Consider the following 70,886-nt stretch of genomic DNA (forward strand, 5'->3'; position numbering starts at 1 on the left):
GGTAAGAACTCGATCCTCTCTTAGAAATTTGAATGATTATCTTGCTTTTGTTTCACAATTAGAACCTAAGACTTATGAAGAAGCTGAAAAAGATACAAATTGGATAAATGCCATGCAAGAAGAATTAAATCAATTCAAAAGAAGTAATGTATGGACATTAACTGAAAGACCAAAGCATAACTCTGTAATTGGAACAAAATGGATCTTTAGAAATAAATTAGATGAAAATGGGTTAGTTATAAGAAATAAAGCTAGACTTGTAGCTAAGGGATACAATCAAGAAAAAGGGATAGATTTTGATGAAACATTTGCTCCTGTAGCTAGATTAGAGGCTATTAGATTACTTCTAGCATTTGCATGTTTCATGGATTTCAAATTATATCAAATAGATGTAAAAAGTGCATTCTTAAATGGTTTTATAGAGGAAGAAGTATATGTAGAGCAACCTCCTAGTTTTGAGAATCATAAATTGCCAAATCATGTGTTTAGATTACATAAGGCATTATATGGATTGAAGCAAGCACCTAGGGCTTGGTATGATCGATTAAGCAAATTTCTGCTAAATAATGACTTTAGTAGAGGAAATGTAGATAAAACACTGTTTCTCAAAAGAAAGGGCGAAAATCTATTAGTGGTACAAATATATGTGGATGACATAATCTTTGGTGCCACAAATGATACTCTTTGCAAAGAATTTGCTGATTTAATGCACGGAGAATTCGAAATGAGTTTGATGGAAGAACTAAGTTTCTTTCTAGGATTACAAATCAAACAAACTAAAGAAGGTATATTCATTCATCAAACTAAGTATACAAAGAAAATACTAAAGAAGTTTGGGGATGAAAATCATAAGGGAGTAGGCACTCCAATGAATCCTACTAGCAAGCTAGACAAAGATGAGAAAGGAAAGAGTATTGATATTAAGCTTTATAGAGGACTAATTGGATCCTTGCTCTACCTTACTGCTAGTAGACCAGACATCATGTTTAGTGTAGGAATATGTGCTAGATACCAATTAGATCCTAAGGAGTCACATTTAAGTGCTGTTAAAAGAATCCTTAAATATTTAAGAGGAACTACGAACATAGGATTATGGTACTCAAGAGACTCCTGTCTAGATTTGCTTGCATACTCAGATGCTGATTTTGCTGGATGCAAATTAGATAGGAAGAGCACTAGTGGAACATGTCAATTCTTAGAAAACAACTTAGTATCATGGTTTAGCAAAAAGCAGAATTCAATGGCACTGTCAACAGCTGAAGCTGAATATATAGCTGCTGGCAGTTGTTGTGCTCAAGTACTATGGCTTAAGCAACAACTACAGGACTATGGAGTTAAGCTAGATAATATTCCTATTAAGTGTGATAATACTAGTGCCATCAACCTTACTAAAAATCCGGTTCAGCATTCTAAAGCCAAACACATAGAAATAAGATATCATTTTATTAGGGATCATGTGCAAAATGAAAACATATGTATTGAGCATATATGTACTGAAAAACAATTAGCTGACATATTCACAAAACCCTTGAGTGAAGATAGATTCTGCACGCTAAGGAGGGAATTAGGCATATGTGATCCTTTTTATTGAAGAGATATAAAAGGGAGCAAGCAGTCTCATGATACATTCCTCTCATTTCTAAAAACTCATGAAACATGAGTCAAACTTGTCATCTATAGATTCCCTACTCATGTATCATTGTCCCAGAAAGAATTTGTAAGGATTGGAAGCAAGGAAAATTTTTAGAAGCGAAAAGGAAGAGAAAGAAAAATTTTTGAACTTGGGTCGACCCAACCCAGAATAGGGTCGACCCAACATTAAGTCGACTCAAGAAAATTCTTGAGTCGACCCAACGTCGGGACCCCACTGTTAAAAGGAGGACCCGTGAGCTTCTAGGGCACTGTTTACCCTTTGTCCTCTTTCGAAAACCTTATTCTCCACTCTCCAATCTCCTCCAATCATCTCCAAATACTAGATTACTTCAAGATCTTGGATAAATGGGACCCAAAAGAGCCGTAGCCAAGAGATCCGGGAGAGTCTCACGGATCCAACGTGAGGAAAGAGATGCTACGGAGCCATCTACAGTGTCTCCACAACGTGAGACATGTGCAGAGCCATCTCCTCCTCCCTCCCCCTCAGTACAACTTGCAAAATTTGCGGAGAGACCGGTTACAACGGGGAGAAGGATCCATTCCGAGTTCTTTGATCAAGAAGGGTTCCGTTTGGGGGAATGGATCCGAAGGCAAGGTTGGGGGTATCTTTGCTCCCTAGATGTGGTGATCTTCCCCGGACTAGTTCGGAAGTTCTATGCCTTCCTCAAAACTGGGATGGGAGGGCTCATTTCGGAAGTTCGAGGAGTTAGGGTTCGAGTTTCCGAGGAGAGTTTGAGTAAGTTGCTTCATCTCCCCTGCGAAGGAGCAACTCCAGAAAAGCCAGAAAACAAGATGAGAGCCCTGCAGTTGATACTTGAGAATGAAGACTTCGACTTTTTGGAGAAGGTAATAGCGAGCTCTCTTTCTGCAGAAATGAGGTTGTTGCACAACATCATTGATAGGATTCTATTTTCGAAGAGCGGGAGATTTGATCTCATTATAGAGCGAGATCTAGCAGTGATGGAGCATATTATTCAGGGTATTCCCCTGAATCTCCCGGCCATGATACTGAGGCAGATGAGGAAGGTGATCTGCAACTCCAGAGTATCCCTGCCTTATGGTATGATACTCACCTTGATCTTCCGACAGCACGACATATCTGTCGAGGGGGAGGTCTCCAGGCATCTGCTTTTTACTGATACATACACTGCACGATCACTTACTCGCATGGGCTATGAGAAAGTGAACGGGCAGTGGGTTCGTACTGGAGCAGGGATTCAGGGTGATGCACCAGAGGGTGATGCACCAGATATTGGAGACACTATTCCTGAGGATGAGGAGCATATGGATCATCCTACTGCACCTTCAGAGGCTGGACCATCGTCATCTGTTCCTACGGAAGACACAGATGAGTTCTGGAGTAGGATGACTGAGCTTATGTCAGCTCAGGCGAGGACTATCACTGATGGGCTGACGAGCAGATTAGACATCATGTCTGCTGAGATCAGTGATCTGAGGGAGCAGATAGGAGCTCTACGGAGAGAGAGAGAGACTCATGGACCATCTGTGCCACAGGCTGCTGAGTCAGAGATTTCGGCACAGAGTCATCCAGCTCATCGTGCTCCACGCTAGACTCAGTCTCATCAGGCTCGACCTCCCCTCGCCACGTACACTAGGAGGATGAGGACTAGATCCCAGCCATTAGATACTCCCTAGGCTGATATTAGTATTTCTGTTTAGAGCCTAGGATAGGTATCTAGTTCTCATATGTATTTTGTGTTTATCATGTATTTTGAACTTTGATTGAGGAACATTGTATTTGCTTTTGTTTTTGGCATTATTGTACTAAAATGTTCCTATTTTGATCCATGAAGTTTGAATGTTTGTTATTTATTGTATCTATTCCCATGCACCTATTTGATGATAACAAAAAGGGAGAGAAGTAAAGAAAGAAAAATAAGTTGTGTAAGAAAAGAGAAATAAGTTGTAAAACAAATTGAAAATTATAATGGGAAAGCATATACATTTAAGGGGGAGCAATTTGTAACAATGAAAATGATCAAATCTAAAATTTCTATTGAATTTCAGAATTTGGCACTTAGAATTTCAGAATTTGGCACGCACCTTTCACACCTCGATACATAACCTGAAACTCATGCTTTATCTCAAATTTTTGGAGTTTCATCTTTAATGAAATATAAATGAAAGGGGGAGCAATTCAAAAAGTCAAATTGGAAACATTTGAATGATATAGGGGGAGACTTCACTCTCATATTTGAAAAGCTGAAATTCAGCAACTTGAGCCCTTTTAAAACTGATTTTAAGGTAAGTATCAATAGGCTCATACTCTATATTTTATAATCATCAAAAAGGGGGAGATTGAAGATGATAGTGTTATTTTGATGATCAACAAGCAATAATCGAGAGTATGTTATAAGTTAATTCGATACTTCATTTATAAGTCTGTTACTCTCAGTATATTTGTATAACAAGTTAAAGATGCATTTCATTGTTTATATGAATGAATCTAACCTTGAGTTGCAGCAAAGTGTGGATTGAGTCGACCCCAAGGTTGATTGGGTCGACCCCGGCACATCAAGAAAGCATTTGGCACACTTCTGCAAAAATGGCACAGATGAACAGTAAGTTGGGTCGACCCAAGGAAAGCATGAGTCGACCCAAACCTCAAGCCTCTCAAAGACTCAGGAAAATGATTCTCTGGAAATACTGAGAGGGTCGACCCAAGAGGAAGTTGAGTCGACCCAAGCTTGAGTCGACCCAAACACTGAGAGGGTCGACCCAAAGGCAATGACAGAATACATGACAGAAAAGGTTCTCTGGAAACCCTGAGAGGGTCGACCCAAGTGGAGGTTGAGTCGACCTAACTGAACCTTGAGTCGACCCAAAGAAATGTTGAGTCGACCCAAGTGAAGGAAGGCTGAATTGCAAGTTTCTGTGGTTCTGAAAGGGTCGACCCAAGAAAAGGTTGAGTCGACCCAAGTGAAAGTTGGGTCGACCCAAGGACAGGTTGAGCCGACCCAAACACGGGCAGAAGCATAACGGCTAGTTCTGTAGAAGTACTTTTTGTCCTTCCAACAGTGAGTAACGGCTAGTTTTTGAATTCTAACCATTGGGGCTTGTCCAATGGATGAAGAAAACTATTTAAAGTGGCACTATTCATCAGAGAGAATATCCTTTTGCAAAATATCAAAGAGTACACAAGAAAGATAAAGTGCCCTAATCTTCTTCATCCAAGTGCTTCATTCAAGAGTCAAAAGAAAGTGGTTGAGCAGATTCCAAGAGTCATTAAGAGCTCCATCCACCCTTGAAGAGTGAAGCATCCTTGACAAAGAAGAGAGAAGTCACATCAAGCGATAACTATTCTCTAAACTCTTCTTTGTAGATTATATTGTTATATTTGCTCATCTAGGAGCTTAAATCTTCTTGCTTTGTTTATTAAACTCATTGTAAAGGTTAGTTGGTTAGCCCGCAAAACCAACGGTATAGGTTGATTGGTGAACCCATAAAACCAATTGTAAAGGTTCGTTGGTGAGCCCGTAAAACCAACATAGGTTCGTTGGTGAGCCCGTAAAACCAACATAGGTTTTTGGTGAACCCAAAAAACCAAAGTGTAAAGGTTTTTGGATTGTGAGCCCGGAAAACAATCCAACTGTAATCCGCGGGATTATAGTAAATTCCCAAGGGGTCGCTTGGGGAGTGGACGTAGGTGCTAAGGAGAGCACCGAACCACTATACTTCTTGTTGTTTGTATTGTGATTTGTTTAATTCAACTAACTCATCATTTAACATAAGTAAGATAGTTAAAATTAAGAGAAACCAATTCACCCCCCCCCCTCTTGGCTTGTCACCTTGGGCAACAGATCGCTACCCTGTCCTAGTTAGTTCTTTGACCTTTACCCCTTATTGTAGTCCGTGGTGAGAGATTTTAGCGACTAGGCATGCGGCAAGGAATCTCCTATAACCTGAGAGTTTTTGGTGCATCTTGATGAGGGCCAAGTACGAAAATCTGGCTGTTGGGCCTAACTTCCGCACCGGGCGTCGTGGCTCTTTCATTTGGAGGAAGATTTGTGTCTGTGCTCTAATGGTGCACCCTTCGATCATATGGGCGATTGAGGATGGGCGAGCTATTGATGATCTGGAGGACAGATGGATAACAGAGTAGCCACTCGGCTGGTGGCCTATCATGATCGACCCGAGGTGCCTGACCGGATGTAGAGTCTGTGATATGATCATCCCAGGGGAAAGAAGGTGGAATGAGGGCCTTGTTCATTGTGCCTTTGGGGAGTAGTTGGCCAAGAGAGTCATGGCACTACCGATGCCCACAGGGGAGACCGTAGATATGAGGGTATGGAGAGCGACTGGGAGGTCGAAGTTAAGTGTCCAACACCTACATGACCTAGTCAGAGGGGGGATGACTCGATGGATTGATGGGGGTTGGATCTGGAGGGTGCATATCCACCCCTATGTCGCATTGTTTATTTGGAAGGTGGCAGGGTGATGTTTGCCAACTAGGGGCATGCTGGCTAGGAGGGGAGTGAGAGTCAATTCAGTTTGTGAGGGGTGCCCTGATGTGAAAGAGTCTATTAGTCATGTTATTTTTAGATGCCCACGAGCGGCTCAGATTTAGGGGTACGCTATAGCTTCACCCAGTACGTTGCAGGTTACAGCATCGACTGAGAACTTTTTAGGCCATCTGAAAGAGTCCTTGCGGAGGCCCAGTATTGTGAAGTGCAGTATCAGATGTGCCTACATGGCCTATCACATATGACTGGACAGAAATATCTAGATCTTTAAGGACAGAAGGGTGCATCCGAGGATAATGGTAGACAGAGCATTACTTGATGCTGTTGAGATCACTAGTACTACTATGGTGGTTTTACCTGGGTCAGCTAGGGATATCTAGGACTCTCACTCAACTTTTGTAGCGACCAAAATTACTTTTGTCTCTTGGGAGTTTCTAACTCCTCGCTTTCTTAAGGTAAACTTTGATGGCAATATTTCTGAGAGTGGAGGCAGAGAAGAAGTGGGTTTTGTGATCAAAGATAATGACTTCAGACTCATCGCAGCCAGAGGTCGGCGTATTTTCGATGTGACTGTCATTAGAGCAGGCCTGAGAGCTGTATGGAAAGGTATCACCCATGCGAGACAAGTTCTCGATGCAGACAACATCTACCTTGAATGAGACTCGGCTATGGAGAGGATCGACAGAGTGTTTACCATAGCCGGCTGGATTTAGAGATGCTCGGACTATCGAGGGAGCCACTTGCCCCAGATAGCATCGGACTGCTATCCTGTCCTAGTTAGTTCCTCGACCTTTACCCCTTATTACAGTCCGTGGTGAGAGATTTTAGCGACTAGGCATGCAGCAAGGTATCTCCTAGAACTCGAGAGTTTTTGGTGCATCTTGATGAGGGTCAAGTACAGAATCCAGCTGTTGGGCCTGACTTCCACACCAGGCGTCATGGCTCTTTCATTTAGAGGAAGATTTGTGCATGTGCTCCAATGGTGCACCCTTCGATCATATGGGTGATTGGGGACGGGCAGGCTATTGATGATCTGGAGGACAGATGGATGACAGAGCAGCCACTCGGCTGGTAGCCTATCATGATCGACCCGAGGTGCCTGATCGGATGCAGAGTCTGTGATATGATCATCCCAAGGAAAAGAAGATGGAATGAGGGCCTTATTCATTGTGCCTTTAGGGAGTAGCTGGCTGAGAGGGTCTTGGCACTACCGATGCCCACAGGGGAGACCGCAGATATGAGGGTATGGAGAGCATCTGGGAGGTCGAAAGTAAGTATCCAAGACCTACATGACCGAGTCAGAGGCGGGATGAATCGACGGATTGATGGGGGTTGGATCCGGAGGGTGCATATCCACCCCTGTGTCACCTTGTTTATTTGAAAGGTGGCATGGGGATGTTTGCCAACTAGGGGCATGCCGGCTAGGAGGGGAGTGAGAGCTCGTTCAATTTGCGAGGGGTGCCCTGATGTGGAAGAGTCTATCAGTCATATTATTTTTAGATGCCCATGGGCGGCTTAGATTTAGGGGTACGCTATGGCTTCACCCAGTACGTTGCAGATTACAGCATCGATGGAGGACTTTTTAGGCCATCTGAATGAGTCCTTGCAAAGGCCCAGTATTGTGGAGTGCGGTATCAGATGTGCCTATATGGCCTATCACATATGGCTGGACAGAAATGTCCAGATTTTCAAGGACAGAAGGGTGCACCCGAGGACAATGGTAGACAAAGCATTACTTTATGCTGTTGAGATCACCAGTACTACTATGGTGGTTTTACCTGGGTTGGCCAGGCATATCTAGGACTCTCAGTGAACTTTTGCAGCGACCAGAATTGCTTTTGTCTCTTGGGAGTTTCTACCCCCTCGCTTTCTTAAGATAAACTTTGATGGCAATATTGCTAAGAGTGGAGGCAGAGGAAAAGTGGGCTTTGTGATCAAAGATAATGACTCCAAACTCGTCGCAGTCGAGGGTCGGCGTATTTTCGATGTGACTGTCATTAGAGCAGATCTGAGAGCTGCATGGAAGAGTATCATTCATGCGAAACTAGTTCTCGGTATAAATAATATCTATTTTGAATGAGATTCGACTATGATGATTGAGTGGATTCAAAACAAGTATAATAACGATGATCGTGGTGCCTCCAAATATGTGTAGGCTTCCGAGTGGGTTTGGCCGCTTATTGCTGCTGACTGGTCACGTTTCTTTTCTTCTCCGTCAACTTCTCTGATGGAGGAAAAGATACGGTGGTGAGAAACAAGAGAGGCCGGTCGGAGTTTTTGGCTGTATTTGGAGTTCGCACCACTGGGCAAAAGATTCCTATATGATACAAATATCTTTTGAGCAGGTTGCAACCTACTTGTCAACACCCCTTTTACTTGGATTATTGGAGTTCTGGGAGACGGAAAGAGCTCGGGGAAGCATAGGTTGGTCTCTTATTTTACCCCTAACCATCTCTTGTTCCTCGAAGGGAGCGTCCTTCTGGTGGTCATAGAGAGATGGTCAGGGGAAAGGATGGGACCAATGGCTCCACAAGGAGTGATGTCAACTCCTCCATGGATACCGGGCATGCTCGCCTCCAGGAGCTTGGTTACAAGCAGGAGCTCAAACGCGATCTCTCGTAATTATCTCGACTCAAATGCTCGGTTCCTTGCTTGGGTTGCATTTTTGTGTGTGTGTTTGTGTGTTTTGGATTCATGGGTAGTGTTGGGGAATTGCAGGGTGTTGTCCAACTTCGCCTTCTCATTTTCGATCATATCAGTGCTCACTGGTATCACCACCCTTTACAACACCGGTCTGAAGTTTGGAGGGCCTGTAGCCATGACATTCGGGTGGTTTATCGCTGGGTTCTTTACAATGATTGTTGGCCTTTCGATGGCGGAAATCTGCTCGTCATACCCGACATCTGGCGGTCTGTACTACTGGAGTGCTAAGCTCTCGGGGAACGAGTGGGCACCATTTGCTTCCTGGATGACTGGCTGGTACTACTATTGGATCTGGCTGTTTGGTCTCTGTTTCTTTGTTGAACTGCTTGTTTTTGTATTGAATTGCCATTCCTCTGGGAGGATTGCTGCTTGTTGTTTTTTTCCCCCACCTATTATAGCATTCCTTTCCTTTGGAATTGTTTGGTGTGTAGAAAACTCTTTGTGCTATATAGGATGTGTTGCACAGAAGCCAGCAACTAGAACCTGGATAGTTTTTTAATTGAATAATTTTCTACCAAAGAGCTTGCAATTTTAGTTGCTGATATTGCTTGATGATCCTGAAGAATACTGATTTTATTACTAATTAGAGCTATTAGCCAGTCATTCTTGGGGGAACTTGGTCTCCAATTGATCCAATGAGCATTAACATAGAGTGGACAAACAAACACCTGTCAACAATGGGAATCAATATATCAAATTGCTAGTTTCTTTCAGGAAATACCATGATTTCCCTGGTTGCGTAGGAGTGGTGTAACCATTTGCTGCTTAATTCAATCTTTTCAGTTATCAGATCTATGACATTCCAAAGTACACAGGCAATAATATAGGATAAATAATTTAGTTGTTGGATGTTCAACATTCCACCACGGGATAAGAAGTTTGAGTCATGTTACAACAAAAGTTAAGATTGTGCATATCTGGCAAAATAAATTTTTATCTCTTTTTGGTTCTCGTTTTAAAATCTCTCTATATCTATGTGTTATTTCCTTGCATGAAAGGAGGTTCTTGATTTTTACAATTTAGATGCCTGTCTAAAGTGCATGTGACTCCCAACTTTTATACTTCATGCAACAAAGGCAGTTGAGACTTGTCAGTCGTGAGATTCTCTCCAAAGCTTATATTGACAGATGGATGTAATAGTTTTAGTATACTAGTTTGGATGTGACTTGTGAGTGATTTGTTATGGATATTTCTTCATCATAGTTGCACATTTTAGATGATCCTTCAAATTGAACCAGATCACCCCCCACCGCTTTTTCGAGAGATCAGTGGAACCAGACCCTATATTTGCATCTTAGTGGTTATCTTTGTCAACATGTTACATTCCCTTTCACTCATGGTATGCCGTACCAGTCCGAACCGGACGATATGGGGCGTACCGGTTCGGTACTAGCACTCGATGTGGATGGCGTATCAACACTCGGTATGACAAAAAAATTTCGTACCATACCGTACCGATACTGTACTAGTGTGGCACCGATACGAGGTCCAGTACCGAGACGGTGAACTTTGCTTTCAACCTTAAATTTGATAGGACCAGAAATGGAGTATGCAAAGCAGAATAGTTGTCATGCATTGATCTTAAAGCATGAACTGAAAATGCTGCTTGATATGAGCAAAATTGGTCTCTTTTAGGCCAAAAAGACATTTGGACTGTGTTCTTGTAGGCTAGAGGCTTGCTTAAGCAATAGATTCTGAGAATGATGCAAAACTGTATCATTTTGTAGCAGATGTTACAATATAATATCTGCTACCAGAAATGTTTCAAGTGAAAAGGTGACTTTAGAGCTTTTGGTATAACTAAAAAAATTGAGTCTGCAAAGGCTTGAAAGATAAGCCATTTTTATGCATTTATTTTGAAATGATTTTTTTTTTTTTTTGGTTAGCATATGACCATATAATCCATTAGATTAGTGCTCTCTCTGTGAGCTAATAATTTCTATTGATTTTCATGCAGGTTTAACATTGTTGGACTGGTAATACCAGAAATTATTTGGTTTGAAGTTCAAAGCCTCTATGGTCCAGTGGAGAGCATACCTCAACTGGAGCTAAACAATCATTTTATAATCTTCTGAGCAGTTAAAGAAATTTCTGTTTTGCAGTGGGCAGGCACTACTAGTGTAGATTTCTCACTTGCACAACTATTGCAAGTAATTATCTTACTTAGCACTGGTGGAAACAATGGAGGAGGATACCTGGCTTCCAAATATGTCGTCATTGGGTTTCATGGTGGAATTCTGCTGATTCATGCCATAATAAACAGTTTGTCAATTACCTGGTTATCTTTCTTTGGACAGCTTGCAGCTATCTGGAATGTCTTAGGTAGGACCATACTTCCCATTTTTCAATTTTTCTAAGGTCATCAGAGAGATTGAAACAATATTCCACTTGGTTACCTAATAAAGTTGTTCTCTTCAGGTGTCTTTGTCCTTATGATCCTTATACCAACTGTTGCTACTGAGAGGGCCAGTGCAGATTTTGTGTTTTCTCATTTCAACACCGAAAAAGATGCTGGAATCCACAGCAAGCTATACATTTTTGTTTTGGGACTCTTGATGAGTCAATACACACTGACAGGATATGATGCATCTGCTCATATGGTAAGAATTATTCCTGTAGTGTTTTACTTTGCTCACGTTAGATATTAGATTTATCAACTAGTTAATGACTATACCTTCATAATTGACACATATCCAACTAGATTTACCATACTCTGGCATTATTTCCACCATGTCCCCTTTCTTCTGTCGTAAGGAGATAGTCCTTTTTCATCACTTCCATCTTAAACCTTCTCAAAGCATCTAACTTCAGATCCAAGTTCTCTTACTTTGACATAAATTAATTTAAAGCCCAAAATTTGTTTTTTGTTTCCTTCATCTACTATCATATGTTCATGTCTATTAATTTTGGTTGTTTCGTAAAGATCTTATGCAAATGTTAATTGGTTCTTTATCATATATCTTTTTTTGCCAGACAGAGGAAACTAAAAATGCAGATAAGAATGGACCAAAAGGAATAATCAGTGCCATTGGCGTATCAATCATTGCAGGCTGGGGCTATCTGCTAGGCATCACATTTGCAGTTAAGAACATTCCATATCTTTTGAGCACCGACAATGATGCTGGAGGCTATGCAATTGCAGAAGTTTTCTACCTTGCCTTTAAGAGTAGATATGGCAGTGGTGTAGGTGGCATCATTTGCTTGGGAATTGTTGCTGTTGCTATATTTTTTTGTGGTATAAGCTTAGTGACAAGCAACTCTAGGTAAACATGACTTTTATTCTAATTAATATCTGAAATGTTTATCTATTATTTCTCTCTTAAAAGGGATTAAATCCGAGTCGATTTATTTTTGTTTTTTGCCTTTAGATTTTAATCATTAGATGCCAAAAAATTATTGTTTGACTGTTTCCTCAAATTTAGGATGGCATATGCATTCTCAAGAGATGGAGCAATGCCGCTATCATCATTGTGGCATAAAGTGAACAAGCAAGAAGTACCATTAAATGCAGTTTGGCTCTCAGCATTTATATCTTTCTGTATGGCTTTGACGGTAATGAATTTTCTGTTGATCTGCCTTGTTTGTTTAAGGTCGCCCACTTTCTAGTTTCATCATGCATATATTTTGACTACGATTGAAATATTATTTGGATATAGCTTGTGTATCATGCACATGCAATCATGGAATAACCTAGCCCCTAGATGCTAAGAAGTCACAAGTTACTGGTGCTTAATTCTTCCAACGGAATCATATCAAAATTTTAGGTATTGTAACATATGAAAAAACAAAGACCAGCACGAGCTACAGTGTCAAATTTGGATCCTTGAAGATCGATGCCTTGTTAATTTCGCTGCAATAATGCTTGCAAAAATTTAAGGTGATTACCTGTATTTTTTATTTCTAGCATCAGATTTTTCGCCCCTAAATACGTATTTAAGTTTCGCTACTCTATTTGCCACAATCATCACCTGCATTTGCATAAATTGACATTGTTATTTTGTCAAATGAAGTGTTCTTTCTTCCATAACTCACTTAGAGGAAAAGAGGGTAGGTGGAGAAAGAAAGAAGTGGGTTATACGAGAATCATCAATTATTTACGTAGATGTGTGCATGGTATAAGTTCTATTATTTGTTTTCTCAATTTTGTTATGGAATTCCTGCAAGTCCCATGATTTCTTTTGGATGTGCATTCTCACTACTTGTAAGTGTAAGAATCCCTGCTCAATGGCTCATCACTTTTCTCGTATCTTTTTTTGACAGTCTCTTGGAAGCTCAGTAGCATTCCAGGCTATGGTGTCAATAGCTACAATTGCACTCTACGTTGCTTATGCTTTGCCTATCTTCTTCCGGGTGACCCTAGCACGCAAATCTTTTGTTCCAGGCCCCTCCAACCTTGGCAGGTATGGGATACTAGTGGGTTGGGTTGCTGTCCTCTGGGTTGCAACAATCACGGTACTATTTTCGCTTCCTGTTGCTTATCCCATAACAAAGGATACTCTCAATTACACTCCAGTTGCTGTGGGTGGCCTATTCATCCTCACTGTGTCGTCATGGATTCTGAGTGCAAGACACTGGTTCAAAGGCCCCATAACAAATATAGATACATGAATAGAGAAGAGGTGTTATTATGTATTTGTGAAGCACAAGAATGAAGTATTAATTGCTTAAATTGTCTCCTCCTTTGATGTACCTGATTGTGTATTTGGTGTTCCAAGTTAGGATTTCCATGATCTTATTTTGCTTTTCATGGTTCCTAAGCAGCAGCTGTTTCAGGGACAGGGCACCTCAAATGTGAATTATACCTACGTTAGAAAGAGAGTTTTCTCCAATGGTTTACTTGTGCTTTTATGCACTTGGCTAGGTCCATATCTTCTAATTTGACACACTAATACTAATCTGATTGCATTTTTACATTTATTTTTCAATATCATCATGATTAATTTGACTTATGATATAATGATAAAAAGGCTATCTTAATCCTACCCAGAATATACTTCCGGAAATGATGTGCCACAGCTTCTGCTTTAGAAAAGGGAGAGAGAGAAGCTAGAAGGTAGATTTCCTAACCTTTCTCTAAAAGAAATTTGTGGACTTTTTCTTCTTGTAAAATCACTTTTTAGATGATTTTACCAAACATTTTTTGTTGAATCAGGAAGAACTCTAGTATTTGAAACCGGTCTTGAAGCGTGAATTAACACTGTCCTTAAGTGAATTTTGCCCCACTATGCTGCTGTTGGTGATCCAGCAAATTCGCTCCAGGATATAACAAAATCAAAATAGAATCCTAGCCAGCAAACTAGGATTCCCCAGAACAACGAAATGAAAGATTTATGTAGAAGAAGTTATATAATTCTGTGAAGGATATTGACAATTTATAATCCTGAATTAAACTCTGAACCAACACAACCTTTGTAATAGTGCCGGTTCAAAACATAACTACTAGTGCAGTTATTTTGTGCAAAACGGATAAAAAACTGCCAATATAAATTTTATTGCCTCCACAACTTAGTGTCAAGTGCCAATCTTTGATAATATAATATTGGCTTTCCCTCCACAACTTTCCACCAAAAAGTTACTTTAACATGTGTAGGATATGAATGCTTATAAAGCTATCTAAAATACTCTACACAAGCAATGTGGGACTAAAACCCCTCTCAATATTACAAACTATTAAAGGAAGGAGACTTCCAACACTTTTCCCCCTTGAAAGTGCTTTCTTTCTTTTAAAGTCAATAAAAAAACCATTTTTTAAGCAATACCAAGCATGCCTATAAGACTTTTTTCTGAACTATTTTTAAGTTCAATTTAGATCAATGTTTGATGGAGGACAACTGTAGGAAGGAGAGGGAAAGGGAAGAAGAGGAGGAGGAGGAAGAAGAGGAGAAGAAGAGGAGGGGGAAGAAGAAGACCAGGAGGCTAATTTTCATTCATCATTCATCAAAATCCTAAATATGAGGATGGATCCATATATATAGGGTCACAAAATAATAAATCAATCCCTACCAATAAAACAATTCCAAAAAGACCCTATGACATTATGCAAATAAACCCAAATGACAATATGCAAACAAACCCAATCAACATAAAATAAATCCAACTAAAATAAATCAATCTAAAATAAAATCAGGCTGGCTGAATCGGCTGAGACCCGCTGAGCTGGCTGGATCCTGTGGCGACTGGCTGACCTGGCACTGGTGTCCGCACCAACTCTCCCCGGGTGGAAAGAAGTTGACCTCGACGAAAGCGGCCCAGTAAAGCTCCGGTAATACTCCAACAAGTCCGGATCAATCGGCGGTCTCTCTTTGTGCTGGATCCAAGTGTAACCGGACTTTGGTCGTCCACGCCAACAAACCAAAAAATGCTGAATGCCTCCATCACTATCAAAAACTATTTGCTCGGCTAAAATAAAATCAATATACTCTTTTTGTGCTCGATGGAGGAGAAAAGGAAACGAAAATAGCATGCAATTAATAATAGGATGAATATCGGGCGCAAGAGAGTGTGCAGCAAAAGAGTCAATAGGGATTACAACCAAATCTTTAATAGTAAGAGTAAGGCTATGACCAAAATCAAATGGAAAGTCAATGGCATAGGCGTCAGTGCCATCCTTAAGAGACTGCAGATCTTTAAGACGGATCATTACGTAACCCCAAATTTGAAATTCTTTAGCATGGAAATCAGCTTGCATCTTATATTGAGCAGTACATGCATTAATGTCCTTATGGATTTTCTGATGCAACTTATGAATGTGTTGTGCAAATGCATATGCAGGCTCAGAAATCCTAACATCAGTTTTGATGGGTTGTGCGAGGGCATATCCAACTACACTCATGGTGGACTAGTCAGACTCGCTATTTGACTGTGCAAGCGAGCTAGGCATAGTGTGGGTGCATCCTAGGATTTCAAGTTTGTCATCACACTCTTTCTCAATGTCCTGAATATCATCGAAGTTCGGTTCATAGACTTGCTCCTCTAAGTCATATGCGTCACTTGCCAGCTCTTGCTGAGCAATAACGAAAAATTTGTTAGCACATTGGGAGACAACGTGACCAAAACCTTGGCATTTGTAACACCGAATTTTGGAATGTAGTTTGGAAGATTCACCAAGAATTTCCTTGCCGTTAGCGTCTCGGCTTGGAACATGGGCAGTAGGAGGGGGCCTAGGAGTAGTGGACCCTACAGAAGGTTTGGGCCTTGAGGAATTAGGGCATGCGGAAGTGCTCCGTGTGTCAGGGCACCTTACAAATGTGGATTTATTGTTCCGTCGATTAAGGAGATCGTCTTGGTAGTTACGGGGTAGGTATTTTTCTTTAAGTCTCTCTTTCATCTCTACCCAATCAGTTATTATATATTGATATCTCCTAGCTAACAGTTGTTCAGTGTCTTGCTAGAAAAGCTTAACTCGATCAATGAGCTTCATTCTGGCAAATCGGACCTTCTTGTTGTCAGACAAATTATACCACTCAAAGAAATGGTCTATTTCATGTAACCAGTCTGAAAAAAAAATTGGGTCAAGACGACCGTCAAAAGTGGGGGCTTCAACCGTAATGGCTCTCATTACATATTCATTAGGGTCACGAGATTCTCTGAGCTCTATGTTATGTCGGTAACCTCTATCAATATTATGGAAGGGACCAGGTCCTCTAGGATGAGGGTAGGCATGATGACGATCTGGAACAGACCTATTCCCAAAATTGCCCTACTGAACAGAGCCTTGTTATTTTAGGATATGTTCTAGGGTCTCGTCCCCTTCAAGACCCGGTAAATGGAAGGCACTAGGTTCCTTGGGTTCAATAACCCTCTGAATTGAAGCCTTAATTGAATCAAGTCGGGCATTATTGGCTTGGACTTGAATATTAGTGTCTTAGATAGCTTTTAATAGAGCTTCGATTTTGGAATTCATATCTAATTGGGACTCAGAATGAGATGCGACACGACCACTACGTAGATGCATGAAAGTAATTTGAAATTGCAAAGTATATGCTCAATATAATCAGAAGCTAACTCTAGCAATTGAAATTGGCTTTAAATTACGTAATAAATTCAGGTAAGTAGTTGCAGTCAAATAGTACTAGTTTTCAGTGTGTTGCAGGACTGCACAGAGCCTCAAAGAATTTCCAAAGATTAGATAGTCCTACAATTAATAACAAAGATAGGCCACTACTAGGGTTTTGGTGTTGTCTGGAGTGGGTGTTGTGAAATTTTCAATGAGTAATATCAATAGAGCACTTAAGAGTTAATTGGTACTAAATTTAGAGAAACAAATAGAATTTCCAGTAAGAGAAGAACCTGACTTGGGTTGGGGCGACGATCAGGGGCGCGATTGCAGTTGATGGACTCTCCAATTGGCGAATCGAATATGACTTCAGCAATTTACAAACTTGACAATTTAATTGGTGGGTCTGTAGGAAATTGGCCTGATGGCCTATTGGGCCTAATGGTGTGGGTTTGTATAAGAAAAGGCCTGTTGGCCCCTTAAATTGAATAAGGGGGGAGAAGGAATTGGTGAAGGGCTTGATGGCTGCGGGCTTGATAATTTGGGCCTGAGTAGTGCGGTCGGTGGAGGGCTACAGGCTTGATGGATTAGAAGAGGGGGAATTTTGGTGTGATGGGCCCGAGGGCCTGGTGTGAAGCGAAGGAGTGGGAGGATGGGGGTGGTGGTGGTGATGGCCGGCGGAAGCAAGGGCGACAGAGGAGGCGGGGGCGGCAGCGGTGCTGCGGGGAGGCGGAGCTCGGACGACGACGGCGGAGGCAGGTGCGGCTGGAGACGGAGATGGCGAGGGCGGGTGGCGCTGCGGGCGGTCGCGGAGGGTGGAGCGGCGCTGCGGGCGGCCGCAGAAGAAGGGTGGCGCAGCGTGCGAGCGGACGAAGGGGATCCGAAGGGAGGACTCAGCGGCGGCGGGAGACGGAGTGGCAGAGTGGCAAAGGGGAGGCGGCGCTCGGGCGGTGATGGTGGAGGTAGAACAGCGAGGCGGCGGTGGCAGGCGAAGCGACGCCGGGGGAAGGTCCGGGACGAAGAAAATGATCGGCATGTTTGTTTTTGTTTTTTTTTCTCTCTTTTCTTTTCCTTTTTCTTTCTTCTTTTTTTTTTTTTCTTTTTTTCCTTTTTTTTTTCTCAATAAGCACGTGCAGTCACCTGCACTTTTTTTTTTTTTTTTTTGAAATGGATTCAGGTTGAGGATGGCAGGGGTTAGTGGATCTTACCCGTGAAGCTGTCCGTCTTCAACCTCCAACGAACTCGATGGATCGCGCCTGATTTCGCAGCGATGGTTGGGGGGGAGGTTTGCGCCGGTGGAGGAGCGTGCTGGGACGGCGTCGAGTAGAGCGGCGGCGTTGTTCTCCTGGATCCAGCCACGGACGGTGGCAGCAGGATGCGGCTGAGGGATTCTGTGGAGACGGGGTGGTTTCCGATGGCGAACCGGCGGCGCTGCGAGGTGGAGGCGGTGGTTGGCACACACGGGGAGCAGGGCTTTGGAATTCCGCTTCGGAAGAAGAAAGGATCGGGACCCCTTTTCAGATGGGGAGCAGTCTGAGAGAGGAAGAGACAGCAGTCCAAGATGTTTTGTTGCTCCAATAAACTGGGTCGGGGCTTTGGCAATAGGGGCAAAGCCACCTGGCTCTGATACCAAAGCTGATGCATGACAACTGCATAAAGGAGAGGGAAGGGGCAGAAGAGGAGGAGGAAGAGGAAGAGGAAAAGGAAAAGAAGAAGACAAGGAGGCTAATTTTCATTCATCATGCATCAAAACCCTAAACATGAGGATGGACCCATATATATAGGGTCACAAAATAACAAATAAACCCCTACCAATAAAACAATTCCAAAAAGACCCTATGACATTATGCAAATAAACCCAAATGACAATATGCAAACAAACTCAATCAACATAAAATAAATCCAACTAAAATAAATCAATCTAAAATAAAATCAGGCTGGCTGAATCGGCTGGGACCCGCTGAGCTGGCTGGATCCCGTGGCGACTGGCTGATTTGGCACGGGTGTCCGCACCAATGTTGGTATGGGCTGCACAACAGTAACATTACATTTTTCATGATATTATATTTGGTGGATGGCTGTAATCTCACGTTAGGAAGGAGTTTGGGAAGATTGTTGTGATTTCTATGCATTTTATTGTTATGATACATAACTGTAATAATGCTTAGCAAACAAATATAGTCATGAATGTTGTCCGAGTTGCAGAACCATGACCTCTGCTCCGGATACAGAGCGGCAGCTCGGTGGTGTGTTCAAGGTCTACATCACTCTACAGTCTCTTCTATATGGCTCAAAGGCGTCTCAAAGACAAATTATCTCTTGGCTAACAAGAGCACAAAGCATGTGACGCTTTCGACAATAACCTTGAGAATCTGATCCATCTATACTTCCAGGAATAAGAATGAAGCTTTTGTTAAGCTTACAACTAGTTAGTCTGGTTTCTTGTCATCTTTCTTTAAATCTTTTGTGGTCACTGATGCTTGCTACTGCTGCAAGTTTTTATATCATCCCCCAAGTCGAGCATTTCCATATATATGTCATCCATGTTTATAATTGGTTGACATACTGACATCTACTAGCCAAACTATTCTTCATCATTAGTATACTGTAACTAGCTTTTGTTCTCAGATGTCTTTGATACCCTTTGGCCGAGGAAAAGGTCTTGTAGGTTCCATCATGCTGAAAACTTTCTTATTCCTCAAAATTTTGCCGGTCCAGTCTTCAATTACTCGTGGCGGACAATTTCCTTGGATTTAATTTTTTTTATTCTAATTTCAGAGTTGACTGCAATGGTATTTTGAACAATGAGCGGACCATAATAGTTGTCTCATAAGCTGATTGTTTGTCTTCTATGCCTGAACTCATCTTCTTGGAACTGTCTCTCTGTCTGGTCCAAGTGTTGTTAAATTAAAGAAACATTAGGAATATCCATGCAGGCTTTTCAAGTGCAGTATGTTAGTCATTACTCTACATATTATTGCCCTTATCAACAAAAAAAGTCTTCCTCCTGTCACATGGATGATTGTCACCTTAGACTTTCATAACATCAAACTCCTTATCTTTGGATAGCCACAATATCATGCTCACCAAACTCGCTGGGGCATTTGGTGACCTAAATGGGACCATCATGATGATCTAAAATCAAGGATAATTAGAGATGCTATTTAAGATAATTTATAATATGATTATGTATCAGCAATAATATATTGTGCATGAATTCTAAAAAAGTCGCATGCAAAACAAAGTGATTGAAACAAAGTTAGTTTAGAAAAATCATTATATCAAAAATGGGCATCGCCAAAGAGAAACCTCCACAAGTGCCTACTTTATATGAGCTTGGTTATCAAACATAGGAATTGCACGGTTTTTGCATGCGCTGCAAGAAAGTAGGAGCAAATTGCAGGTCCATTTTTGATTTGAGAAACTCATAAAAATATGGCCATCTTATAGAATTGTTCATTGGCTCATAGTGGTTGGTGGTTAAACCTCACTCTTATGATTCAGGCCGTGGCAGTCCAAATTTAAACAGGTCTTGCAGAACGCCGCATTAGAAAAAGGCGAAGAGCATGATTGTCTCCAATCTAAAGGGCCAACTATGGCACATTGCTCCATAGCTGGACCCCTAGAAAATCTGGTGAACTGGTTGACCTATGGTCCACCTTCTTAGGCGATCAATATCATCAAACATACATTTGATGACTCTGATCCCTTAACCTAAATTTGGGACCTCATATGTGGGCATATCTTGGTGGCCGATAATAAAACCAGTGCCATTTGGATTTGGGGCAGCCAATTAAAGCCCATGCTACCAGGATTTCTACGAAACTGGCGAGCTTATGTCCTTTACCATACGTAATTCCCATTGATATCTCTCGACATCCTATAAAAAATCCCGGCCATACAACAGCGATCGGGATCCGTTTGCTTGGGGATTCCTAATATATTATCTTACCATATTCTACTCACTACTATAATTCAAAGATTCTCCTATCAATCAATCTAGCCCTCCACATTTCGGTCCATCAGTACTTGCTTCGATTGGCTTCTCGTTTGATTGGAGCCTAGTGCGACCGGATGGTGAGTGCATCAAACTTCGTGCAACTTCTGGGACCTTTCATCAAACACCTAGGGATCCACTGTAGATGGGTGATCGGAACACCAATGTGATGAGGAAGACGGTGGTGGACGAGGGTTGCAGAGCGAGATCGGCGAAGGGGCCATCTGGAAGCGAAGATCGGCCGCTCCCGAGGGTGGCCGAGATGCTTTCCTCGTGGTTGACGGTGGTGCAGCAACCGGCGTGGACCAACCACCAGATATCAGAGAAGGAGCTTGAGATCCTCCAGCATCACTTCATGGAGGTACTCGAGTTGCCATCGGAGCGGGTGGAGAAGTCTAGAAGGGTGTGGTCTTCAATGACGGTGATTGTTCGCAGTCTGGGGCGGTGAGTCCCGACGAAGTAAGTAGCTTGGGAGCTACATCTCAGGGGCAAGCTCGACTATGAGGTGGAGGCACTCCCGATGGCAGAGGTGCACCATACCTTCTAATTCAAGAGCGAGGACGACCAGGACTCGGTACTGGCCAACGACCCATGGCTAGTGGTGTGCCAGCTACTGGCCATGGATATGTGGGTGCCGGACTTCGTTTCCGGCATCAACTCAGTGAACCGGGTGGTGGTGTGGATCCAGCTCCATTGTCTCCCTCTAGAAAACTAGGAGGACACTCGATCCTGGATATCGTGGCGGCGGCTGGCCAGCTGCTGGCCCTATATTGCTTCACCGACCAGCTTCAGAAACTCAGGTATGCCAGGGTTAAGGTAGAACTCAATGCCCTAAACCCCCTCAAACTAGGCGTCTTCATCAAAAGGGAGTCGCAGAACTTCTGGTGGACTTTCGTATATGAGAACCTGTCGGCATTCTGCTATGGATAAGCCCGGATCGACCATGAGGAAGGCTAGTGTCGGCATTCTTCCCCCGTGCCAACTTTGATGGAGGGAGCTGAGCCAGGTCGTCTCCGGTGCCCATGGTCGTGGAGACCACCACGGAGATGCTGACTCAACTAGAGATGGAGAGGTTCGACCGGGGCCGCCGCCCGGTCTTTAGGCTATGGTTGGTTACCAACCGAATCTGGCAATCGAGGGCAGCCAATGCTAGGATCCGACCAAGGAGGATGATTGTTTCCGCCCCTGAGTTGACCTCGGGTCCGTCCTACACCCACTCTAGGCCGAGTTTCCGTAGGAATCGACCGAGTTCTCCCGAGTCGCCATCGAATTCAGATGGATGACAGAAGCCCACCAAGATGGCTCAGAGAAGATCGCCAGAGAAGGGGGTTCTAGCCGATGATTCGGCGTCTTCAAGCGATGAGGTGAGTCAGCTCGCTCTGGGCATTAAGTCTGATTTGATTCAAAGCAGTGGTATGGTCGAGCCCAAGCATTGGGCCTGCTAGGTTTAGCTAAGGCAGTCCAGGCCGACACCGTTATGGTAGAGGCTGGTTTCGGGCTCGACCCAATGAAGTGAGCTAGGAGCCCATCCAAGGCTTGGTCGAAGGACGGGCTGCCGGAGGTTGGGTTGGGCCTTCAGAGCACACCCAAGGCCCGTGCAAAGGGCGGGCCGGTGGAGGTTGGGCTAGGCCTCCAACAGCCTTCATCTTCTTCTTCGAACGAAGGGCCCTCGTTTTCTACAGGAGGGCGCGATCTCTAGCAGCACGGGAGCCCTCTACCCGCTCGTAAGGCTTTGGCTGTTGGGACCATCGGGGGAAAAGGATCGAACGGTGGTGAGGCCGAACGGGCTGGGGTCGGTGGTCAACCGAAGAACCAGAAGAAGAGTCGGACGACAGAGTCTGGGCTGAACCTTCTGCGGCCCGTGTCTCCAGCTCAAGCGAGGGAGTTCGGGTAGGGGTGGCAATCGGGTCGGGTCAGGCATAAACAGGTCGGGTCAAATATAGGTCGGGTCAGAAAACTATAAATCTGAACCCGACCTGTTTATTAAACGGATCAGGAATTACAAACCTGAACTTGACCTGTTTATTAAATAGGTAACCCGACCCAACCCGTTTAACCTGTTTAATAAACAGGTAACCTGTTTACCCAACCCGACCCGACCTGTTTAACATGTTTGCCCAACCTGACCCATTTAACCTGTTTAGACCTATTTAATCTGTCCAACCCAACCTGTTTAACCTGCCCAACCCGACCTGTTTAGATCTGTTTAGACCCGTTTAACCTGTTTAGACCTGTTTAACCTATTTAACCCGTTTAACCTGTTTAACCCGTTTAACCTGTTTAGACCTGTTTAACCTGCCCAACAGTTAAACGGGTTAAACGGTTTAAACGGGTCAGACATCTAAAATCCGTATCCAACCCAATTAATAAACAGGTTAAACGGGTCGACCTGTTTACGACCCAAACCTGTTTAGGCCAAACCCAAACCTGTTTATGGCAGGTCGAACACGGGTCGGGTTGGCGGGTCGGGTCATATTTTGCCACCCCTAAGTTCGGGTTCCTGGAGGCAATAGTGATCGCCAACAGATCAGGAGCCCACTGAGGCGGTGGGCAGTGGCGAGGCTAAGCAAAGTGGGATCGGCGACTCTTCCCCACGGCTTCCAGAGGTGAACCTAGTGGTGATGTACGAGGGAGGGCTAGCAGCTTCGGCGAGTGGCGCTGCCGATGCTGGTGCGGAGGGCCGACAACGCCAATTGTGGCCCGAGAAAAGGTGGCTATGGAGGCGCCCGACCTTGGGGGGATGACGGAAGCTGAGACGATTGTGGTAGAGAGGGAGGGCAAATATGAGAGCATAGTGCCCTCTCAGGATGGGTTAGGCCCAATACGGGCCGATAATGGGAGGTGGTTCTTCAGCTGATGCGGGCCTTACATGGGCCAAACAGGAGGTGGGGGTCGAAAGAAGGAGTGGCTAGGGCTACGGTGAAGGCAGGACCTGAGGGAGAGAGTCAGAGATAGGTGCTATGGGGTGAGGTAATCAGCAGAGATACCCAACGGTGGTCGCGGGGGACTTCAATTGTATTGATGGCCCTCAGGAGAAGCGAGGGGTAAGGCCTTCACCAACAAGATTGAAGTCAGAGAGTTCCAGAATTTCATTATGGCCAATAGCTTGGTTGACCTTGGGTTCATCGGGCCGAGATTTACCTAGTGCAACAATAGGTTGGGCCAAGTGAGAGTATGGGAGAGGATCGATAGAGTGTTTGACACAGCCAGCTGGATCTAGAGATACTCGAATTATCGGGTGAGCCACCTGCCTCAGATAGCATCGGACAATTGCCCTATCCTAGTTAGTACCTCGACCTTTACCTCTTATCGCAGTCCATTTCGATTTGAGAAGATTTGGATCTCTTATCCTCGGTCATGGTATGTTGTGCGGAAGGCATGACAGATGTCAGTACGGGGGGATGTAATGTACAGGGTGACCCGCAAACAGAGATGACCAAACGCCGGCTACGTAGATGGAATCGGAAAGAGGTGGGGAACATTTTCAAAATGGTGGAGGAGGCAGAAGCCTCTATAGCTAATCTTCAGTCTCAAGAAGAATAGAGGGGGAGCTTGACTGAAGAAAAATAGGAGAAGCTCATGGTGCAGTTATTCATACACCACTTACTCCTTCGACGGCAAGAGATCCTTTGGAGACAGAAATCGAGGATATCATGGATTATGGAGGGGGACCAAAATACTAGATTCTTCCACCAATTGACAATCATCTAGAGACAAAGAAATAAAATTAACAACATTAGGGATAGTAGTGGGCAGATGATAGATGACTCAGACACCATTAGGAGGATACTGGAGTAGTTTTTCAGATCCAGGTGGACGGACCAGTTAGGTAGCAGGGGGTCACCTAACAAGCCTGCACCACTGATGAGGGTATCAGAGGAAGAGAATGCATTGTTGGTCAGGCCGATCTCAGCAATAAAAGTCCAAGAGGCTCTCTGGTCTTTGGTCGAGGACAAGACCCCGGGGTTGGACGGTTTTCCTCAAGTCTTCTTCAGAAGGTAGTGGCATATTATCAGGCAGGATGTGGCCATGGCTATCCAGCAATTCTTTATTTCTGCAAAGATGCCTCATGACTGAAAGCATACCTTCATCACTCTGATTTTGAAGAGGTAGGGCGCCATAGAACCAAGCCACTACTAACAGATCAGCCTATGCACTACTTTGTATAAAACCATTGCGAAGATCTTGGTGAAGAGGTTGAGGGGTATCTTGCCCAGGCTCACCAGTCCTGAGCAGGAGGCTTTTGTTGGTGGACGAAGCATCATCGACGATGTTTTTATAGCCCATGAGTTCATGTTCGACCTCCAGAGAGCTTTAGGTTAGAGGAGTCTAATGGGTATCAAGCTTAACAAACAGAGGCTATGATAGAATGAGCTGGAATTTTTTGACTCACTCCTTGGAGAGCTTCGGATTTTAGTGGATCAGATGGATTTTGAGGTGCATTCGGGCTCCTTCCTTTGCCATTCTGGTGAATGCATGCCCATGCAGTTTTTTGAGTCCTCCGTCGATCTGCGGCAGGGTTGTCCGCTCTCGCCCCTTTTTCATCATCTGTGTAGACGCACTGTCCAAATCGCTCTGGTATGCTTTTGAGATTCAAGTTGTGGAGGCTTATAGGCCGATGGCGGATTCTATCCAGATCTCGCATCTATTGTTTGCCGATAATTGTATGCTTCTGGTCCGAGCGACAACACAGTCAACACAGGCAATTCGAAGGATTTTAGAGGAGTATTGTGGGGCTTCCGAGCAATAAGTTAATATGTTTGCTTCAGCCCGAGGATCAAGCCACGGTTGAAGGCAACTATCATGGAGATTCTAAGTGTGGGTGAGTAGGGGCACCATGAGATATCTTAGGGTTCCCGTTACTGGTCGTCACCTTCGTGGAGGGGTATTCTCAACCATCGAGCAGAGCATCAGACACAGGCTGGAGGAGTGGCAGACAAGCGCTTTATCTATGATGAGTAGAGTCACTCTTGTTCGGTTAGTACTCAACTCGATCCTGGTTTATATGCTGTCCAACACCATCGTGCCTCTAGAACCACTAAGGACTCTAGAGCAGTTGTTCAAGAGTTCTATCTAGGGAAGATGAGAGGGAAGGAGCAGTATTTACCTACTAGCATGGGATGTGATCTGTCAGCCGACCAGTAGTGGAGGGCTGGGCATTCACTCCTTGACTGCGAGGCGAGAGATTCTGGCAACCAGGTATCTCCTAGAACCTGAGAGTTTTTTGTGCATCTTGATGAGGGCCAAGTACGAGGGATCCGGTCGTTGGACCTGACTTTCGCACTGGGCGTCACAGCTCTTTCATTTAGAGGAGATCATTTGTGCCCATGCTCCGATGGTGCACATTTCTATCAGATGGGCAATTGGGGATGGGCGGACTATTAATGTTCTGAAGGACATATGGCTGACAGAGCAACCATTCGGCTGGTGGCCTACCATGATTGACCCAGGGTGCCTTGCCAGATGTAAAGTCTGTGATCTGATTGTCCTAAAGGACAGAAGATGGAATGAGGGTCTTGTTCGTCGTGCCTTTGGGGATCCGTTGGCTGAGAGGATTTTGGCAGCATCTATACCCACAAAGGAGACCGCAGATAGGAGGGTATGGAGAGCGACTGGGAGGTCGAACATAAGTGCCCAAGACCTATATGACCTGGTCAAAAGAGGGATGACTCCAAGAATTGATGGGGGTTGGATCTGGAGGATGCGTATCCACCCCCATATTGCCTTGTTCATTTGGAAGGTGATATGGGAATGCTTGCCGACCAGAGGCGTGCTGGCTAAAAGAGGAGTGAGAGCCACTTCACTTTATGAGGGGTGCCTTGACATATAGGAGTCTATCAGTCATGTTCTTTTTAGATGCCCACAGGCGGCTCAGATTTAAGGATGCGCTATAGCTTCACATAGTACGTTATAGGTTACAACCTCGATGGAGGAATTCTTAGGCCATCTGAAGGAGTCCTTGCGGAGGCCCAACACTGTGGAGTGGGATATCAAATATGCCTACGTGGTCTATCACATATAGCTGGACAAAAATGCCTAAATCTTCGAGGACAGAAGAGTGCACCCGAGGACCGTGGTGGATAGAGCACCTACTTCATGTTGTTGAAATCACCAGTACTACTACAGTGGTTTTATTTAGGTTGGCTAGGGATATCTAGGACTACCACTCAACTTTTGCAGTGACCATGATTACTTTTGTCTCCTATAGCCCTCACCCTAGCTTTTTTAAGGTAAACTTTGATGGCAATATTTCTAAGGGCGGAGGTAGAGGAGGGTGGGCTTTGTGATCCGAGATCATGACTTTAGACTTGTCGCAGCTGGAGGTCCGCGTATTTTTCATGCGACTGTCATCAAAGCAGAGCTAAGAGTTGCATTGGAGGGCATCACCCATGCAAGGCTAGTTCTCGGTGCATATAGCATTTACTTAAAGGAGACTCGGCTATCGTAATCGAGTGGATTCAAGGCCAGTACAGCAATGACGACCGGCACCTGCTGCTTCAAGACATATGCAGGCTTTCGAGAGGATTTGGCTCCTTTCAGGCTACTTTTTCTTTCAGAAGGCGAACAATGTTATTGGCTGGGTCGCCTTCTATACTGCACATTATCAAGGAGAGATCCTCTAAGGAAGTCATAAGTCTATTTCTTTTCTTCTTTGTCAATTTTTTTTAATTTTATTAATTATGCTCGCGCTCAATCAATCGGTGTGAGCCGCCATTGTGGAAATAAATAATAATAATAATAATAAAGTCAAAAGGAAGTGTAGACGGAGTAAAAGATACGGTGGTGAGAAACCGACGAGAGGTTGGTCAGAGTCTTCGGCTATATCTGGAGTTCGCACCGGTGGGCAGAGATTCCTATATGATAGAAAGATCTTTTGAGCGGGTTGCAATCTACTTGTCAACACCCCTCCCACCTGGATTATTGGAGTTCTGGGACACGGAGCGAGCTCAGGGAAGCGCAGGTTGGTCTCTTCTTTTACCCCTAACCATCTCTCGTTCTTCGAAGGAAGCGTCCTTCTGGTGGTCATATAGAGAGATGGTCTGGGGAAAGGATGGGACCAATGGCTCCACAAGGAGTGATGTCGACTCCTCCATGGATACCGGGCATGCTCGCCTCCACGAGCTTGGCTACAAGCAGGAGCTCAAACGCGATCTCTCGTAATTATCTCGACTCAAATGCTCGGTTCCTTGCTTGGGTTGCATTTGTGTGTGTGTGTGTGTGTGTGTGTGTGTGTGTTTTGGATTCATGGGTAGCGTTGGGGAATTGCAGGGTGTTGTCCAACTTCGCCTTCTCATTTTCGATCTTATCAGTGCTCACTGGTATCACCACCCTTTACAACACCGGTCTGAAATTTGGAGGGCCTGTAGCCATGACATTCGGGTGGTTTATCGCTGGGTTCTTTACAATGATTGTTGGCCTTTCGATGGCGGAAATCTGCTCATCATACCCGACATCTGGCGGTCTGTACTACTGGAGTGCTAAGCTATCGAGGAACAAGTGGGGCCCATTTGCTTCATGGATTACTGGCTGGTACTACTATTGGTTATGGCTGTTTGGTCTCTGTTTCTTTGTTTTATTGCTGTTTGTTGTTTGGGGTGTAGAAAACTCTTTGTGCTATATAGGATGTGTTGCACAGAAGCCAGCAATTAGAACCTGGATAGTTTTTGAATTGAATAATTTTCTTCCAAAGAGCTTGCAATTTTAGTTGCTGATATTGCTTGTTGATCCTGAAGACTACTGATTTTATTACCAAGTAGAGCTATTAGCCAGTCATTCTTAGGGGGAACTTGGTCTCTAATTGATCCAATGAGCATTAGCATTGTTGCTGGAAATTGGACCCGGGGCGACCACTTGGCTGAGAAGGAGGAGCTCCGGCGAACACTGGCGGGCGGCGATCCGTCGGCGAACACTGACGGGCGGCGATCCGTCGGCGAGCGGCGTCCTCCGTGGGGGGCCTGCAAAAAGCCGGTGGCCGGGGTTTCCGGCGCCGGCCCTCCGATGCTTAAGTCAGAGGGGGGCTTAATTTTGGAGAAGGAGATGGATTGTATTTCAAAGTGCGAAGCCCTCCTTTGGGAGGAAGAAGCCCTTTTTTTTATAGGGAGAGTGGTAGGGTTACTTGTGATGTGACTAGGCGAATTAATGGGTTACCGTCACGATTGGACGTGGGCGTGTGAAGTAATGAGTTGCCGTGGATGGCCCGTTCCCATCATGGAAGGAGATGGCGCGTAGCCAGAGCTTGCTTGTGGCGCGCAGTGCAGTACATTCTTGGAAATGGTGAGGCGTTGACAGTCGTAACAGGGTATGGTCCCTGATTGATATGTCATGGCGTGGCCGGCAAGTAAAGCATAGTGCGGTGAGGCTGCTGCAGGGCATGGTCGCAGCATATAGACGACAAGGTCGGCCTTCTGAGGTTAGCTCGGCCTTCTGAGCTCGGCAGCCTTCTGTGCTCGGCAGCCTTCTGGTCTCGGCCTACTGTGCTCGGCCTTCTGAGCTCGGCAGCTTTCTGGTCTCGGCCTGCTGTGCTCGGCCTTCTGAGCTCGGCAGCCTTCTGTGCTCGGCAGCCTTCTGGTCTCGGCCTTCTGAGCTCGGCCTTCTGTACTCGGCAGCCTTCTGGTCTCGGCCTGCTGTGCTCGGCCTTCTGAGCTCGGCATCCTTCTGTGCTCGGCAGCCTTCTGGTCTCGGCCTTCTGAGCTCGGCAGCCTTTTGAGCTCGGCAGCCTTCTGTGCTCGGCCTTCTGAGCTCGGCTTTCTGTGCTCGGCAGCCTTCTGAGCTCGACAGCCTTCTATGCTCGACAGCCTTTTGAGCTCGGCAGTCTTCTGATTTGGGTGCTTTAATTTATGGGTGGTCCATTTTCTCCCCAACACTACCCCCCGACTTTCGAGTCCGAGCTGCTTTTTGGCTCGGACGAGGGAAGTAGTCCAGTCGTCGATCATCCTGTAATATAGCCAAATGTATATGGAGATGTGCGTGCCAAGTAGGGTGTACCTCTCATGCAGTTGGAGTTAAAGTGCTTCAGGTCGACTCAGCAGCCTTCTTTGGCTTGTGGTCGACTCAGCAGGGTGCCCCCACTCAGATCGGGGCGTGTTGTCGTAGGAGGCGTTGAACGGCGTTGACATGGCGTCGAGTGTCGTCGAGTGGAGTCGAGTGTCGTCGAGTGGCGTCGAGTGTCGTCGAATGGCGTCGAGTGTCGTCGAATGGCATCGAGTGTCGTCGAGTTGGCATCCCGAGCTTAGTCGGGGCATCATTGGAGACACATACAGGAGACGAACTTCGTCCGTTGGCAATCGTGCGCCCTATTCGAAGCAGGGCGACGTTGGAGATAGAGATACCCGTAGGTCGTTTTTTGGATTCTCCGACCTGAAAATAGATAAAATATTGAAATTATTTGAAACCAAAGTGGCATCCTGTATCTTTTGGAGATATTTTGATGGCTTCCGAACTTCGAAGTCCCTCAGGACTTGGCTTAACACTAGCTTTCTTTGGCTCGATTTTCTGGGAGAGGTGTTCTGCATTCGGGCTTCTGAGCTCGGGCTTCGGAGCTTGGTAGCCTTCTGAGCTCGGCGGGCTTCGGAGCTTGGCCTTCTGAGCTCGGCGGCCTTCTGAGCTCGGCATTCTGTGCTCGGCAGCCTTCTAAGCTCGGCAGCCTTCTGGACCATGAGAGGATTTAACTTCATAGTACTTTCTTGGGGTGGAATCTCCTATGAATCTAGCCAGAGGAGCGCTCATCCTTTGGAAAGCATACAAAATAAGGCATCAGCCGAGCTTTCATTATGTACTAAAATCCTTTTTAAAGCCTTGCAATGATGAGGGAAATAGCTACAGCGTCGTCATAAAGAGGGCTCAACACCCTTTTGGTCTTCATCGGAAAAGGAGATGTGACTTTCACAGTGCACGGATGCTTTGAGGAAGCTCTTTTTTCCAAGCTCGGAGTTTCTGGTGGCTCTACTTGCCCGCCCTCTGATGGTATTGATGATGCCCGCGATAGGTCAGTTGTCATTTTGCTCCTCATGCGGCACTGGGTTTTGTTCCTCGGGCTCTCTCCTGTAGGCATGATCACGGACAAAATAACTCAACCGACCTCGGCGGACAAGTGCTTCGATCTCATCACGGAGCTCGTAGCAATCCTCCGTATCATGGCCACGATCTCGGTGGAAGCGGCAGTACTTTTTCGAGTGCTTCCGCGACTCTATTGGACGCATTCTCAATGGAGGTCGGAGGTAGCCCCGACCCTCAATCTCCATGAGAATCTCTGCTCGGGTGGATGTGAGAGGAGTGTACGTCTGAAATTTTTGGAGGGGAGACCCCGGGCGAGCTAGGCTCTTGGGCCAAGGAGGCTCTTTCTCATGCCCTTGGTTGGGAGTGCTCCTGGTGCTTCTTCTGCATCTTGGCAGGTTGTTCGGCTGCCTCCCGCCGAGAGGCCATGGCTTCCTCAGCCTTGGCGTACTTGCGAGCTCGGGCCAACATTTCAACAAAGTCGGTGGAGAAGCTCTTCTCGATGGAGAAGAGAAATTTGTAGGACCGAGCTCCAGTCTTCAATGCCGACATAGCGATTGACTGGTCGAGATCGCGAACCTCCCATGTGGCCGAGGTAAAGCGACTGATATAGTCTTTTAAGGATTCTCCCTCCTTCTGCTTGATGGTGAAGAGGGAGTCTGAGGTCCGGCGCTGACACCGGCTAGTGGTAAAATGGGTGGCGAGCTGCCTGCCCAGCTGTTCAAAGGAGAGAATCGAGCTGGGCTTTAATCCAGAGAACCAAAGACGAGCTGCCTTGCGGAGAGTTGCTGGGAAGGCTTTGCAGAGTAGAGCGTATGTGGCTCCTTGGAGTGTCATAAGGGCCTTGTAGCTCTGCAAATGATCCAGAGGATCGGATGAGCCATCATATGGCTCAATCTGTGGCATCTTGAACCTCTGGGGGATTGATTCATCCATGATCCATTGAGGGAACGGAGACTCTGTGGTAAAGTCAAGGTCGATGTCTCGCTTTGGGCCTCGGTCTTGAAGCATTTGTATCTGCCGCTCCAAGTCCTCGACTCTTCTGCCGAGCTCAGATGGGGCTCCTGTTGCAACTTGGCATGGGGCAGACCCCGCCTCAGATGGATGCTCCTCTACGCGAGGCGTCAGGCTTCGGCGCGAGCTCTCAGGACAATGGATGTGTGACAAGCCCTCCCAGCTTGGGAGTCGAGCTCAGTGGGAGCTTCGGTGGTGGCGACGTTCTTCAGAGAAATGACGTCGCGAGCGGCGTCTTAAGGACTTATGCTCGTGAGGAGGGAGTAGAGGTTGGTCTTCTGCTTGCTGTAGGCCTTGAACGGCCGCAATGAGTGCTTGGACTTGTTGAACAAGCAGGTTGAACTGCTCTGGTTGAACTTGGGGAACTGGATCCGCCGGAGGCCTTTGTGATGGGTTATGGATTGAGTGTCTAGGACTTGGTACACGATGCCGGGAGGCATTAGAGGCTCCCTTACTCCTTAGCTTCATGGCCACGACTCGGGCCCTTCCTCTAGCGCCAACTGTTGCTGGAAATTGGACCCGAGGGCGACCACTTGGCTGAGAAGGAGGAGCTCCGGCGAACACTGGTGGGCGGCGATCCGTCGGCGAGCGGCGTCCTCCGTGGGGGGTCTGCAAAAAGCCGGTGGCCGGGGTTTCCGACGCCGGCCCTCCGATGCTTAAGTCAGAGGGGGGCTTAATTTTGGAGAAGGAGATGGACTGTATTTCGAAGTGCGAAGCCCTCCTTTGGGAGGAAGAAGCCCTCTTTTTTATAGGGAGAGTGGTAGGGTTACCTGTGATGTGACTAGGCGAATTAATGGGTTACCGTCACGATTGGACGTGGGCGTGTGAAGTAATGAGTTGCCGTGGATGGCCCGTTCCCATCATGGGAGGAGATGGCACGTAGCCAGAGCTTGCTTGTTGCGCGCAGTGCAGTACATTCTTGGAAATGGTGAGGCGTTGACAGTCGTAGCAGGGTATGGTCCCTGATTGATATGTCATGGCGTGGCCGGCAAGTAAAGCATGGTGCGGTGAGGCTGCTGCAGGGCATGGCCGCAGCATATAGACGACGAGGTCGGCCTTCTGAGGTCAACTCGGCCTTCTGTGCTCGGCCTTCTGAGCTCGGCAGCCTTCTGTGCTCGGCAGCCTTCTGGTCTCGGCCTGCTGTGCTCGGCCTTCTGAGCTCGGCAGCTTTCTGGTCTCGGCCTGCTGTGCTCGGCCTTCTGAGCTCGGCTGCCTTCTGGTCTCGGCCTTCTGTGCTTGGCAGCCTTCTGGTCTCGGCCTGCTGTGCTCGGCCTTCTGAGCTCGGCAGCCTTCTGTGCTCGGCAGCCTTCTGGTCTCGGCCTTCTGAGCTCGGCAGCCTTTTGAGCTCGGCAGCCTTCTGTGCTCGGCCTTCTGTGCTCGGCAGCCTTCTGAGTTCGGCAGCCTTCTGATTTGGGTGCTTTAATTTATGGGTGGTCCATTTTCCCCCCAACAAGCATAGAGTGGACAAACAAATACCTGTCAACAATGGAATCAATATATCAAATTGCTAGTTTCTTTCAGGAAATACCATGACTTCCCTGGTTGCGTAGGAGTGGTGTAACCATTTGCTGCTTAATTCAATCTCTTCAGTTATCGGATCTATGACATTCCAAAGTACACAGACAATAAAATAAGATAAATAATTTAGTTATTGGATGTTTGACATTCCACCACTGGATAAGAAGTTTGATTCATGTTGCAGCAAAAGTTAAGATTTTGCATATCTGGCAAAATAATTTTTTATTTTTGGTTCTCGTTTTAAAATATCTATATCCACGTGTTATTGCCTTGCATGAAAAGAGGTTCTTGATTTTTACAGTTTAGACGCCTGTCTAAAGTGCATGTGACTCCCAACTTTTATACTTACTCCATCCAACAAAGGCAGTTGAGACTTGTCAGTCATGAGATTCTTTCCAAAGCTTATATTGAAAGATGGATGTAATAGTTTTAGTATACTAGTTTGGATGTGACTCGTGAGTGATTCAATGTGGACATTTCTTCATCACAGATGCACATTTTACATGATCCTTCAAATCGAACCAGATCACCCCCCCCCCCCCCCCCCCCCCTTTTCAAGAGATCAGTGGAATCTGCATCTTTGTCAACATGTTACATTCTCTTTCACTCATGGTATGCTGTACCAGTCTGAATCGGACGGTACGGGGCGTACCAATTTGGTACTGGTACCCAATACGGATGGCGTATAAACACTCGGTATAACAAAAAAATTTCGTACTGTACCATACCGATACTATGCTAGCGTTGCACCGATACGGGTCCGGTACCGAGATGGCGAACTTTGCTTTCAACTTTAAATTTGGTAGGACCGATAAAGGAGTATACAAAGCAGAATAGTTGTCATGCATTGATCTTAAAGCTTGAACTGAAACTGCTGCATGATATGAGCAAATTGGTCTCTTTTAGGCCAAAAATTCATTTGGACTGTATTCTTGTAGGCTAGAGGCTTGCTTAAGCAATAGATTCTGAGAATGATGCAAAACTGTATCATTTTGTAACAGATGTTACAATATAATATCTGCTACTAGAAATGTTTCAGGTGAAAAGGTGACTTAGAGCTTTTGGTTTATCTAAAAAAATTGAGTTTGCAAAGGCTTGAAAGATAAGCCATTTTTATGCATTTATTTTGAAATGAAATAAATTAAAAAAAATTGTTAGCATATGACCATATAATCCATTAGATTAGTGCTCTCTCTGTGAGCTAATAATTTCTATTGATTTTCATGCAGGTTTAACATTGTTGGACAGGTAATACCAGAAGTTATTTGGTTTGAAGTTCAAAGCCTCTATTGTCCAGTGGAGAGCATACCTCAACTGGAGCTAAACAACCCTTTTATATTCTTCTGAGCAGTTAAAAAATTTCTGTTTTGCAGTGGGCAGGCACTACTAGTATAGATTTCTCACTTGCACAACTATTGCAAGTAATTATCTTACTTAGCACTGGTGGAAACCATGGAGGAGGATACCTGGCTTCCAAGTATGTGGTCATCGGGTTTCATGGGGGGATTCTGCTGATTCATGCCATAATAAACAGTCTGTCAATTACCTGGTTATCTTTCTTTGGACAGCTTGCAGCTATCTGGAATGTCTTAGGTAGGACCATACTTCCCATTTTTAAATTTTTCTAAGGTCATCAGAGAGATTGAAACAATATTCCACTTGGTTACCTAATGAAGTTGTTCTCTTCAGGTGTCTTTGTCCTTATGATCCTTATACCAGCTGTTGCTACTGAGAGGGCCAGTGCAGATTTTGTGTTTTCTCATTTCAACACCGAAAATGATGCTGGAATCCACAGCAAACTATACATTTTTGTTTTGGGACTCTTGTTAAGTATATACACATTGGCAGGATATGATGCATCTGCTCATATGGTAAGAATTATTCCTGTAGTGTTTTACTTTGCTCAAGTTAGATATTAGATTTATCAAGAAGTTAATGACTATACCTTCATAATTGATACATATCCAACTAGATTTGCCATACTTTGGCATTATTTCCACTGAATCCTCTTTCTTCTGTCGTAAGGAGATAGTCCTTCTTCATCACTTCCATCTTAAATCTTCTCAAAGCATCTAACTTCAGATATAAGTTCTCTTACTTTGACATAAATTAATCTAAAGCCCAAAATTTGGTTTTCTTTTCCTTCATCTACTATCATATACTCATGTTCTATTAATCTTGGTTGTTTCATAAAGATCTTATGCAAATGTTAAATTGGTTCTTTAGCATATATCTTTTCTTCCCAGACGGAGGAAACTAAAAACGCAGATAAGAATGGACCAAAAGGAATAATCAGTGCCATTGGCATATCAATCATTACAGGCTGGGGCTATCTGCTTGGCATCACATTTGCAGTTAAGAACATTCCATATCTTTTGAGCACTGACAATGATGCTGGAGGTTATGCAATTGCAGAAGTTTTCTACCTTGCCTTTAAGAGTAGATATGGCAGTGGTGTAGGTGGCATCATTTGCTTGGGAATTGTTGCTGTTGCTATATTTTTTTGTGGTATAAGCGCAGTGACAAGCAACTCTAGGTAAACATGACTTTTATTCTAATTAATATCTGAAATGTTTATCTATTATTTCTCTCTTAAAAGGGATTAAATCCGAGTCGATTTATTTTTGTTTTTTGCCTTTAGATTTTAATCATTAGATGCCAAAAAATTATTGTTTGACTGTTTCCTCAAATTTAGGATGGCATATGCATTCTCAAGAGATGGAGCAATGCCGCTATCATCATTGTGGCATAAAGTGAACAAGCAAGAAGTACCATTAAATGCAGTTTGGCTCTCAGCATTTATATCTTTCTGTATGGCTTTGACGGTAATGAATTTTCTGTTGATCTGCCTTGTTTGTTTAAGCTCGCCCACTTTCTGGTTTCATCATGCATATATTATGACTATGATTGAAATATTACTTGGATATAGCTTGTGTATCATGCACATGCAATCATGGAATAACCTAGCCCCTAGATGATAAGAGGTCACAAGTTACTGGTGCTTAATTCTTCCAACGGAATCATATCAAAATTTTAGGTGTTGTAACATATGAAAAAACAAATACCTGCACGAGTTACAGTGTCAAATTTGGATCCTTGGAGATTGATGCCTTGTTAACTTCCCTGCTATAATGCTTGCAAATATTTAAGGGGATTACCTGTATCTTTTATTTCTAGCATCAGATTTTTCGCCCCTAAATATGTGTTCAAGTTTTGCTACTCTGTTTGGCACAATGGTCACCTGCATTTGCGTAAATTGACATTGGCATTTTGTCAAATGAAGTGTTTCTTTCTTCCATAACTCAGTTTCCCAATGTCAGTCTCCTAAATTGTGAACCTGTAGCCCTGGACTCTGGACTAACAGTCATTGTTTAGCAACAGAGCACTCTAAATGTGACATGCAGCAAAAGAACCCCCTCAAATTTTGCTTAGCTTATTACCTAATGGGTATACAAAATCACCTTATTTAGAAGTCATCTGCTGCTAATGGACTGGCTAAACTGGCCAGGAAATCAGGTTCAGATCCATGGTGAGAATGTGCCTTCAAACAGTACTTGCATACAAAACTACACATGCAAACGCAGACCGGTCTCATGAAATTTTCAGTAAATGACTGAAAGCAACAGAACAGAATCAAAGGTTATATCCGATTCAACCACCCTTGCTCCCTCAAAGAGAGGAAAAGGGGGTAGGTGGAGAAAGAAAGAAGAGCGTTATACGAGAATCATCAATTATTTACGTAGATGTTTGCATGGTATAAGTTATATTATTTGTTTTCTCGATTTTGTTATGGAATTCCTGCAAGTCCCATGATTTTGCATGGTATAAGTTCTATTATTTGTTTTCTCAATTTTGTTGTGGAATTCCTGCAAGTCCCATGATTTCTTTTGGATGCGCATTCTCACTCCTTGTAAGTGTAAGAATCCCTGCTCAATGGCTTATCTCTTTTCTCATATCCTTTCTTAACAGTCTCTTGGAAGCTTAGTGGCATTCCAGGCTATGGCGTCAATAGCTACAATTGCACTCTACATTGCTTATGCTTTGCCCATCTTCTTCCGGGTGACCGTAGCACGCAAATCTTTTGTTCCAGGCCCCTTCAACCTCGGCAGGTATGGGATACTAGTGGGTTGGGTTGCTGTCCTCTGGGTTGCAACAATCACGGTACTATTTTCGCTTCCTGTTGCTTATCCCATAACCAAGGATACTCTCAATTACACTCCAGTTGCTGTGGGTGGCCTATTCATCCTCACAGTGTCATCATGGATTCTGAGTGCAAGACACTGGTTCAAAGGCCCCATAACAAATATAGATACATGAATGGAGAAGAGGTGTTATTTTGTATTTGTGAAGCACATGAATGAAGTATTAATTGCTTAAATTGTCTCCTCCTTTGATGTACCTGATTGTGTATTTGGTGTTCCAAGTTAGGATTTCCATGATCTTATTTTGCTTTTCATGGTTCCTAAGCAGCAGCTGTTTCAGGGACAGGAAACCTCAAATGTGAATTATATCCACATCAGAGAGAGTTTTCTCTAATGGTTTACTTATGCTTTTATGCACTTGGCTAGGTCCATATCTTCTAATTTGACACACTAATACTAATCTGATTGCTTAACAAACAAATATAGTCATGAATGTTGTCCGAGTTGCAGAAGATGACGGATGTATATATGATCCTATAATAAGGAGGATTGAGAAGGAATAGGTGAATTTTGTTACGAACTAACAACGAAACAAAAGGTTCCACTCTGAAAAGAACAAAATCGCTATAGTGTTCTCAACTATGATGCAAATTAAGATGCTGCCTCCATTGCTTAGAAAATGGCAGAATGATCTCACGAAAAAGACCGTCAATCTTCATCAAAAAATAAATAAATAAATAAATCACGTCTATGCTTAACAGGACCCTCGCGGAAGGTTACTCACATCCAGTCTGAAGGAAAAATCACATGGCAGATGCTACAGCAAACATGGCTTGTAATCTTCACTCAACTACTTTCTGGACTCAAATCGCTTAGAAAGAGCAGATACACCATGCAGTATCACAAGTTCCAAATCTTCTTATTTGAGCAAGTCTTACATGTATTTCATGCATGATAACATCTTGAGTGAAAAGGCTATGCTTCATCCCGTTATTTATACCAAAAGAGGAGGAGAAGAAAAAAAAAAGCACAAGCCTATGCTTCATGTTGATACAATTTATCTGCATAAAAGTGGTCCAAGTATCACAAGGTGCACATCTCCTGAGGCTCTATTTTTTTTTGTTTTTTGCTAAACCAAAAGGAGAAGGGGGGAGGAAGGGACGAGCCTAGCCCCGCATAGCAGTCCCCATTGGGCCTCCATCCTACCAGGAGAATGTTCGATGCAGACAGAAATGACCGTGTGTTGCGCACCCCGACCGGTTTTACTCATATCCTTCCCATCCGTGGGCCTAGCTCAGATACCCTTTTGGGCTCCGACATGAACTCTCTATGTGAGTACGTCACATCTGACACCACCGAGGCTACCAGCGGACCAGTAGCCCTTCCAAACCCCGTTTCTGAGCAGGCAGCATTCGGTCTCTACAATTTAATCGACGTCCGTGCATTTCGAATTCGGAATCACTTGGAAGTAAGGCCTTGTTCCAATGGGCTACCACCTCAGTGGCCCTGAGGCATTGTTAATCCGCCAGCATCTTGAATGGGATATGTTAACCCGCCAGCATGCATTTTTAAGGATCTGCTCAAGAATGTAAATCTTAGCGTGTGGGCATCCAGCATTGACATGACTTATTCTTAAATATACGATTCAATCCACGAATCCAGGATAAATTCACGATTCTATTACCCTGGTCAAAGAAGAATCTTTATGAGATTCATGCTCCGTCACTTGCATCGTTGCATCATCGCAAGTGCATTGCACTTCCCTCACGTTCGATATGAAATTAGGAAAACATTCCTTGTTTCTTCCCCCCAAATCGTCGGCCGCGAGCGCGCAGCCACCTCCCGCCGCCACCACCGCTTCGGTTCAGCGAACGTTTCGACGCCAAATAGCCGTCTCCCCCTTGGAACGCTATCAATTCGTCGCCAGTGGTTTGCGAATTACTGTGCTCTCTGCTTCCCTTGTGGCTAAATTTCTAGGTTTTTTCCCCTCCCTCAGTTTTCCATCTCTTTCTCCTTTGATTCGTTCGGCAGGATGAGCCTGGAAAAGAGCTCGAGCCTCTCTTCGATTACAGCCGTGTCCAGCCCACGGATTTCCCCTCCTTCGATGGTCTTTTCTCTTCCTCTCCCTCTTCTCTCGTCGAAGATTTCTTTTTTCTTTTTAGTTTTTCTGGTGTTTTCTCACTTCTAGGGTTTGATTGGCAGATGACGATCTGGATTCGGTTCCAATTTTTCCTGGGATGAAGAGGAAGAAGACCGCCGATCGTACACTGAGTTGCATCTTGTTCAGATTAGGGTTTTTTGTCGTTTTGTGGAAGTTTTGGGTCCGTTAGATTCTTCTTTTTTTTGATTTTTTTGAATTTTTAGGATGGGAAGGTGAACCAAACCGAAAGGATGTTGTTGTTTTAGATGATGATGATAATGATGAGAAGGGTGGAAAGGAGAGAAAAGATGAGGATTGGTTGCCTCCACCACCGAGGATCCCCAGTTCAAGATTGGCATTGCAAGAGGATAAGACTCTTCGCGAACTGAGGTATACTTGGAACCACACTTATTTTTGCTCTTCAAGAACTTTTCATTTTGTCTAAATATTTAATCTTGGACCTTTTGATAGCTTCATACATTATCTTGCTCGGCCTGTTTCACCTGTTTCTTTGGCTTCTTTGTACCTTGGTGATGAAACCAGCTTCCTGTATCAATAGTAGTTCATATTCCTTCTTCGAGTCTTCTTGCATGTCTAGAGTTTTGCTTTGAGTAGAATGTCATTTACAGAGTGTCTTTTCTTCACATTATCTAACCCTCTGTCATTCCATCTTAGAATCTTCATGAAACCTCATTCTTCAACCCTGTTCTTGCTCCCATTAGGTTCTTTTTACTGTTAGATTTTGAAGCCCCTAAAGCTTCATATTTTATGCCTGACTTCAAGTTCTTAAGCTCTCTGATCCCTTTCTTGGTTCTGCTAGGATTGATAGTAGGCTTTTTTTTATCCCCATCTCTCTACCTTACCAGTTGCAGTATAATCCCAGGCAAAAGGAACATAGGAGTGGACGATTCAACCATCAGATGCCCGATTCAAGGGGATGGGACTTTATAGGTGGGGCTAGTTTATTTAAAAGATGGTAATCTTTCAGAGATGAATAAGGCAAAATTGTGCACATATTGGAGGGTTGATATCAAACTAACTGCTGGTAGTCAAATTTGCTTATTCCTTAATGGAGCTTTCTCAACTTTGAGTAGCCTTGTAGTTTTCTGGACTGATTGTTTGGTCTTTAATATTTAACATTCGCAGACCTTAAAGATCTTAGTTTATAGTAAAACTGCAATCTTCATGATAGTTATTATGACAAAAGAGGATATGCAGAATTTTTTTAACAACTAAATTAAAGATCTTCTTTTCCCTTTCCTATGTAATTCCTTCTCCTGCAGTATGCGGACTGTTGTGCCTAGGGTGATTTAGTTGCTTGTATCGTTCCCTTTTTTGGGGGATCTGAAGAATTTTCACACTATAGTTCTAAGAATTTGCACAAATTTTTTGGAAGCTCAATGAGTGGCTTTGTATTTCTAATATCAGATGGTCTTCAGCAAGCTATTAATAGTGGCTTTCAAGTAATCAATGAACATTGATTATTGGCATATTTGATTGTTGAATCGGGAAAATGCGAGCACCTAGAATCATCTTTTTCTTGTTATCAGTATCCGGCTTCAATAACTAAACAGTGTTTCAAAACCTTTTAATCAAATTTGGTCAAAGTTGGTCATTGATGTGGTGGGAATTGCAAACATTATAGCTGGCAAATATTTACAAGAATGTAAATAGTCCATTTGAAGACCATGTGAACATCAAGCTAGATGAACCTGCTTTCTGAAATAGCATTGACAAAAGTGACCTAATCATTTGTGATTGATTGAAACAGTGTGACAGTGATCTGAATTCAGGTTGAAGGAGAATGATACACCAAATTATAGACTGGAACCATGACAATAAGAAAGAAGAGACCTATAAGAAAGATCTTGTTCACCTATTGATGGCTTAAATTCATTTCCGTTTTTATGTATACAGAAATTTCATAGTTGAAATACATTATGAATGTTGTTGCTCATACTAACATCCTATGAAGTAACATGTCTTTATAAACCCAACATGGTGAATCATTCAACTTAATTCAGTACTCTGGCAAGTATATCGTATTATAACCTGGGTACTGTTAGGTTTCTTACAAAACTACAAAATTTTTGATGATGTGTTGCTAAAAATTTATGTTTCTATTGGAGCCATGATATCCTGGGTCAAAGAGATGCCATAGTTTTACAATTTGAAGTGTAAGAAGTTCTATACAATATTGTTGTCTTTCTTAAGTGTCATGCGAGGGTAAGCCTTGGGAGTCACAAGTCTAAAAGATGGAAATAGCTTCTCTGCATGCAATGTAAGGCTGCGTACATCTGACCCTCCCCAGATCCTGCAGTGGCGAGAACCTCATGCATTGGAGTGCCCTTTTTTCATAAGTATCATGTGTAAGTCAGAAATACTGGTGTTATAGACACCCCTGGCAGTACCACTTTTTATTTTTGAGCACTGCTAAACAACCTCCAGAATGCATGTGGAATGGGTGCAATTTTTTTTCTTTTTTTCTTGTGTTTGTATGTGTTGGTGAGGGATTACATGGGGGATCGTGGTGTTTTCTGGTGCCAAAATGCTTATTGTGCTCTCAGCAGTTCAAAGCAGAACCAGTTGATGCCCATTCAGTTTACATGCTGGGGTCCGATCTAAATAAGTGAGGATGTCCAGTAGACTACCAAGATGACAAGATTAAATCTTCATTTTCCACATCCATACATACATTTGTATAATTTCCTTGGTAAATCTCTGTATTGCTATAGGTAGTAACGGCATGCATCCTCTATGTGCACCTGAACAAGCCCAAGTGACATTCTCAGCTTATTCAGGCTAAGAGAAGAAGATTCCTATTCCTACCAAAATCCAATTCTTCCGGACAGATACTATAATAAACTTCTTGTCTAGGAGAATCTAGCCAAACATAACTGCCCAGATCCCCCTTGCTGCCACTTTACTGAAGATCTCAGATAACCGTGGACCACCTTGCTGCCCACTTTACTTGTGGTCTCAGGTAACCATGAACCCCCTGCTAATCTGTTGCTCCTTCCCTCATTCCATTTGACTGAATTACTTGAGATTCCTGTGCCCATAAGAAATCTCGGAGCCACCTATTAATAGTAATGGAACCCTGTGCAAAATCGAAGGACAAGATTGGAGTCAAAGGCTAGACACATGCCCTTCATTGCTTTGGGGGATCCTGGTCTACTAAGAAAAATCGTCCTGCTGTTTACATGGTTGGGAAGCCCTGGTGCTTATGGCTTGAACAAAACCGCTGGGTCTTCTCCAATAAAACCAATGAACTCTTTTGGGACTGGACTTTGTATGCCCCTGATAAACTTGCCAATTCCATTGCCTGGGTCTCTTCTCGCCCCCTTCCCCATTTACATCCTCTCGCTCCTCTTTCTTTTCCTCTCTGAGAATTCTTGTACCTCCTTCATTTTCTTAATGAAAGCTGGGTGGGCTTTTCAGTTTTTCCCTGCCTTGCTGTGAGAGAGAAAAAGGAGAGAGAGGAGCTGCTTTATTTCATTGATTCTGTAAGGAAGCTCTAATTTGATGTTTGATTATCACTAATAACACCTTTTATAGCATTACTAGGATTTGATTAACATATTAGTGGAATTATTCTTCAATACTAATTAATATATAAAATCTGTATCATGTTTAGCTACATAACTGAGCATCTCTCCAAAACTCACTTGACCCTGAAGTTTTAAGTATTCCAATTGATAGAGAGGAATTCTGAAAGAGGAAAAACTTCTTTGAGGCATCTGAGATTTACATTTAATGCCTTGCATATGCACTTCAAGGGATCAGCATCCTTGTTTTTGTAGACATTAAGTCTTTATATATGGAACTATCAATTGGTCTCTATGTCACGTCGTGGATGACACTCTGGGCTCAATTTTGAATAAAGCTGACAGGATGAAGACTTAAATTTCTGCTTTCATGTGGTGTTCTTGTATAGAAATTTCAGAGTAATCTATTTTTGTTTATGTGATCATCATTCAGCTTTTTTAAGTCTTCAGATCTACTCTTTTGATAGCTCGTGTTACTACAAGCATTTTTTAATTCTGATGTATCCTGCCAAATATGGATGTTAGGATCTTGTTAATTTTTTTTTTTCCAATACTCAATAACTAGTCCATAGATTTAGGTTCCTGGTTTATAAAAAATAAAGTTTCCTCTATAATCATCTAAGTCAAAATATTTATAATCATTATGTGATTTGTTTCTAATTTTCAGCATTATGTTTAAAGAAAATAGATATACTTTGATGCAACAATATGTATTTCTTAATTATCCTTAATGTTATAACTGATTAAAATGTCCTATTTATTTAGACTACAGAAGCAGGAGTTGGTATCATTAGCTCAATCGGCTCGGGATGTGTTGAGAGCAGTAGTGGAGTCTGCCAGAAGTGAACTTAGTAGTTCTGGGAATGATGCAGAAGCCAAAGGGAATCAGTCATCAAACCACAAGTTGAAAGAAAGAAAATTGTTATATCTATTCAGGGAAATGATGGACAAAAGCAGTTCTGTGTTTATTCGGTACTACTTTCAACATGGTTCTATGTTAATTTTAGTTCTACATTTCTATCTAGTGTTTGTATGTTTTAAGGGCACATTTTATATTATTGAGCTATGTTGAATTGTTAATACAGGAGCCAAAATTTTAGCACATATGCATTGGATTTGTTTACAGTTTCTTGAGGAAAGAAAGGGGCTCATGCTATTAGAATAATATCTAATGGCTCATCATGTTTGTAGTCTCATTGAACTCAGATTGTCGAATACTAGTATATAAATGTTCTGTACTCCTTGGGCAGCTACAACAGAACTTTTTTCCCCATCTCCATTTGTGCTTTAATGTCATAATTAACTGCCAGAGTAAAGACGTTGGACCGATAGGAGGGTGTGCTTGTCTATGATAATGGACCTTGAGTGCCACTATTTGTAGATTTTGATTGAATTAACTATGGTGTTCAATGTCAGAAGTCATGAGTGATTTTGTGGATTAAAGATTAGGGAAGCTTTCTTGGTTTGCCCTATGGTTTAGAAAATGGGATTTGGTAGATTACTCTAGAAGCTTTAGGGCTTTTAGAAGGTTCCTTGAGGTCGATCCAGTGAGAATTTTGAGTAACAGTGAAAGTTTCTGCAAACCTTATATTAGAGTGGTACTTTAATATATTTAATGTGTAATGAGGGTTCAACACTACAGAAAAAGGATATGTAGAATTCTTATAGAATCAGAAGTAAAAGAGTTGGGTCGAAAATTCAGTCAGACTCTACATATACTGAATGAGAAAAGCATTAGGCAATAGTGATGAAGTGAAAAGAAAACAGAGAAGGAAGAAGGAAAAGAGTTACTAGGGAGAAGAGTGAATAGCTCAACTTCTCCACTTCTTTGTTTTGTTTGATCAAACTACAATGTGTTGTCACTGTCAGTTCCATATGCGGACTATTTATGTTTTGTCCTCATTCTATACCTTGTTTCCCCTCTGATTCATCTGGGTTACATCTGTATATGTTTTAACACTCAATATCATGAATTATGACCTGGTGATGCTGCACAATTAGGACATTAAACCATTCTATGTATCATTATTATTTCTAGCATTGGCTACAAAATTAGATGCAGGGTATAGAAACAATTGTAAACCAATGACTTACGACCATGCAGGACTTCCTTCTTGGTTGGCGGTCCTAAAATTAATGTCACAATGTAAATCCATGTCCCTGGAATTAGGGCTGTTAACGAGCCGAGCCGAGCCCGAGCCTGGGAAAGCTCGGCTCGGCTCGTTTCACAGTAGCTCGGGCTCGGGCTCGGGCTCGGGCTCGGTAACGAGCTCTGTATTGGGCTCGGGCTCGGGCTCGCTTGGTAAAGCAAAGGCTCGGGCTCGAGCTCGTAAAGCTCGTTTCAATTACGAGCTCCTGAACGAGCCCGAGCTCGGGCTCGAGCTCGTAAAGCTCGTTTCAATTACGAGCTCCTGAACGAGCCCGAGCTCGGGCTCGGTACGAGCTCGGTGGCCTTCATCTCGCGGGTCCCCCATGAGCCGCGCGTCCAGTGGAACGCCAACTCCTCCGCCTGCGGCTGGGTCGACGTCACCTGCGACGCCGGCAACACGTCGGTGGTGGCGCTCCGCCTCCCAGGCGTCGGCCTGGTGGGCCCCATCCCTGCCGGCACCCTCGGACGCCTCACCTCCCTTCGCGTCCTCTCCCTCCGCGCCAACCGCCTCTCCGGCCCCATCCCCGACGATCTCGGCAATCTCACCCTCCTTCGGAGCCTCTACCTTCAGGACAACCAGTTCTCCGGCGGGATCCCGGCGGCCGCGTCTAGGCTGGACCGCCTCGGCCGCCTGGACCTCTCCGGCAACAACCTTACCGGCGAGATCCCCTTTTCCATCAACAACCTCACACACCTCACCGGCCTCTTCCTCGAGCGCAATCGCCTGTCCGGGAGCCTGCCCAGCATCAGCATCGACTCCCTCGTCGACTTCAACGTGTCTAACAACAACCTCAACGGATCCATCCCCCCGACCCTCGATCGTTTCCCGGAGTCCTCCTTCGCTGGAAACCTAAACCTCTGCGGCGCTCCGCTCCCGCCGTGCACTCCGTTCTTCCCCTCCCCCGCTCCATCTCCCGCAGGAAACCCGGCAGGGGGATCGAAATCGGGGGAGGGCTGGGACTTGGGAGTTGGGAGTCGACTGTCGAGTGGGACTTGGGAGAGGCGGCCGAGACTCGAGAGGGAGACAGGGTCACAGGAGGAGTCGAGGAGACTAGGGCATGCATGAGCTGATGAGTGATGAGTGGTGGTGATCACGATCTGGGTCGATGGACGGTGGGGGCTGGTCCGGCTGGAGAGTGGGCTGGCCGGGTGGGCCCATAGCCATGGGAGACCAATCAATCAGCATTCAGCAAATAGCCAAAGGCCCAAGCTCGTTTGGGCTCGTGAGCTGCTCGGGCTCGAGCTCGGGCTCGAGCTCGGATGTAAACGAGCCTCATATTAGGCTCGGGCTCGGGCTCGTTTGACTAACGAGCCGAGCCCGAGCCGGGCTTTTACCGAGCCGAGCCCGAGCCGAGCCCGAGCAGCTCGGCTCGTTAACAGCCCTACCTGGAATCAGTAATTTCTATGTGTATAAAATTTGAGGTTGCCTTATATTACTATTACTATCCCTTTTTATATTGAACTTGATGTTGTTCACCAAACTTTTCGATCATTTTCCTAATTATATTGTTAAAATCATGGTTTGCCATACTAAATAGTGTATAGATTTATTAGTAAAAAACCTTCACCCAATTTTGAATTGTCGAAACAAGAACTTTATGTCAGAGTAGAAGCCCCAAAAGGAGAACTAGGAATTTATTTGATAGGGGATAATAGCATTTTCCCCTGGAGATGGAGAATTCGTCCATTGCCCCATACTGGTAGCAAATGGATACTCGGTTTGAAGGGCATATCAAGCATTAATACCATGAACCGACCCATACCGACATTGTACCAGAATGGTACTAGTATGGGTAATGAACCGGTACTGCTAACCATGTCAAATGACTAACAATTGAACTGCTGACCTCACACCATAGTGCATTTCCTTAAATTTCTTAAGTCAGATGTTGGTAACAAAACCTATACCACTAACCATGTCGAATGACTAATGATTGAACTGCTGACCTCACATCATAGTGCATTTCCTTAAATTTAAGTAAAATGCTTTTTGTGCTTGAGGAATTCATGCATCTTCCTACAAAGTTTCTTCATAGCTGATATTTCATGCTCCTTCTTATTATAAAATTCTCGTACCTTGATAATTATCTGATATTTCAGTCATAACTTCTAACTCATTGTGTGTGTTCTTATGTGCGTGGGCGGGGTGTGGTTGGGCTCTTTGTATGTGGATGGGGTGAAATTGGGCTTCGATACTGTTTCATGTGTCTCATGCCTCTTTTCATCAAGCAAATCTGCACTTATTTCTGAAAATACTTGTGGAGAGCTAAGTTACACAGCATACTATTGGCCAAACACTTTTGGCAAATCTTCAATCCCGCCAATGGGCATTCTGCCTGTGAAGGGCCTGCCACCGCATGTCGCCTTTTATCCCAAACAGGGATTACTTTGATTCTGATTGTAATTGCCACGGATTGGTGAAATTGTATATTTATGTCAATTGCTTCTTGCTGAATTGTTAAGATTGTGTGTTACTTTCTCGTCAGACTTGGTACTTTGTTTTCCCTATCTTCATGTTAAGATGTATCGCCTTTGATCTTCATGCTCTGGAGCTTCAATCGTTTGTTCAGTGACTTGATGTTTTTCTAAAGCTGATAACCTTTATGGTAATTAAATTCTTGTTTATCGTAGGATGACAAGTTTGAGAAGCTCTTTAAAACGTACACTGAGAAGGGTCAGCTCAAGCTTGAAAACTTGGTCTTTTGTTTTGATGGAGATAAATTAAGCCCAAATGAAACACCAGAAGGCCTTGGCTTGGAGAATGATGATATACCCGAAGTTCATGTAAAGTCATGTTCGAGTTTTAAGATCATAAGTTTGTCTTACTTCCCTATTCTGCAATGTTGAAGTCATGCTAACATAGAAAATATTTGGAATCACAGTCCGCCTGATTCTAGTGTTAAATTTTGGGGGGTTTTATTATTTTCTTTTGTTTTTGGATATAATGTCTTCTGTATATGAATGAAGCTGATAGGAAAAAAAAAATGGATGGTATTTGTTGAAATGGCAGTTATTATTTGTGGCCCCACAAGGAAGTATATCAGTTTCTCTTCTTCTTTTTTTTTATGATGATGGTGATCTTCTCGACATTGCAGTAACATATTCATATTTCTTGTTCTTTATTTTTTTGTCCCTTGTTTTAGATTTACTTGTGACTGTTCTGGAGTAAGCCATTTGTGATTTTTTTTTTTTTTGAAAAAGAAAAGACATGTTGGTGTATGCTTAGCCCATCACACGGCTAATTCCAGATTCAAGTTTTCCTCCAAATGCAAGTAAGATTTCCTCAGCTGTTGTGCCTGAGCATCGTAGATCATCATCCATCACCGTATAAAAGAGACTTTTTAACACGATACCCCCATGGTTCCACATTACAACTCCGAGAAGTGCATGCGTGATTGAATAAAAGTTAATCACTTGAACATGGGAGGAACTGGTTGCTGGTTTGATCCAACTGGGCAAGCAGGGTATAATTTAAGATGGAGATTCTGTTCAACATATCGAAATTTTCAGTTCACAAGGCAGTGATTGACGTGGTTCTGCACAACATGCTCTGGTGCGAGTAAAGTGTAGCCTAGCATTGATCAGGTGAAGTAAGGTCTGGCCGCATCCAGGGTGTGAGTTGCCGTTGTACCAAAAAAAAAAAATGAAGAAGAAGAGGAGGTAAGGTCAAAACATATGGTGTACATGCAAAAAATACTTAGAGAACACTTTGATAAATATAATCACAAGTAAGGTCATCGCCTACGGCCAACCAAGTTTGGTTCGCCAAAGGAAACTATACCACACACCTAGCTGAGAGAATCTATTCTATTTCGATACCAGGATGTGCGGAGCCAAATATCAGGATGTGGGGTACCTCATGTCAGGCCAGTGTTAGATTGGGTGATCTCTCCCGTGTTATCTAGTTGGAGCATGAGCCGGGGCCGGATTGTACTTGGATCTAGAGGTCTGGGCTCCACCCCAAGGCAGCCCTCTTTTTATGGAAGGTGATTTGGGTTTGCCTTCCGACGAGAGCAGTGCTGAGCAGGCGTGGCTGGGGGCTCCCCACAGAGCGAGGGACATGTGGAGCTAAGGAGTCGATGGATCATGTGCTTTTCCAGTGCACGTGGGCGAGGTCGACACAGCAATGGTCAGGAATCCCACAGGAGGCTTGGAGTGCGAGGATACAGTTTCTACAGGTGATGAGATAGTGGTTAGCCAGTTTGCGGACTTGTCAGGAGGCTATTAGAGCGACTTGCACGGCACATCAGATCTAGCTAGTAAGGAACGCTCGTATCTTCGGCGAGCGCAGGGTGTCACCGAGGTTTGTTACGGAGTTTGCTTGGGCACAGGCCATGGAGATTAGGTCCACCCACCTTTTGGATAGACCTTTGTTAGCTTGAGACACCTGGGGTTTCCTCTCTGCTTCGGCAACTCCTCAGACGGTGTTTTTCACTTGAGAGCCCCCACCCCCGAGCTTCCTCAAGGTCAACTTTGATGGGTCGGTGCTGGATGGTGGTACGCGGGGCGGTGCAAGTTTTGTGATACAGGATCCATACTCCAGGGTGGTGGCGGCGGGTGGCTGCCAGTTGTTTGACGCGTCGGTTTCAGGGGCAGAGTTGCGAACAGCCTGGGCGGGCCTTCGACATGTGCGGGTGGTGCTGTAGGCCAGTTCGATTATTCTGGAAGGCGACTCGGCCACAGTCATCGGATGGATTCGGAGGGGGTCGAGGGGTGAGAGCACAGACCAACACTTGGTCCGAGACATAGAGATGATAATGAGAGATGGGAGGGCCTTCCAGGCCAAACATATATTCAGGAAAGCCAACGAGGTGGCTGACTGGGTGGCCTACTACTCAGGGTATACCCTTTGGTCTGGCGAGGGAGAGTTGTTATTGGCCCTCCGCGAGCTGTTGTATTTTGACTTTATTGGATATATTTGTATACGTACTGTATGAAGCATCCGTCTTAATCATTAAAAAAAAAAAAAAAAAAAAGGAAGAAAGAAAGAAGGAAGGAGGAAACTATACCACTTATTTTTGTTGTTGAGTTTTAATGCACTTTCTTTGCTGATACTATGCACCTTTTCTCTTTCAGGCAGGTGCTTGGATAGAAAAATTGGAGAACCATAGATGAGCGCAACAACTGATGCAAACGTCAGCTCATACAAGTGACGAAGTGTGTTGCGTGCATCGCCAATGGTCGATCAAAAATATAGGCGAAGCCATCATCGCCAAGTGTGGTTAAAAATTATGGTAGGCTTATAAATATGGTCATTGTGATTAAACATGTAGGCTTTTATAATTTGGTCTCTTTCAATCTCACCCTTTTGAAAACGATTTCAAATTTTTCCTACAGATTCCACCTCCAAAATCCACGTATTGCTGCTCGGAATTGTACGAAGTCTACGTCTACCGATGTTGAAGACCTACGTCAACTGTATGCAGTCCATCGCTCTCGCCTTCCGTTATTGTTTTATGATCCCATAACTAAACTGATTGGAATTGGTAAACAACGCACCTAAAGTTCGCTTAGGCGTCGCACGGACGACCCATAACCTACAAGGCGGCGTTCCTCGCCCTTCTCCCTGACTACATCCTCCGTTTAAATTTGAACGCGAAACAGTCTCCTCCGCCAATCATTAGCCAATGCTCAACCCAGTACACATCGGACCCACAACTTTTACCCTTCTTTCGCTTTGTTGTAGAGTTGAAGCACAAAGCTGGTTCGATGGAAGTGGTACGAGAGAGATGGGCCCGAGTTGGTTAAAGATTTGACGAGGAAGCAAACATGATAGCCCCATCCTTTTCTATTCCTCTTTATAAGATGGCTAAATAGCTTTGGAACACAATGGTAGCTCGGAGGTCAGAGCCTTCCAAGCAAAGCAAACATAATCATAAGGTGCCCCCACCCCCTAACCGCTGTCCTGACCAGCCCAAACCCTCCCAATGTGGCCCCACCATAACCTTCTCCTGTCCCCTACCATGATATCTACGGTGTATGGGGGTGATTGGCCCCTCCTAGGTTTTGGTCACAATGAGTACCTCAACTGTCGACTATCCCATATATCCTACTCATTCCTACAAATCAAGAATTTAGTACCATAGTTTTTCAAAAAAAAAGGGCCCTCACTTACTCATTGTGGCTCTTGCATGCAATCAGTGCTGGTGTAATTTAGATATTCCATGCAAATGGATCACTTTACGAGATGACGCTTCTTCTCGCTGGTGCAACAAGCTGCGGTTTGGATGACTCATGGGAACAATATCAAGTTATATGTGCAAAAGACCATTCCAGTTTTTTAACACACATGCGACTGCTTGATCACAACCTATAACCAATTTTAAGATGAATATGCGTGATCATCTTTGTTCACATTCCATCATGCATGATTATGTAAGATCACAATGGTCTTTCACACGAAAGATCTAAGTCAATTCTTTGAGGGAGTTCTTCGAGCTACAGTGATGGTTTTAGACTTTTAGTTTGTACAACCATATTTTAGAATTATAAATATTGCATGATAGAGATAAAATAGCATTCGAGAGGCATTTCTAAATTAATTATTCTTCTTTTCCTATGGTAACAGTTACAATTGTAGCAATGCCATCGGCCATCACTTGTGACCGATTAATCCTTTGATGTTTTGAATTAAAATGAATATCCCTGGCTGTTACTGTAGGAAGTAACAGTGATAAAATCGTTGCCCAAATATTGTAATATCATATTTTTGATAAATAAACTCGTGTACTTACTTTATCTTGTAAGCCTCCAATCATTTGGACCGTATCTTTGGTAGAAAAAATGATTATTTTTTTTCAAAATATAAACCGTTGGATCATATTTTGTACATATTTCAAAGCAGTCCGAACTCTCTCCTAACCTTTTCTTTCATCTCCCTGCATCGCGAGAAAAAAAAATAAAAAATCATTTCTTTGCGCGAAAGGTACAACCCGAACCCGCCTCCGAAATGCTATACCAGCCGTTCTAGCGTGGTGACCGAAGTGATTTACTATTTACAGCCAGGAAAAGCTGCGGCAGAAGCTGACAGGATCCGATTCGTTCCGCTGCGGACGTGACTTCAGTTATCATTCGCCCATTTTTTTTCCTCTTCCGGCCGTAAAATTCGAAAACATATTCTTTATCGCAATAAAGATCTAAAACAAGTACAACGCTAATAATTTCTGATAAAGGGCACGCGATCGGATGGTAGGGCCTCTCTCAATCCCACCCGTCCATTTCTATAAACGGGTTGCAGGACCCGCCATCACCCGGCAGTGCGCCCAACTCTTTGAACGGTTCGGATCGAAACGCTCCCGTGGAAGACCCGCGAGAGCCTTGAAATTACTAAAATGCCCGGACAGCCGCTCCACTATTGCACGCCATCTTCGAGGGCATTGTCGTAATCGTCTCCGGAATTCTGTTACGCCACGTCAGCACACGGTGATTCCGTCCCATGTCCAGAGACGACAGGGAGCGGGACGCGAAGAACTCTCTCCCTCTCCTCGGCACCGAGCATGCTTCCGCTACCACTCTCGCTATATATTATTCCCTCTCTTCCCATTTCTTGAAACCCTGTGCAACCCCCCTCCCCCGCTTCTCTCCTCTGTTCGCATCTCTTCTCCTCTCTCCTCCCTTCTCTTCTCAACTACTTCTGTGTCTCCTCTTGGTTCAGGTGAGCTGCCGGAGAACCCATCTACTGCTATGTTCTTGTTGAGAATTATCTATTTCTATCGATTTTTACGTGTAATTTTTATGAAGAATTCTAGTTTTGCATCATGATCTATAGCTAGTTCAATCCATCTGCATCGCAGATCGCATCTAAAATGTTGTCTATTTGATGTAATTTGTTGTTGTTTTTGAACATTACTGGATGATTGGTTCATCTCCGATGATGGATTTTTGCTCTTTGTTTAGCTGGGAGAGCGAAGTAGATGTGCTCTTTTTTCCGTTTTCTATTGTTTTTTTATTAAGCATCGGATTAGATGAGAGTTCTCTGCGTTTTGCATTCTATTAGATCCATGATCTTATGTTCTTTTCTTCGTTAATCTGAATCTATTTTCTTTCTTTTCATCTAAAAATCTTTGATCGTACTATCGGTGGGCCCTGGAAAAATAGTTTTCGTGATTTTTTTTCTTTTTTGGGGGTATATTTTACTGAAGTTCTCTGCGAATGGCCATCTATCGCTTCCCGGTAAAAAGTGCGATCCGGATTTTATTTGGTTTCTGTTGATTTTTTTTCTTTTCTTCGATTTTTTACCGTCTCCGTTGGCAGAGACAGTAGCCGACAAGATGCAGCAGGAGCTGGTGACACCCACCAATGGCGACCGCCTCAGGTCTGCCCCTTTCCTATCTCCAGATCGACGGCTCTCCTGTGGAGATTTCTTCTGGCCCTATACGTCGGTTATCTCAACAACGGAAAGACAACGACTCGCATGACCCAGCCCCCTGCCTCCGGGTCCCTGTCGCTCGCCCCATCCACCGTCTCCTTCGACGAGGATGTCCCCACCGCCCCTGAGAACCGCCTCTACCTCGCCCGCCTTACCCTCCAGTACCGCGAGATCGCCGAGCTATACGATCTGTGTCTCTCCCACCTCCAGGACGCGGCCCAGGAGGCGGAGACCCTCCGGCAGGAAAATGTCAAGCTCCGGATCGCCAACAGCGACCTCGCAAAGCGCCTGAACCTCCTGTCCGGGAATCAGAGCGGGCGGATCGCGTCCCCCGCCGCCGCCGGCCATCCCGCGCTGTCGATCGTGGACGAGTTCCGCCGCCTCGGCCTCGGGGAACCGCCGGCGGAGACCAGCCCGACGAGTGTGCTGGCGTTCCAGGAGAACCGGTTCGCGAGGCGGGCCGCGGAGAAGCGGGTTCTGCGCCTGCCCAAGAGCGTATCCGTCCGGTCCAACGGGTCCCTCAAGCTGAACCAGGGCGTCTTGACCGCCAATGGCAACGGCCGGCTTCGCGTCTCGAGCCCTGTCATGGTCGGTTCGGTGAGTCCCCTTCCTCCAGCCAGCTCCGCACTGAAGCTTTCTTGTGCACGTAGTGAAGTTTGTTAGAATTATTTCGTATTTTCATAAACGAAATCCCCACAAAGAAATGGTCAGATGTGTACGATATTTTCTTTGTTTTCAATTTTATCCGTTCATTCCGTCGAACGGACTCATCTGATCGTTTTCTCTGCACCCCAAACTCTGGTACATGGGAAGAAGCAAGCATCGCCCTTAGAAGCGTCTCCTAAAGAAACGAGATCTAAGCAATTAACTCACGATTAATAATAACGATAACATGCTGGGTTGGTTAGAATGTTATCCGAGCATTTCAGTGTCGTCCATATATATATATATATATATATATATATATATATATATATATATATATATATATATATATATTTGTTTGAGAAAAGTGTTCGTCCGTATGACCGTATAATATATTTTACTATGTCGATAGCGAGAGGACGGTGCCCTCAAATTTTTGTTATTATATGTCATTTTTATAATCAACGGTTATTCAAGAATTAAAAAAGGACTATACTACCAAATTTCCAAACACAGGAATAACGTCTGATGATTATATAATCCGACGACTGTTCAGATTCGATCTGCTGATAGCTCAAAAATAATGATTTTACAGTCATAGACGTTTTTTTGAAAGGAAAAAGATTTTTATAGAAGATAGTATCGGAAGTATAGTTTGTTCATGGATTCATCTCACAGCCCTAAATTTATTTATCTCACTGCCTTAAATTTGTTTGCCGGTCTGATTGTTGATTTATCTGTATAAATGCATTCTTCATGTGTTTGAACAGGAGCAGCAAAAGGTGTACGTCGGGGGGGAGAGCAAGAAGAAGGGGGAAAGAGGAGGCCGAGAGGAGGATGAAGAGGGTGGAGAAGCACTGGAAATGGAGGTGTACAACCAGGGAATGTTCAAGACGGAGCTGTGCAACAAGTGGGAGGAGAGCGGGGAGTGCCCCTATGGCGAGCACTGCCAGTTCGCCCACGGCATCACCGAGCTCCGCCCTGTCATCCGCCACCCCCGCTACAAGACCGAGGTCTGCCGCATGATCCTCGCCGGCGACACCTGCCCCTACGGACACCGCTGCCACTTTCGCCACACCTTCTCCCCCTCCGACGGCTTCCTCCTCCGCCCTTCACAATAATTCTTATCTACAAGCATCATCATGATAAAATAATTATAAAAAAATCCCAGCAAACAGATGCTCTAAAATCCTCTCCCCCATCCCATTTGGCATAATTGATAAAGAAGCGGAAAAAATAACAACACTTAAATCAATGGTGCGGCATGTGTGTGTGTGTGTATATGGATAGAGGAGACCATTAATGTGGAGGTATGTATATAAAGCAAAGGATTTCCACACGGAACACCATATTTGGTGGCTTTGTTAGTAATTTGCTCGGTATATATCCCTTCTGATGATGATGATATCTATATATGTAAGTATCAGTAATTAATGGTTAAGGATGATAAATATCATTGAGGTGTTTTAAAAAAAAGTAGGTTAGGGCGGATAGCTCGGCCATCAGGGATTTTATTTTCTCACTTTTATATGTTTCATTACTCTCATATCTGTTTCTTTTTCCTAGCTATCATATGTTGATTCTGGAGCGGGTGAAAATTCTCCTGTTGATCTGTAGGTGGCGGGGGACAAGGGGAGAGTGAGATGGCAGGCTGTGTTTCTCACTTTTCTTTGTTTTGCAGTTTCTTGATTTTCTAATTACTCCAAACTTCTTCACCAACCTCTTGTAATGCTTGAGAGGCATGGTTTACCTGACATAAAAGAATATTTCCAATCATGCTCCTCTGTCCGCGGTATTTAATCTTTTAGTCTGTTTATCGAAAATTGAGGATGATTAATTTAGTGTTGCTCGATCTAGGCGGTTTAATGCAAAAAGCTGGATGGCAATCGGTTTGTTCTTGTGATGAGATCTTAATCATGTACTGGAGTATTACCAGGCTGGGCCACCAAGACCAGTTCAAATAATGATGCTGTAAGTCGGGCATAAATTTAATATGGGCCTTTGTTAAGTGCTTGGGCATATGTTGCTTGCATTTATATAATTGGATCTGGCGCTAGAAGCGTAGGTTCAAAACATAACAAAACCTAACTGGATGGTCTTCTCATATGTTTTACTGGGCTGGTCCACCAAGACCAGTTTAAATCATGATGCAGTAAGTTGGGCTTAAAATTAGAAATGGGTTCGTGAGAAAAATTTATGTGATTAGTTCTGCATTTTTTAAAAGCCGAAGCTTAGCTAATAGTTTTAGGATGTTTGGTTGACTATAGAAAAGTAGCATCGTAAGCTTAGTTTTCTTTACTTGAGCATTAACTTTCCCAGGAAAATTGTATAAAATATCTTTTCTGCCCTCAATAAACTGATTTTAAAGAGTTAAAGGACATAAGCTAGTTGGATTAGAAGTATTTCTTTAAAAAAAAGGATTTTTTCTTGGTTTCTAGCCCATGGAAAAGTTAGTTTCCCATGTCCAACATGGGTTTCCATTTCCCATGGAGGGTGGGAAACTTATTCCCTCTTATTGAAACCTCCAATAAAATATAAGTTACATTGTCATTTTCTCGTCAACCATACTTTCTCCCTCCTCTTCCTGCAAACCAGAGGCCTGACTCATTTGGTTTGCTAAATGAATTCCACCTCACTGGAATATGTTTTTTGCGAAGTTAATGCCTAAATATATTATACTTAGAAAAATAATTTTGGTATGTTTTGTTGATAATAGAAAAGTGCATAAGCCCATTTTTTTTAGAGTAACTTTCATTTGGTCAAGCTCTACTTTTGTAAAAAAGTTGTATAAAATATTTTTTGTGCCCTTAGTAAATTAATTACAAGAAAAAAAATAATATAGGCCACTAAGGTACAAGCATTTCTGGACAAAACAAATCTACCTTAAGTCTCCGCCCATGAGAAAATGGGTTTCTATGTCACACGAGTTTTTATTCTTATGGAAGTTAGAAAACTTATTCCCCTAAAAAGACTGTTGTCCTATCTGTCTCATTTGAAACCTGCAACTACATATAAGTCATTTTATCATTTTCGCCGACCATACTTTCCATGCTCTTCCCGCCAACCAAACATGTCGATATTATGGGCCTTGCATTGTCGGTTATTGTCATTGCTGCGCTTGTGGTTATGGCCCTCTTATTGGTTATATGGGTTCCTTTGTCTGCACATTGGGCCTGACCCTCTTTATCTCCTACGTGCTTGAGGGCAAGGCTGCCTCAGTGTCTCATTAGCATATATTCGGAAGTCTTTTATGAGCTGTTTCTTGTCAAAGAATATTATTTGTTTTGACATTTCAATACTTCCAAGATTAGTTGTCCATGGTTTACAAAATATGTTCTCGCAATACAAATTAATTGTTGCAACTTGAAATCCTTGTTGAATGTCAAAAGTTGGACTACTAGACCAGATCATCGTTGATGTCAGCTCAAAACAAATCATATCTATTACAATAAGTTCAATAGAGATGTTTGTCATCCCCACAAAGAAGGTAATAGTTGGGCGGAAGCATTGCAACCTACACCGAGGGACCAGGAGGGGACTCTCACGGAGTTCAATAGGCGGTCTTCTCTGACATCACTCTTGCCCCATCAAATTTGAAGGGGATCAAGACTGATACCTTTGGTTGTTCTCTAATTCATAATGAGAAAAAAAATGTTTGCCACTTACCTGAAACCATGTCGAGCCTTCAGAAATCTGAATCATCTGAAGTCATACAATGCAGGAAAACAAAATAGATGTCATGGTTATTCCTCTTCAAACAACTTTTTTAGCAGTGCGAAATTGTACAGTCCGATTATCAGAAAGAGAAACGACACGGACCGTCCAGATCAATTTTATTATCGGCTTGATATTTATGCTCATGCTTCTATGATGGTGATCTGATTATCTTATATAAAATATAAGGATGCATAGTTGGACTGGGCTATAGAAAGCTCGACCTGGGATATCTGGCCCAAGCTCGGCCGAATCCATAACCCAGCATAAATGGGCCGAAGTTTAGCCCAACAAGCTACTGGCGAGCTCGGATAGAATGCGAGCCAGTCCAAATCAGTAAGAAACTAAAATTTATATAAAAAAAAACACTCGCATTTTCTCTCCATTCCAAATTTGAATCAGTAATCTGTGTATCCTTAATTAGAAAAATAATTCCTGGAATGGCTAATGTTTTTACCTGTAAGAAAGATAATTATTAGTAATATATTATATGTGCAGCATAAGTATTGGTGCAGGCTAGGTTGGACCATCGGGCTAATAAATCATTGGCTGAAGCTTGGCTTGATTATAAAGTTTGTGACACAGAGCTCTATCCAATCTATAGAAATATTGGTCCAACCTTCTCATGTGAGTTGGATGAAGATCATAGGTTGGCTCGGTCCGGTATGCATCCATAATAAAATTAAAATAGAGAAAAACTAATATATAAAATTATATTATCCCAGAATTATGAAATGAAAAAAAATTCATAGTTAAGTCGCTTAGCTTACTTTAATCACTTTCGCTACGTTGGCGAAGGAAAAATTCATTTATTACTGTTAGCGAACAACCTGCCTAAGTAGAGAGCCCCCTTTTTTATTTTCTGAAAAAATGTTATAGGCCATGACAAACAATACGTTTCTCAATTCCACGATTACATACCCTATTTATGTTTTGCAACCATGCATCTTGGTAGATATATCTCTTATGAAATCACGAGCTTAAGTTGCATTGGGTATCATTATAATTTTTCTTTTTAAACAAATTAGAAATAGAAACTATATTTCCATTTTTTTAAGATTTTTGGCCACAGGAAATATGTTTGTTTTATTTAAAAAATAATAATAAGAGGAGCTGCTCGACCATTTTAAAAAAACCGTGCTAAGAGGAGCCGATGGGGAGCTCGAGTATCTCAATGGCTTCATGATCGAGGTAGTCGCTAAGGATCTCGAGGATGGAGGAGGTCTGGGCGATGTTGAAGATGGTGGTGGCTATAATGGAGTCCTATCATGGCCGCTCAGATGGTCGTATGGCTAGCAAGTGATGTTGTGGTTGTTGCCAGTAGGGCGGTTAAAAAATTGAGGGAGAGGAGGTGGCTCTAACGAAGAAGATCTATGGCGAACTCAATTTGGCTATCAGTTGGGTGAGAAAAGCTTGTTGGAGTTTTAACTTAAAAAAATAATTTTAAAAAATAAATAAACCAGCCTTATTTCCTAAGTTTTAGATGGTTTAAAAACTTTAAAATACTTATCATTTTCTTCGTATGCTTTTTTCAGAAGAGTTGCAACTCTTCAAAGAAGAAAATTGGTTCCGATTTTCATAGGGATGCGAGGTGATTCCATATAGATCTCTTCATTTAGATCTTCATTTAGGAATGCAGTCTTCACATCTATTTGAAGAATGATCAACTTATGGATGGAAGTAATGGCAAGAAAGATTCGTTGTAAATGGACGAGGACAAACTTTGCAAACTTGTTAAGTCCATGTACGGCCCAAAACATGCACCTAAAAATGGCATTAAAAAAATGGATAAAACCATCATTTCCTTTGGTTTCTCTTTTTTTCGAGATAACGCAGAATTTTTCTCTTTTTTTTCTCTTTTTCAAGCCTCTTTCAATTTTTTTTCTTCTATCTGGGCATCTGAAGAAGTCGGTCGAGTCAAAGCTTCCATAGTGATTGTGCTCCTTAGAGGCTAATCAAACTAAGCTGAGTTGTTGTACCTTAGGGATGAGATCGTCCTAGCCTGTATGTAGTGGCAAATTAGATGCCTCAATCAAAGCAAACTCTTTTCAATCATCTGATTTTATTATAGTATATTATTTTTTTATAATTATTGTGGTTCAAATCTGGCCCGAGGGTGACCACGTTGGAGGAGTCGAGGGAGCTGCCGGTGAGTGGAAGAAGAGGATGAGCGCCACCTCCCATGTGGCAGCGGACCTGCACAAAGCCTTACCGATGGAGTTCCGGTGAGGGCCCTCCGACGCTCAAGTTAGAGCGGATATGGTTGGTCCAGCCAAAAAAAAGTCCCTTTTACATTACCTTATGGGGCTATTTATAGTCTCTGTAGAGGTGTTCAGGTGGCAGAGGTATGGCCCGTTCCCATCATGAGTGGGGATGGCGTGCAACCAGAGCTTGCTTGTGGCGCACGGTGCAGTCCGTTCTTGGAAACGGTGAGGCGTTGACTGTCGTAGCAGGGTATGGTCCCTGGTTGATATGTCATGACGTAGCGGGCAAGCAAAGCATGGTGTGGTGAGGCTGCTGCAGGACATGGCCACATCATGTTGATGACGAGGTCGGCCTTCTGGGTTTGGCCTTATAGGGTCGGCCTTCTGGGTTTGGCTTTCTGAGCTCGGACTTCTAGGTTGGCCTTCTGAGCTCAACCTTCGGGGTTTGGCCTTCTGAGCTCGAACTTCTGGGTTGGCCTTCGGAGCTCAGCCTTCGAGGTTTGGCCTTCTGAGCTTGGACTTCTGGGTTGGCCTTTTGAGGTCGGCCTTCTGAGTTCGGTCTTCTGGGCTCGATCTTCTGAGTTTGGCCTTTTAGGCTCGGCCTTCTGAGCTCAATTCGACCAAAATTGGATGACTTATGCCGAAAAATAGGACAATCCATTCCCCCCCCCAATTAATAATAATTTTATAAAATAAAAATATACTATTTTTAAATAAAATATTTTTATTAAAGTTAACGTGAGGCAAATATAAAAAAGTCGGGACGGAGACCATGAAGATGGGAGGGTGGATGAAACTATTTTTTTTTATTTTTAAAAAATAATAAAAATTATTTTTAAAAATAAAAATAAAATAATCAAACATATTTTTGTAGTGGATTCCATATTTTTGTTTAAAAAAAGTTACCAAACAAAACCTTTGCAAGTAAGTTTCTTTAAAACTCGTAACGCAAGCAACTTATCAACCGCTCTAAAGTCATTCAAAAATGACCAATTCCAAGGCTGTTCCCCTCGACCGCCAAAGACTGCTTTTTAGGTTTCCATTGGTTGTTTAAAAATATTGGAATAAAATAAATATTATAAGCGCTATAGTATCTTACATGCTCATCGTTTGCTCAAAACTGTCTACCCCGAAATCATTTAATGTGATCAAACAATAATTATATAATGTCATTATTGTTAATTGCGAGCATCTGATCTCCGTCTCTCCCAATAAAGTCTTGGTGACAGCTGGTCACGCAAATCGGCATCCAACTCTTTCCGCTTTTTTAAACCGCTTTATCTGTTTGTCTCCACTTTCCACTCTGCTGACGAGATCCCATCGCAGAGCCCAAGAAAACCACTTGGACCGTGGTTTTCTCAAAACCAGGGGCGAGCAGGCTGTTTTACAAACCCACCCGGCCGCCCATCCAATATATTAAATATGGAGAGCTGAGGCCTATCCCGTCGCCGGAGAGAGCTCGGATGGGCGCCGGAAGGGAGGGGCGGATGAGTTTATTTGAAGCTATTGGAGTGGGGATGGTGTGGGATATCTTCTTTTCCCTGAGTTTTTTTTTCTTTCTATCGTCGAAAAAAGAGGCTCTGGGTTTGAAGTATTTTCCAATACCTCCCATTCCAATGGCTTCAAGTTTCTCCTTCCTCTCCCTTTCGGTCTTCAAAGGAAGTATTGAGAGATGTAGGGAGACACTTTTGTCCCCTTGTTTTTGTATTGTTGGAGGAAGTGGAGGAGGGAGAGGAAGCATGGGTTTCCGAAACCTGTGGGAATGGGGGAATTGGGGAATTCTCCTGGCTCTGGGTATGCGGGTACTTCCCAATCCCACCCATTCCTACTGTTTTCTGGAGCTCCTTCCTTTCCCAATCCACTGTATGGATGTACAGATTGATCAATCTTTTTAGCTTCTCTTGTTCGTTGATTCTTATTTTAACTGGTGATGAGTTCTCGGCAGCATGTCGCCCTTTATTCGTGAGTTTTCCCCCTCCTTTTAAGAAAAGTGGTGGCCATTTTTAATTCCTCTAGTTTTGACCCAGAAGTTACCAGTTTCTTATGTGATTCTAATTTACTAGTGGTTTGATGTTGTTTTTGCTCATGAAGGTTCTTGGTTGAGTGGAGTTTGTGTAAATTTCTTTGATCTAATTTTCTCTCTGTCTCTGCTTCAAGGGGGAAGGGATGATTTGAGGTCTATTGAGGACCCCATATAATGTTATGCATCTTGTAAGAGAACATCGATGGATAAATTGGGGCTAAACTGGAAGAATGTAAAAGAATTGCTGTAATCCCGATAATCGGTGGAAACGTATTTTTCGGGGGGTCTCCGGGATTTTTTCCTTTTTATGTGAAATGATAAGTTTAATCTCTTTGTGCGCTAAGAGTTCGTGGTTTAAAATACCTACAGACATAAGAGCGTTGAGGGCTCCTCCGCCACTCTCATGTTCCAAGGAGAATCCTAACTATTTTCATTTATTATTTTCTGATCTTACTGAACTTTTTATTTTATATTTATAATGTTTTACAAAATTTTGTTCTCTTGTTTTTGATGATAAATTTTTGTTAGTATGCTGGCTTAGGCACGTCACCATGAAAAAACAATTGATTAGCTCATGAGGCATGTTGTTGCATGCATTGGATGTATCAAGGAATGCTCTTTACAATGTATAAAGGAGGAGATATAATAAGGTTGGAATAATTGAAGATATATTTGCAATACTATACTGATTTAAATCACTGAAGAGGAATGTCTATATCTAATTGCAAAAAGAATGTAATTGACTGCGCAAAGAGAAACGTTGAAGTTGATTGACTTCTGAAAGAATTTGTGCATAGTTGTTCTGTAGTGGCTGATGAACGTATTGGGCGATGGATTACAAAAGCCTGGTCTCTGGGGGAAGGTTTCAGTCGCTTGAGAAAGTTTTTGATCACTCAGGATGGAGTCAGCTGTAGGACGAACCAATGCTCAAGTCTACTCGTGGAAGGATTCTGTCGGATCAAAGTTGAAATCATGGTTTCTTATCCTTACTTGCAGGGTACTAAGAGGAGAGGTTCTTCCCCCTTTTGACTCCAATTGGATGGAGCAAGGGGTTGTCGATTCTGGCGATCTTTCAGGGCTCGTTTGGTTCGCGGGAAGTATTTTCCTTCTTAGGAATATGATTCCTAAGAATCAGATTTCTAGGAAGAGGATACTTAGGAAAGTATTTTTGGCATGTTTGGTTAACCATGGGAAAGTGACAAATTTCCAAAGTGCTTATGTTTGGTTGACCATCCACTTTCCTAGGAAAGTTATGTATAATTCTTATTATGTCCTCAATAAAAATTAGGTCTTTAATACCTATTTAATGCTTTTTTTAATGCTGAAGGGTCTTTTTGGGAAAAAATAAAAAAGGAGTGATCTACACCTCATGGAAAAGTAACTTTTCGATGTTTCTCATGGGAAAGACTTTTTCATGAAATGTGAGAATTATAATTCTATGGGAATACAACTTTTTCATCTCTCTTTTGAAAACTCCAACCAAACAAAAGGCATTTCATTACTTTTTCGTTGACCATACTTTCCTCCCTCCTTTTCCTGCGAACCAAACGAGCCCTCAGGGAAACTTCATATTGGGGTAGTCATTATCGAACTTTCTCATAAATCAATTTTTATGTGAATTTCTCGGCTTTTCATAAACCCACTTGGTCTCATGGCCTATTTTGTTTTGTTCCGAGTCTCGAATTGTTTTGAAGGAAACCTTGAGTAAACCGTCTTCTACATCAACGGTCACCGAGTGATCTTGCTACTTCTAGAGCTTTACGCGCTCGGGTATAGCACATTGTAATTTTGCTTCTTAATGGTGAAGGCCTGTGTGGGCGCTTCTCTGGGTGTCTCTTATGGTAATGATGTTAACAACTACTTGGCGTTTGCAATCGCTTTCTTTTCTAATTCCATTCTTGGAAAGCAAGCAAAAGAGATGAAACTGGGGGACTGATGCTTCTAAGCTCATCAAATAATTCAGCCAATTATCCTTGAACATGAAGGGAAGGATCAAACTTTGTATGTCGCGCCCTTAAAAGTATATCCAAAACCAAGATGGGGCATGGATTCTTTACCCCTAACCGGTCTGTCGGAATTTAGCGGAGTAGGTATTAGGTTTGAAGTTTGTTGTTCGGGACGGCTGATGCCTTAGAAACTGAAATTATGGAAGCTTTTATTAATAGTATGGATGGGAAGTAGTATAATTTTGTGGATTGATGGTTGTTACGTTGTTTCTGGTTAACCTGACTCGGCCTGTGAGAGATTTTGTCTGTTCCGATTTCAGCCCGTCCTATCATGGCACCTAATAAAAAATATCGCTACAATTGGATAATTAGTTGAGAAATTTAATCTAATCATGAGGCAAATGGGCACCATTATGTATGTAGCTTGCACTATTTATATAATTTAATAATCTTTTACAGAAAAAAAAAAAGTGAGGGCTCCCTGCCGCTCGACAACCCAACTTAGTTGGTATTTAAATTTTGAACTTAATCTAATCATGATTAAGTTCAAAATGGTAAGTGATTTTTATAATCTTAGTTATCTAATGGTTCTATCCTGTAATTTTAAGTTACAAAATCCCTATAATCTAAAAATTAGCCCTTAAGAATAATCTAGTCATGAATCAATTAAGTAGCATACTGTATGTGGGCTAGGAAATCACTATAATACGGTTAAAAATTGATAAATATAATATTATTATAATTTAATTCTAAATACATATTATTCTGGTTAGCCAAATCAGAATCAGTCCAGGGTTAATCTAATTATAATTTATGTTACAAAATAAATTTAGGACTTAAATGCCGATCTCGCCTGATCGATTGGATTTTAAGAGATGGCTCGACTCAACTATGCATTCGACTGATCCATCTGCTTCACAAATTTTGAAAATAAAAGTACCACCTCAACCTATGATACTTCGTCTTTCTCTCTAGCCTACCGACTTGGACCTAAGCTATAGACCCGATCAATGAGTTGTGCGGCTCTAAATTCAAATACATTGGAAATTTCAGGTCTGGCTTGGTCCAGTGAAGATGTATTGAACTAAAAGCGGAACCTATTAACGTAGACTTGACTTAGGGCTAACTAATTGGTTGGTTTGCTTGCATAATATTTGTTTTACTTTGTACTCTTCAATTTTTAAACTACCGGTACATGAAACTTAGTGCTATGCTTTGTCTTAATGGAGGAGAAAAGGGTCGCAGTAGTCAGAAGATAGAATATTTTTGGAGTAGTTTTTAGGTTAATATATCATTTTAATCTAATCCATAATCGTTACCAAATCACTAAAAGAAGCACTTCTTTTATTCACAGCTATAACGATCATTTGGTTCGCGAGAAATGAATGGAAAAAAGTGTGTTTGGTTCGCGAGAAATGAATGGAAAAAAGTGTGGTTAACAGGAAAGATGCCTTTTATTTTGTTGAAATTTTTCAAAAAAAAAAGACAAAATAATTATATTTTTGTGAAAATTTATTTTTCATGTTTAATGAAAAAAATTTTTCCATGAAAAATATCAAAAATTATTTTTCTGTGAGCTTTAAATCGAAATATTTTTATTTTTTTCCAAAAAAAATTCTTCATGCTTATTTAATTTAAATCATTAAAAATTTAATTTTTATTAAAGGTATAATAGATATTATATATAATTTTTTTTAAAAAGTGGATAGTCAACTAACCATAAGCACATGGTCAACTAATCATATCAAAAATATTTTTTCAAATTTCTTTTTTAAAATTTTTTCCAAAAATTATATCTCTATGAGACAAAATGTTTCTCACGAATTAAACGAGCTCTAAAATTTATGTTACGATCAAGACATAAAATTTTGGACGGCCATATTCTCAATCAGGACCATACTCTAAGCCTGCTCCCAGAATGCTTTATACTATAATTTACACATAAAACAATAAAGTCATGCATGTTCATAAATAACCAACATATACAAAAACAACAATGAGTATAAATATAAGAAAAAGACAGTGCATAAATAGTATTTAGTTAACTAGAAAGCCGGAATGGATGGCTGGTCTAATTAAACCCCAAAATCCATACAAGGCTTTATTACACATGAAAAATACTTTTTGACAGACCAGTATTGTTATTAAACATAAGTCAAGCTCCTAACAAAGCAAGAAAGCAAGCATTAGCTTTCGGAAATCGAACGTGTGCTAAAAGTTGAAAAACACATCAGTCTAATACACTATAATTGTAAAAAAATAATAAAATAAAGACATATGATATCTAGTTATCTCTAAAAGATTCATAATTGTTAATAGTTATATTAATTATTTAAATTTATTAATTAATTTTGTTTATATATATAACAAATAATATTTAAAGAGTTTTATAATTTTTTAATTTATTATATATATATATATATTTATTTTTTTTTTGCGTGGAGAAGGAGGGAGGAGAATTAACCTTCATTGGGCTCTCTTCCATCAGAAAATATCAACCTAACCACCCTGATGGAAATAAAGCTGCACTACTACCACGGTGATTTAATTTATTATATTCAAAATAATGATGGTCACGGTCTGGGTAAAATAAAAACCGGAGACAGCTTAAAAGGAACGCTTCATGTTGGAATGCTCGCCGTTTCCTACGGCCACGTGTTTGCTGCCCATCCTTATCTCCGCGACTCTACCCGTTCACTTACGCGACACGTAAAGCGGTTTTATGGGAAAACAAGGGGCGGCAATAGTGGTTTTAGGAAACCGGCACCCCACACCGACCATTTCTTTATATCTCGAGAGGAGGGGGAGGGGCTGGTGGGGAAAGGGGGAGAGGGATTGGGGGAAGGGGAGCCGGTTCTCTCGAAGCCTTTGGGATGGGGCTGGTTTGGAAAACGCTCTCTCCTTTACGTTCCTAAGGAGCTTAGGGTTTGCAGCGTTTTCCAATACCTCCCATGCCAAATGTTTCGAGTCATCCCTCCCTCTCCCTTGCTGCCTTTTTGTGCGTTTGCGAGTTGGAGATGGCGGATCTCTCTCGTTTATTGAGTCGAGGTGGAAGTGGGCGATGGGAAAGGAAGTTATGGGTTCCTAAGAGCTGTGGGAATGGGGGCATCAGGAAATCCTTCTCTTCTCTTGCCGCGTACCGCTTGGGAAGATGAGGTGTTTGGGTATTTGCCGATGCCTCCCATTCCTACTGTTTTTATGAGCTCCTTCCTCTCCCTTCTCACTGATTTGATCTTTTGTGGTTCTTTCTCTATTTCTCTCCCTTTTTTTTGATTTGTGCGTTACTTTGGCTAATTTGTGGGATTGGACTATAAACCTGCCAAATAAGCGTTTGTGTTTGTTTTCAGGGCATGCAAGAAAACATCCTTTCAAAAGTTTGATTCAGTGTTGAAGCAAGCTTTTTTGGTTGCCTTCTATTATTTTCGGATCTGCATAACGACGGAAAAAAATTCATTTTTAGACTGCGTTTGGAAGTTAATCCAGATTAACTTTGCGCGAGAAAATTGTTTAACTCATCAATTTATTCCTTATTTACCTGAAATAAACGGATTAGAAAATTTGAAGTTTATTTATCAATTTATTTTTGTCCATGTTCCGAAAAACATTGAGTGGACGAATCATCGAGAAAAATTCCTGTCTTATATCTTAAGCTCCTTCCTGTACTATTCAGAAAGATTATTTGTAAAAAGGTGGTTAAAATAGTCGGATTGGGCCACTGGTGATAAAAGGTCGGAATAAGAAATTTTGGGAGGAAAAAAACCGGATTTGTACTGAAGGAGATTCTACTGTCCGCAAGCAACTTAGGTTGTCTTGCCATGCGATGCAACATAATAATGAGACCTTGAAGTCCTGGATCTAAATGCGGGAGGTTTTTTTTTTGGGTGTTTCGGTACAGTACATTCTAGGCAGCTAGAAAACGGTCACAATTCAAGGTTGGTAGAAAACGACCGTAAAATTGCTTAATTATCTGAGACGGGCATTTCCCCCTTCCCCTATCAAAATTTGTGATTTCCTTTTGGTTTTTATTTGTTAAATCACGCTGCACGCCTAGGGTTTGAGCATGTATGCGAGGAGAGAATAAACGGCGCTGATGAGGAGTGAGTTTATCTCCATTTACCATCAAAACTAACCAGAATGGAGTGGGTTTATCATCATTACTTTGGAAAAAGATTACCCCATTTCGATCGTGGCGAGAGTGAGAATTGGGTTATAGTGAAGGTTCGCTGTTCCCGGTGGTCGGTGCGTCAAGGTTGACCTACGTATTGCTGGGTAATTGATGGTCCATAAAAAATCTTTTCTATAATTTTTTTAACATCTTTAATTTTTCTCAGGATGGTCAATCTCATGTAATCTTAAGTAATTTCTCTAACATCTTTATTTCTTCTCTGGTTGAAATGAATCTCCAGAAATCTCTTACGGCAGTTGTAAAATTTTAGTACTTTAGTATTGGTCGAAGCTTGTGATTTGAAAGACTTCAAATTTGTAGTTTAATGAGAGATCTGTCGATAATTTTATAGTATATATTCTAATAAGTTTGAAGTCGTAGAAGCCGTTAAAGTAGGTCGGAGGTAAAACTCCCATAGAATCGGGAACTCGCCGCACGCTATATAAGGCTGGGGGGTGGATGGCCGAGGCGAACGTTAGAGCGACGCGCTGGGGGGCACAACCCTAGATGGCGTCGCCTCCTCCTCCACCGCCATTGCTGTTGGCGGTTGCGTTCTCCTCTCGACCTCGGCGGAGCCACCTCTAGACGTTGCTTTCTTCTCCGCTTCGCGTCCAGCCTTTCACCTCATCGCGCAACCCTGCCAAGCATTAGGACGCCTTCCACAAACACTACCAGAATAATCTCTCAACCTTGCCCTCGCCCCCCTCCTTTCTTTCTTCGTGATTCTTGGGTCTTCGATTGATAAGGATTCTTGGGCACGGTTCCTCAATGATCGAGACTACTTGGATTTTGGGGAATGATTGGGGACACCCCTTCTATGTTACTTTAATCACCTTGGGGAATGATCTGTTCTTGGAAGTTTTAGATTCTTGGATACCAAGATATCAGGATTTCTTTCGTTTTACCCAGGTAATCGGTGAAAAGTATTTGGAATTTTAGATTCTTGGGAGGTTATGAGCATCTTGACTTCATTTCTTGTACTATTGATTTTAATATGATAAGCCTTCTTTCTCTCTTTTTGGGTGGTTTTCTTGTTATATACTTCGAATAACATACTACTACCGAAAGATGCACCTTTTTAGCCCTTTTTTTTGGCTGTTAAAACTGAGTTGATGAGGTAGGGATGATGTATCTAGGTATTTGATCTGGGCGGCTTAATACGTTAATATAACCTAATTGCGGTGATTTTTAATAAGCTTTGTGCTGTGTTCTGCTGGATGTTTGGTTGGAGGATCTGCCTTATATTTGATCATATCTTCCATTGCAGATGCTTGTCTAATTATCAGTTGTTTTCTGCACTGCGTCATCTTGATTTGTCTTTCATATTGCTTATTTGCTGTAAGAAGTGATCTATTTGCTAGAACTGAAGGTGGAAGCATGGCTTTATTTCCTCCGGCAATTCTCAATATTGCATAATTGTTTTTCCTCTAAAGCATGTCGTTATTGGAACTCCAAAGATCATATAGTTTTTCTTTAGTAATTTGATTATCTGATTATTTTCTGTAGTTGTCTTTTTATAGAAAAAATATGTCAATCGATGATAAATTTGTTCTCTGATATTTTTGATATGTCAATTTGGATGTTCTTTAGATCATCTTAAATGCTAAGTACAACTACTTCACAGTCTCAATGAACGAAGCCTTTTTAATGTAGAAAAAGGTTAAAGATGTTAAAACAATAAGACAAGCTCAAGTTTATCCTGATTACATCTAAAGATAGAAATTGTATAATATTTTTTAAAATTGTATCTTTAAGGTTCCTCTCATCATAGCTTCTATGAAGAAAAGTTAGTTTTCTTTTAAGTAGGCAAAGTTCATTTTGAGAAAGAAATTCAGGAAGAAGGTTAGCTTTTGTCTATTGAAATCAGATGTCATTTTGTTAGATTAAGAAGTAATAGTTTTAGTGATGGCTGCGGTCTTATAATCTGATAACATGCTACTTAGTTCGTGTAATGCACACATGTCAGGAGTAATTTCATGGGTTGTTGATCTGTCCGAGTGTACTCTCATAACTCTATGTTGTTCGTACTCTGAGGACATTGCTAATCACGACCTCATTTTATCCATTTAACCGGCCTTTCACCTATCACACCTACACCTCCTTGACCAATTGGAATCAAGATCCCTCTCTTTCCTCTCCCGGTCCCTCCATAAGTGCCAGGTCTTCTATTTTATGTTATGTGGCCACATAATTGGTCCGGTCTTGGGTATTATGGGTAATGTGGTGTTTGAGTTAGGGTTTCCAAGGTGTAGTGCGCCCCCTATTTTCCTAAGCATTCGTCTAAACTCTTCTAGTTCCACATCTAATGAGAAAATGTCTATCCTTATTGTTTTTTTCTACTCTAAACTCCTTGTGGGGAGGGCAAGCTCCATGTCTGTAAATGCATCTTTAATAAATAAAGGGAAGAAGAATGTTAAGTTGAATAAGACAAAATAAAGAATCACTCCATTTCCATTTTGACTTACCAAAGTCTAAAAACTATAA

At 42.8% G+C, this 70,886-nt stretch overlaps 4 protein-coding genes and 3 long non-coding RNA genes across 7 annotated transcripts in view; all 7 read left to right on the top strand.

Moving 5' to 3' along the window:
* Positions 1-8,546: 8,546 nt before the first annotated feature.
* Positions 8,547-13,612, top strand: LOC103698351 (amino-acid permease BAT1 homolog). Its single transcript, XM_039125655.1, has 8 exons — positions 8,547-8,755; positions 8,856-9,116; positions 10,798-10,816; positions 10,943-11,162; positions 11,259-11,440; positions 11,814-12,103; positions 12,263-12,392; positions 13,101-13,612. The coding sequence occupies exons 1-8, from the start codon at positions 8,634-8,636 to the stop codon at positions 13,446-13,448; spliced, it is 1,572 nt and encodes a 523-aa protein (XP_038981583.1). The 5' UTR covers positions 8,547-8,633; the 3' UTR covers positions 13,449-13,612.
* Positions 13,613-21,424: 7,812 nt separating this feature from the next.
* On the top strand, positions 21,425-37,883 carry LOC120110639 (amino-acid permease BAT1 homolog). The gene is made up of 10 exons (XM_039126218.1): positions 21,425-21,633; positions 26,189-26,432; positions 27,839-27,990; positions 28,103-28,363; positions 34,588-34,606; positions 34,732-34,951; positions 35,048-35,229; positions 35,605-35,894; positions 36,054-36,183; positions 37,328-37,883. The coding sequence occupies exons 1-10, from the start codon at positions 21,425-21,427 to the stop codon at positions 37,673-37,675; spliced, it is 2,055 nt and encodes a 684-aa protein (XP_038982146.1). The 3' UTR covers positions 37,676-37,883.
* Positions 37,884-39,082: 1,199 nt separating this feature from the next.
* On the top strand, positions 39,083-43,947 carry LOC103705650. Its single transcript, XR_005511555.1, has 3 exons — positions 39,083-39,607; positions 39,703-40,030; positions 40,524-43,947. It is a non-coding gene; the product is annotated as an uncharacterized LOC103705650 (long non-coding RNA).
* A 4-nt stretch (positions 43,948-43,951) lies between these two features.
* On the top strand, positions 43,952-48,365 carry LOC120103927 (small ubiquitin-related modifier-like; the record flags this gene model as incomplete). Its single annotated transcript, XM_039126219.1, is given in 3 exon segments — positions 43,952-44,081; positions 44,084-44,160; positions 47,969-48,365. Coding segments are annotated over 3 exon segments (423 nt in total), but the record flags the coding sequence as incomplete, so codon positions are not given.
* A 4,527-nt stretch (positions 48,366-52,892) lies between these two features.
* Positions 52,893-56,111, top strand: LOC103705676 (zinc finger CCCH domain-containing protein 39-like). The gene is made up of 3 exons (XM_039125656.1): positions 52,893-52,991; positions 53,591-54,302; positions 55,121-56,111. The coding sequence occupies exons 2-3, from the start codon at positions 53,751-53,753 to the stop codon at positions 55,469-55,471; spliced, it is 903 nt and encodes a 300-aa protein (XP_038981584.1). The 5' UTR covers positions 52,893-52,991; positions 53,591-53,750; the 3' UTR covers positions 55,472-56,111.
* Positions 56,112-61,694: 5,583 nt separating this feature from the next.
* LOC120110515 lies at positions 61,695-63,587 on the top strand. The gene is made up of 2 exons (XR_005511556.1): positions 61,695-62,230; positions 63,089-63,587. It is a non-coding gene; the product is annotated as an uncharacterized LOC120110515 (long non-coding RNA).
* A 3,469-nt stretch (positions 63,588-67,056) lies between these two features.
* LOC113462625 overlaps positions 67,057-70,886 on the top strand; it is a 13,308-nt gene continuing 9,478 nt past the window's right edge. The window contains exon 1 of the long non-coding RNA XR_003385388.2: positions 67,057-70,886. This exon is cut by the window's right edge and continues 3,312 nt beyond it. This is a non-coding gene — a long non-coding RNA (uncharacterized LOC113462625).

This window comes from Phoenix dactylifera, chromosome 4, assembly GCF_009389715.1.
Source record: "Phoenix dactylifera cultivar Barhee BC4 chromosome 4, palm_55x_up_171113_PBpolish2nd_filt_p, whole genome shotgun sequence".
Classification (NCBI taxonomy): domain Eukaryota; kingdom Viridiplantae; phylum Streptophyta; class Magnoliopsida; order Arecales; family Arecaceae; genus Phoenix; species Phoenix dactylifera.

Coding starts and splice junctions, on each gene's coding strand:
- LOC103705676 (XM_039125656.1), top strand. CDS start 53,751: ATGACCCAGCCCCCTGCCTCCGGGTCCCTGTCGCTCGCCCCATCCACC. Junction 54,303..55,120: donor GCCCTGTCATGGTCGGTTCG/GTGAGTCCCCTT, acceptor GTGTTTGAACAG/GAGCAGCAAAAGGTGTACGT.
- LOC120110639 (XM_039126218.1), top strand. CDS start 21,425: ATGGCTAGTGGTGTGCCAGCTACTGGCCATGGATATGTGGGTGCCGGA. Junction 21,634..26,188: donor GACCAGCTTCAGAAACTCAG/GTATGCCAGGGT, acceptor CATTTCTATCAG/ATGGGCAATTGGGGATGGGC. Junction 35,230..35,604: donor ATGATGCATCTGCTCATATG/GTAAGAATTATT, acceptor TTTTCTTCCCAG/ACGGAGGAAACTAAAAACGC.
- LOC103698351 (XM_039125655.1), top strand. CDS start 8,634: ATGGTCAGGGGAAAGGATGGGACCAATGGCTCCACAAGGAGTGATGTC. Junction 8,756..8,855: donor GAGCTCAAACGCGATCTCTC/GTAATTATCTCG, acceptor GGGGAATTGCAG/GGTGTTGTCCAACTTCGCCT. Junction 12,393..13,100: donor CTTTCTGTATGGCTTTGACG/GTAATGAATTTT, acceptor TTTTTTTGACAG/TCTCTTGGAAGCTCAGTAGC.